We start from the raw sequence: 71,157 nt of genomic DNA, 5'->3' as shown, positions 1-71,157 counted from the left end.
CCCCGGTTGCGCACCAGGACGGACACCTTCCCACACCGACCCGTCCTCACCCTGCTCATTTTATTCTGGGACTGCAGACTCAACAGGACAAAGGTATTTATTCAGAAAATATGTTCGTTCTAAAGTTAATTTTTGGAAACGAAAAATACATGGTTTGCTGTACTTTAATGGAGGATATAATATTTTACCTGAATCTGTAACTGGCACATCTGGAGACGCTGCAGTGCCCCTGCTGTCAATACCGTGTTCACTGTTGTGCTCAGATTTATTACATTAGTTTAAATAATAATAATAATAATAATAATAATAATAATAATAATAATAATTTTACACCATTTATGTTATTATTATTTAGTTGTAAACTGACAGCAGCTTACAGTAATTCTCTACCTGGAGGTGACGTGAGCGCTTCATGCGCCACTGCAGGTTCTACGCTGGACTGTACAGCAGCTGGAGGTCGGTCGGGTATTTTTGGGGCAGCAGCATTATATTTGTTTCGCTGTTTGGCCCGCGACTGTTCTGACTCTGATTCAGAACATTCCTCCTCTTCACTCCAGTCAAGATCGCTGATGTCCGACACGTCTCCGCCATCCGATTCCCCCTCACTGACCTCCTGTATCATTGCTAAAGCTTCTTCCACCTTATATCTCTTATTTATGCCTGTTTTTATTGTCTTTCTTTTGGGATTTGCTTGATATTTTTGGCCATCTGTCTGATTGTCTGCTGTCAGAGCTAGCCCCCTGTTCAGATGCGCGCATGAACCAAAACAAATCAATCACAGAAGAAAAAAAAAAGCCCCGTGAAGTGCATCTTTTTAATCAGTCTAATAATAATAATAATAATAATAATAATAATAATAATAATAATAATAATAATAATAATAATAATAAATAAATAAATAAATAAATAAATAATAAGTCTCACAGACCACTGTTGGCCTTTGGAGGTATAAATGCTTTGTAATATTATGTGTGTCATTGTTAGGACCTTATTTGCTTCAGAAAAACATACAAGACACATATTTAGGAAAAGTCAAAGAACTAGAGGACAGGGGAATTATTTTTAACAGATTTATTTGAATTCTAAAAACCCAAATGGTCTGTCAGATCGTCTTGGATGTTCTAGTGCTAAAGAAGATAATAAAAACAATTATGTGGTTCATGAGTGATTTTGTGTATCTTTCATGACACTGACAAGCTGAAACCCTGCCTCTGAGGTTTTCTCAGACAAATTATCATCAGATCCTCCTCCCCAGCCTGCTCACACCTTCCGCAATAAACTCTCACTGCGCCAGCTGATTCTGTCGACCCCTCCCCCTGGTGCGCCGCCACGCCCATCTCGGCGCAAGTGCAGCAGACCGGTCAGAAACCCTCTTCTGCGCCTGTCGAAAATAGGAATGCGCTGCCTCCGCCGCTGATCATCGCCAAGTTGCGCCGTCAAATTAGAGCCTTAAGTGTTAATGTCGAGTACACCCGACATCCAGGGGATCCACACCCTGGAATCGAGTCAACAAGACGCTCTGAAATGTTTGTTTTCGCTGGACAATGTTGAAGTAATGAAGCTCAAGACAAGAGTTCCTTCATAACTTCATTGCGCCGCTTTATTTTTTGCATTTTACCCCAATTAAATTTAAAGTTGTCTCATGTGAAGCAGAAAATGACACGTTCTTCTTCATTAGCTGACTCACTTATTAGACTGTTTATCACACACACACAGAGTTTAGGCTTTTCTACATTTTACTGAGAATAAACCGGTCAGAAGCCAGAGTGTGGGGTCTCTGATGGTGATCGATGCGATGAAAAGAGCAAGTTGAATTTGATTTAGTTTCATTTTGCAGAGGGAGGAGGACTGATCACTCCTTCAGGAGAAAATCAAAGTGAAGCTGCCTCCTCTTCACCGCTGAAGGATCCAGCTGAGGTGAATTAAAGTGAATTAAGTCTCCCTTTGATCAAACGCCGTCCAGAGTTTCATCATGACACCAACGTTAAAATACAACGCTTCCTTCTGGAAACTCCAAGTCGAACCAACAACCATTAAACGCTACAAACACTGAGTGCAATGTGCGATCCTGCTGGGTTCCAGTCTCCTGGGACTCCAGAGCTCAGACCAGCAGTCGAAGCTCTCTATGAATATAGAAAAGCATCCAGTCGCTGATAAATCTGCCTGAAGGCAGATTTAACCTTTAAGCCACTGATCCCCGTCAATAAATCCCAACAACTCCCGCGTCACGATACGCACTCGGCGGCTGGGTTCTAATTACCGCCATGACACCCACCTGTAAGGAAGATTTGGTGAAAGGAAGTAGGTCAAGCAGTGGAACGTGTCTCTACGGTTCTGAGTGGAGGCTGAGCTCGTCCGAACCCACGGCTCTCCTCATGGTTCTGCTTGTTCATCAGGCTGTCAAGCTGCTTGTCTGATCCTGCTGCAGCACCTTGTGGCCGATGTCTGGATTTAAAAAAAAATCCAAAATAAATTCAAAAAGTCACTGAAATTCTTCTGCTGCAAACTTTTTTTCTTTCTCATCTCTGACATGCAGCTCAAAGGCAAATCCAAACATTCACACTGCATTAATAAAAGCATTTCACACTAATGTACACACAGTTCAGAGGACACGGAGTTAACACAAAGGCCTTTATTGTGAAAGCATCCATCAAAATATTATCGCAGGCAAAGTTTTCATAGTGAGAAACACATTAAAGTCGGACGGGCTCATTAGTCAACATCCTGTCTTTGTGCAGGATCTGACCGGGGGACGTTCACGTCACGGGCAATATGTTATCATGTCAGATAAGGCTGGGAGAAAGAAAAAAACAGACTGCGGTGTGCTGAGCGGAGCTGAAACAGAGTGTACAGCTGTATGTAAGCAGCCCGATCCGCTGGCTCCAGTGAGTATGGCTGTGGGCCATCGACCTCCCTCCACAGTGCAGAATAACACTCGGCTGATGGATTCAGGAAGAGGCTGGCAGATGGGAGGAAAGCCCAGAAAAACCACCAAACAGCACGAAAACGCTTCTGATCGGGCTCGACCGAGGCCGCGGCATCCAGGAAGGGGTTCGCATCCACGACCTGTTTGTTTACCTTCTGAACACTGTTTACAAGGAAACAGCAGCAATACTGAGGAGGACTGTCTGCAGGCCTTTCAGACATTTCTCATCTCTTTCGGGAGGAAACACATGGATCTGATATTAGTGCAGTCAAACAGGGTGAATCAAAGGATTACTGAGCATCTGGTAAACAACTGACCTGAAGGCAAAATACAGAACTGAAGGTCAAACCACTCTCACCCACAGTCCAAACAGTTTGGGAAGACTGTGTCTTTCAGAGTTCCACATGATTCAAATACGTTTTCACGCTCATCACACTCACTTTGATTAAACTGAACCGGGAAGCCGTGTGATTGCTGACTCTCTCTCCTCATATTAGCCAGTTATTATCGTGACAGCCAATCATTTCTGCCTCCGAAGCTAACGAGTGAGGCCGAAGGAAAACTGGCTTCTGTTAGTTGAAAGTGACAGAAATGTAATATTTCTTGAAGAGTGACCTTAAGTCTGACAGGAGGACGGAGTGCAGAGGGTCCAGGTCCAACCGGGTGAGGCGAGTCCGAGGTTGAAAAGATTCGAAGAAATACATAAAATCAGCCCTCAGTGAGGTGTCAAACGTATGGCCCGTGGGCCAAGATGAGCACAGTCAGAAAATCGGTGGCTTCGGCAACAGCGGCGCTTGTATCGGTACTGGGGCTTCTCCACTGAGGTCAGGACTTTTCCAAACACTGAAGGAGGAACACTGCTGTTGAGATTTTAGATCTTTCTCCTGAGTTTAATAGAAAAAAAAAGTCCATCTGTTGCATTCTCAGCGGAAAACTAAGGAGAAAATACAAACTGACATGCTGAGTTTTTGTTTTTGTCTTTCTAAATTTAAAGTTTCCAGGTTTTTATGTCTTTACACTGTGGTTATTTTTTGTGATCTCTCTCTCTCTGTGAAGATCAGTCTGGGCTGGATGTGTTCTTCTGTTGTGGTGAATGCTGCCCCCCAGTGGACAAACTGAGAACAACCTGAGTTTGTTCCTGTCGTGCCTCGATCTGAGGTGAACCGCAGTGGACCTGCTGCCACAGTTTGGCTTGTTTAGGTCAAATCAGAGAACAGGGATCATCTGCACGCTTATTTTTTGGAGGAAAACTGGAAGATATTCAAGATATTCAATTTTTTCATCCACAAAACATAAACACCTGCATTCCTTCAAACAAATAGACCGCTCACACCATAAGAAGACTTCATTTTGTGGTCCTCTGTTGATGATTTTTTTTGTGTGTGTGTGATTTCATTGAGGTGTTCCTTATCAATATTATGACAAATAACTCAGTTTTCTACAAAACTAGAAAAGCAGACTGGAAAACCACTGATTGTTGAATTATGTTTTTGAAAGGAAACCATTTGTCATGTTAAAATGAATTAATTAAGGGGAGAAAGCTCTATAAATCAACTGTAGAATTTCATGTGATTGGGTACAGTTGTCGAGCATTCAGTCATGTACACGTGGTTGTTGAGAGCAGTTTAAGATTCACCGTCTCATCAACACTTTGACACTTTTCACTGCTGACATGAGAAATAAAAAAACAACAACAACAGGTTTTAGTGGCCGTGTCTCTTCAGGAGACAACGGCTTCGGGTTTTGACGACACTGAAACTCCAGGAGGACATTAAGAAGGCTTCACATGATGGTTCTGTTGACTCCTTTAGCCTTTCTGACCTTCTTTAAACCGCCGAAGCATCTACTCTAAAATGAAACCATCAAGACGTTAAAAACAAGCAGCCTTTCTTCAGTCTCGTGCTTCACTGCATGTATGTTTTTTCAAGTTGCAGCAGCGGAGAAATGGGTCGTTGCATTGAAAATCAGCACAGGCCTTCTTGCTAATCCTCCCGGATTTACTCTGAGTTTATGAACCAAACAAAGACTCAGCTAAATTCCAAGCTTGTATCTTCTTCACTGTCTGAGATAAAAAAGCTTAAAGCTGGTTCCTGGTCAGCAAAATGCAAGTGCTGCTGAACGATGTGGAGAATGCCTCACTTCCCCGAGGCTTTACATTTCAGTTCAAACATTAAAAACACTGTTCCACAGGATTAGAGGGCTTTAATCTCTTCCATAGATTCAACACTAACCTCTTTGAATGGCTCTTTATGGATAACAAAATGTTTTAGTTCAGTCAGAATCATAACAGTAACTTAAAGGAAAGGAAAATCTGAGATGGTCTGTTTTTTTTGGGGGGTTTTTTTGCACATTTTGTCGAGATCTTGATTCCTGACGTGTCAAAAACACAGAAACACACACCAACTCCTAATGAAATCAATGAAATGCCGCTTGTATGGGTACTGTAAAGTCATGGTATTCCTCTGATGCTCAGTTTGAGATTTTTAGTCTGTATTTGCTGATGATGGTGTGTTATAAATGACTGTGTTAGCAATTCATTCTGTTCAGCCACTGCACCACCTTGTGGCATCTTGTAGTACTGCAGGACTGAATAGGCTGGGCGAAAGATGGAGAACCTGTAGGTTTTGCTTAATGGGTGTGAAATATGAAATGGTTAGCCTGTCTGTCCACCTTCATTGATGTGAATGGGTGAATGTGATTCACAAAGTGAAGCGCTTTGGGTTTGAAAAGCACTGAATAAGCTAAAGATGTTTCCCATTGACATTAACAGTAAGCAGCATGAGGCTAAAGGGAGAGACAAGTCGGTGAAAAAGATGGAGCTGTGTGGAATGAACCAAAGTTTGAAACTGCAAGCTGAAGCGACGCCACCCTGAGTGTAAACCCAAAGAGTTCAACTTCTGAGAAAAGGTGAAGAAGATACGGGACAAACAGGGCGCGGTGGGGGGTCGACAACTAATTAATTCCGGAGAAGCAGTGGGACTGGCTGAAGATGGCTGCTAGGTGCCAAACCTCCACTAGGGGGAGAACTTGTTCTTTCCTGGAACTTCCTGCTCCTGACTGACAGCGAAGCTCTGGAAAACTCACTCTCTACACACTCGCTCCTTGGAATGGGAAGTGTGTGTGAGTGTGTGTGTGTCTTGGCAGCGGGGGGGCGGGGGGTGGGGGTGGGGGGGGGGGGGGGTGGGGGGGTGGGGGTGGGGGGTCGTAGCAGTTATCACAGCCGTTCAGTGGCCCCCTCCCCAGAGCTCCATCTCCTCACTTATCTCCCTCCTCCTTCCCTCCAGTTCCAGTTCTATCTGCTCCCAAACACCCCGTCACTATCTCAGCCGCTCATTTATTCCTGATTCCTCCCTTTAGTTCTCGTCGCAGGGGTGAGAGGGGAAGCCATGGGGGTGGGGGGGTGTACAGGCTACACGCCCTTCAATATATGCAGCAGCAGCTCCTTAAATAAAAGATGGAGCTGACAGGTGGAGCTTGGCGGCAGGTGATGCAGGCCGCGCTCTCTCCCCGCCGCCGCAGCAGCAGCAGGCCGGCGAGATGATAAGAAGCAGATAAAATCCAGGGCTTCCATGAATATTTCATTCCGGTGGAGAGAGGCAGGCAGTGGGAGAGGGTGAGAAGGAGTTTGGAGAGAAAAAATGTGTCAGATTGAGAAGATTCAGCGACTCTGTCTCTCTTTTCTCGCCTACTTCTTCTTTTTTTTTTTTTTCTTCCCACCTTCCTCTTGGCGTGCCAGATGGACTGTTCTCATTATCTGATCAGCTTTTCTTATAGTACTCCGTTAAATTTAGGAGAACATGTAGTGATGCCAACTCACTTTATGCTGCGACTCAGCTGAAAAGAAAACTCATCATGAGAACAAACCGCCTGATTCGCTTCGTCGTCAGTGGGGAGTCGAGGCCAAACGCAGGTAACTGAACACGGGAGACGCCCGGGACGCGTCTGGAGACGGTCACGGGACAAACGCAGAGACAGATGACCACACATACTGAGGGACGTTTACATTCCACTCGCAAGTGGCTGAGTTGGTAAACAGCTTACAGTCAAGTCGGCACTGACCAACTCAGCCAAAAGCCTCTTTCTTTTTTTAATCACGATGCTGGCTGCGGCGCAACGATTTGCACAGTTATAATTATAATGCAGGCGACTGGTTTAATCAATCACCGCCTGGTCACATGATCTGGTCACATGACCAGGCAGTCGCTCGCGCTGCGCGCTCGTAGCTAAGCTACTCGGTTCAAACAGAACGTCAAACATGAAGCTCCAGGTACATTATCCACCTCTAACCTGTCAGTCACCATGATCACACAGTTCATCCTCCAGTCTCCTGCCTGCTACGTGAGGAGAAGCGGCGCACGAAAAAAACTGTACAAATCGTTGCGCCGCAGCTGCATCTTGATTAAAAAAAAATGGGGCTTTTGGCCGAGTTGGTAAGCAGCTTACAGTCAAGTCGGCATCAACCAACTCAGCCACTTGAGACCCCCCCCCCCCCCGCGAGGCCGACTTGGCTTGATGCCGACTTGACTGTATCCCGGGGGCGGTGCCGAGTTGTCCAGGGCCGACTTGTATTGGTGCCGACCTGACTGTAATCCCAGGATAAAGACCATTCCAAAGTTCAGGACAGTATTTCAGCGCCCCTCTCAGACCGAAGAACACTTCAGGGACTTTTTGGGAAAGTTAGTTTCGTTTGGGCTTCAGCAAAAGCTCCTCTGGGCTCAGATCAGAACCAAACGAGCGAACGCTGCTCCACTTGAAACCGTGGGTCTCGCTTCCCTGGCAAGAGCATTTTCCAGCCAACGACACGAGTCACAAGAAGCAGACACACAGAGAAAGAGTTGAAAATGTCTGGTGGCAGACGTTGCGGTGGTGAGGCAGTGCTGGCGCTCAGTGATAGATGGTCTGAAGACCGTATATCTCCGTTGCTTGTGGCTAGCTTCTCTGAGGCGTAGAAGCCTAATCTGTGGAAAGGTTTTGCTGCTGAAGCCCACACTACACCGGTCCACGCAGAGAAAAGCCACAGTGTTCTGTAGACTGTAGCACTAAGTCAATTTGCTAAAAGACACATTTATGGCTGTAATTTGCTGAAGTCAAGATGGTCTGTCGATGCAAGCTTCCGTTTCACCGCGCTTCTCTTTAGATGTCAAACTTTATTTCTTTAGGATCTGGTGATTAATCAGGTAATGGATGGGTTGCAGTTCCAGCCTCGTCTTGGCTTGGCTAAAATAATGGCTGTTGTTCAGCTGTGATTGCATCAGCTGCTGAAAGCCTGAACTTCGTCTGCATTGTCAGTTTTACGACTGGGCTGAGCTCTAAAAGGGAAGTACTGGAGAGACAGAACCAGAACAGACAAGTCGCGCCATCAAATCAATCACACTTCTGGTTCAGGATTAAATCTGAAATCAGCTACTGGTTCATCTCAGAGGCAGAACACTTCGGGACAGTTTAACCAAAAGACTGAAGGATAAAGGATTGACTGTTTATTTACACAGAGATGGGGAGCAAGCATTTTCAGAAACTTGTATTTCCCCATTAACATGAAGACTTAAGGCCATTTTACACTTTCTGCGTTACTGGTCCAGATTGGATCCGCAGCAGAAAATTATGTCATGAAGCAAGAGCTTCAAGCATATGGCCATAGATACCCTATGTATATGGCTACTGGCATTAGCCCCATTGTAATGAACAGCTGTATTTCCACCGGATCAGGCGCTCCACACTGCATATTTGTCATCCCCACCAGATGAATATGCGTTGCGGAGTGCAAGGCGAAATTTTGGACATTCAAAACACCACCAACGTTTTACACTTTTACTGTGAAATGTTGTGTCACTGTGGCATTAATCAAATGGTACCTTGATCCACACAGCATTCACGCCAAGCTAAAGTTGGGTGGTTGCCAGATTTCTTCACGTTAGAAAGCTCTGGCAGAACTTGTTCTAGAATATTTGTTTGCAACCAGTATCAACACACTAGTTTGGGGGCAACAGTCCTTTGATGATTTCACTCACTGCGCTGTGAGACCGTCCCATACAGCTCATTAAAATGCAGAACACAAATACATTGTTTGTTTCCATGGCAACAGACGAGGGTTTCCACTACTGCCTCACATATCCCATAATTCATTGGTGGACACCTTAAAAACAGGTGATGGACTAACCAGCTGTCCATGGATTAGGATTTTGCATGTATTTTGCTGTTTCAAGTGTTTCTCGCTTGAACCTGGAATCAAACCGACAACCACAAATAAAGACAGCAGTCACCTTCTGTTTTTTTTTTAGTTTCATAGACAAAAGCTCTTTAATGAAAATCTTCACTTTTTTTGTCGCTCAGGTAGAAAAAGTTGATCATATGCATACTATTTATAGCTTGGACATAGCAGGCAGTAGAAAAAGGGGTTTACATGTAAAATATTCGGAGCATTCAAAAGCATACATCTTCTAATAAACTGAAAGGGCGACATTCCCATACACTGTTGTCTCACTACTGGTCTGATCGATGGTTGCTCAGCCCCTCAGCTACAAGAGACAGGTTGATACAGTACTGCAACCCTGCCTGGGCTCAAAGTCTGAGCAGGAGTCCTTCCAACGTACAAGTCTGGAGCGTTTGGGCTGGAGCCGTCAGTGCTGGAGCCGGGCTGTAATGTGCTGGGCGAGCTCAATCAATCACTGCGGAAAGCTCGCAAAAAAAAAAAAAACATTAAAATAAATAAAATGAAATCAAAAAGAATTCAGGAGAGCATTTTGTCCGAGGTGATTTGAGCCTGACAGAAATGTTTTCTGTTCTGGACCGCGTTCTCAAGAGGTTTTCTCTGCTGATACACGTTTTCATGTATGGAAGACTATGTGTTTGTTTAGCTGCTGTTGGGAAGGTTTGTGGTATTTTACATGACATCTAAGAGAAGAGTTAAACTCACAAGTAATAAAGAAAATATACACATCCATTAAGTGCTGGACTTCTCACCCAATATCGAGTATTAATTTCTATAAATTCTACCAGAGGGTCAATCCATACCGTGTGGATGTTTTTCATGCTTCTTGGTGACTCGTCTAAATTTTAGGCTCAAGCTTGAATGGAATAAGTAGGATTTACAGTGGCACTGGACTCACTTTGTATCAAAGAACATGATTTTTTTTTTTTTTTCATTTTTTTAGGGCTGCAAACTATCGTTTTGACAGTCTAATAATCTGCATTTCATGATTTCACAGTTGAACACTGGCCCGTTACAAAGTCACAATACAGGAGTTTGATCTCACTTCACTACCCAGCTGACTCGCGAACCACACAAAGCCTTTCCGGACGCTAATGTAACTTTACAAAATGCAACGACGACGTCATGGTTACAACAAAACACATCTTCACGATGTGATTGAACATTACTGCGATTCGGTTCAGGCACCAAAATCACATGGTTGGCATCATATGACGATCCTGGTTTGGCTAAAATCGACTATATTCAGGGAGCAAAACAGCCGAGTTCATCAGACTCCAGTGACCTTTGACCTCCATCCTTCCTTCACAGGAAATCCTGAAATCCTCAGTATTCTGAGTCAATAGACTCCACCACCTCCACTCCTTTTCTCAGAACTGCCACAACCATGAGAGCAACACACACACTCACAGCCTGGCTGATTTCTACCTGTTCAACCATCTTCCTTCAAATGTCTCATATTCTGTTTTTCGACACCGTTAAAGTTCTCACAACGTAAACATCTTGTTACGCCTGCATTCCACAGCAGTGACGTTTTAGAGTGGTACGTCCAATTTTACGTTAGTCTACGTTAACGTCTCGTCCATGCTACGACAGAAAAATAGAAGAAACTTCATCTTTTTCTGGACTAGTTTACATTTTTGAAAATTTAATTTAACAAACCAAGCGTTCCACAATCTTAAATCCAAATCTGGTTCAGTCACATTCCCAAACACCAAAGACCAAGATCAAGATTTCATTCAGGTTACTTGCTTTCAGCAGCTGGAATACACTACACCTTACATTTCCAAATAATACTCATCCAAAAACATCAGAAACAAAATGTCTCGGTCAAACTAGCTAGCTGTTCTGGCTCGGCCGGATCAGTCTTGTAATACCACCTGGTACCACCAGATGGTGTCGTGATCCACTCCCTCTTTATCCGTCATGTAAGATGAGCGCTAACATCCTGGCAACAATGAAACGCTGAAACCCTGAGGGGCAGCGGCTCGCTCCAGGAGCTAAAGCACACGATCCTGACATCCGCCCAACTGCACCTTTAAGACACAAGACTATTTTTATGTCAGTCTGCAGGTCTGGAGAGAAGGAGGGAAGGGAGCCTGGTATGTAAGTCATTATCACGGCAGCCCTCAGTGAGGAATTCCACCTACGGCGGTGTGTTGTAAAGACCAGAGATGTTAATAACATGGAGAGAAAAGAGGCGTGCGCGAGGAACGCAGTGGTGCTAACAAGACTCCTGCTATGGCGTTATATTGGTTTGTATATCCGAGGTGCACCGGTACAACTGCAGATCGCTTACATAACCTTAATGAATGAATAAATTATAGAAGTGATTGGTTAGCAGCATGGGGCGCCCTCTCCAAGGCGTTTTAATAATGTCGGGGATATATAAAGGGTAAGAGCGGTGGGAGAGAGTGGGGAAGTGTAAAAAGAAGGTGAGAAAGAGAGGAGGTGGGGTGGAAGGAGGTGACAAGAGGGGAAGGGAGGGGGAAAGACGCACCGGCGGGGAATCACGACGGGATTAGGAAAAGGTGGGAGCCAAAAATATCCCCGGCCGAGGAGGCTTGGCGCAATAATGCAGCAACAGACAAGACGGCAGCAGCCGCTCCCGCTGCCAGATCAACACAGCTCAGCAAGCAGAAGGCCTGTAGGAGGGTTCACTGAAGACACCGGGAGAGGGAAACTTCCTCCGGCATTCAAGAGGAACCTTCGGTCAGAAGGAAGTGCCCCATCGATCTGACGCGCCGGTACTCTTTATGACTGACGTCTCAAACCAAACAAACAAAAAAAATCCACGCTGGAAGATTCATCGAGTTAACATTACAAAGTCATGAAGCTGTTCTTAAGGTTTGCTCAAGGGTGTGCAGTGGGTGAGTTCAGGGTGGGCACAATGGTGACTTTCATTTTCTATGAGAAATCGCTTTAGAGAAGAAATCTATAATAATAATAACGATGATAATAATAATAATGCATTGTTTTCATGGAGTGAAGTCAAGATTGGAGATGGTCTTTTCTGGTGTCCAACAGCCTTAGTGGCTTTGCTGTAGTTTCTTCCTGTATGAGGAGCAGCGAAACTTCAATGCTATTTTAAACATCATTACCTTAAATGACTTTACATATACGTAATAGTAAATACACCCTCTCTTCTGGCTGTTACTGTCATCCCATGTATCAATCGCTCCAGCCATTGTGGTTTGGTGAGATTCTGGCAGAAAACCTATTTTGGGTCTAAATATCTACATTTCTATGGTCAACACTGTCTGCTATTAAATGAACTTTAAAGTCCTGTAAATCCTTGGAGAAAAGCCTCCTCTGAGCTTTAAGCTAAATGTACAATCTGACATTGAATACACCAGCTGAGGAAAGGATACTTAACATGATCAATAGTAGGGAGACCACCGGGGATAATGGTCTCTGTAATGTGTTTAATGTCTTCTAAATACCAGCCAATAAATTAGCAACAGAAATGACACATGAATAGATGCTGGCCCGTGGTGGCGTGAAGTGGGTGTGAATGTTGCATAGATGATTTGGCAAAGTTATCAATAATGGATGAAACAGAATTGCATCGTGTGTGGGCGCAGCTTCTCGACAAAACATTCGAGACGTCCACAAATACCCATCATTAAGAACTGCATAAGACCTGACATGATGTGGCTAAGATCAGGTAAGTTCGACCCGAACGCATCTAGTTCAGGGGCCACATATAGACCCGCTTCTTCCACCAGACCCTATAATACCCTTTTAACTTTAAAGTTTTCCCTCGTTGTTTGGCAGGATTGTTTTGACCCACAGGTCTTATGTTAGACAGCCCTGCTCTAATGCAACATTTGATCTTTCTGCAAATCCATTTAAATTACTTGCATTGTGGGGTTTTTAAGTCCAGTGCAAATGACTGACTCTCTCCCAGTGCATCCCAGTGGTTTGGTTTACTATGAAATGCAACAGATCATCCACTGCTAGTGTTGTCGGTAGGCTAATCCTGAGAGCTAGCTGTGTGCTAAGATCTGGTTGAAATGCTGCCACCGAGTCCTGCATGCTGGACTCTAACCTCTGACATATGTTTGATGAAATATGTTTGTTCTAAATGGTAATTTTATACAGACATTACGCCAATAAGAAAGTGGAGTACCTGGAGTACCAGTCAAGAGTGTTTTTTATATGAGAAAATAGTGAGGTATTACCATTTTATCCTCAGGAAATGCACTGTGGGGTATTTCAGTTTCAATCTGCTTCCTCCCTAACTTCAGAAATCTGCATTTGTCACAACAGACAGCAAGTCGCGACGAGCTCTAAGTGAAGTAAATCGCTGATACTCATTACACCAGCAAACCACTCAGTAGGAACTTTTCTCGCAGTCAGCCTCAATTTATCCAACATTTTCCTCCACCTGAAAACCTCCCATCATCCCTGCTGTTCCAATCTTCTTCTATTCAAATGAAGCCTCACCTCCTCTTCTTCATGCATCTCTTTACATGCTGTCTCCTCCTCCATCCTGATTTCTCTCTCTGTCGCCACAAGAAGAAAAAAAAAAAGGGCAAAGACTCACAGAACAATTCACACTGGAACCAAGAAAACACAAAATCACAGCTTGTAATTTACTGTCCTCCCCGTGAAGAGTCCACATAATGGGGACTGACAGTAGTTACACGACGACGGCGTCTCTCATGCTCACGTAACGTAACGACGAAGGCATCGGTAATCAACAGCCTCATTTCAGCCCGATCCGCTAACGTTTACCTCCTCACTCCACAGACACGCTGCTGCGTCGTCAGCTCATCACCGCGTTTCTGAACTGCACCTTGATCCCCGTCTACAATCCTTCAGTGCTCACACAGCAATAATCTGGAGGCAAAAGCCACCGGCGAGGCCAACCAAGCTAGCAGGCTAACCGAGCTAACAGGCTAACTGAGCTAACAGGCGCTTTTGAAACTCAAAATAGAGAATTCACCCTGTTTAAGAAAGAAAAATTCCTGCTGTTTGAATTCAGGATTTAATCCTCATGCTCGGGTTCATTCTTTTACAGTTCATTTTTTGAAGATCTCTTAGCTAGCATGCTAAACCAAGCCAGGTTTGGCAGGTAGTCTCCTCTGCTTTGAGGTTTGAAACTTTGCTTTTCAATCAAAATAATAATAATTTTGAGAATAATCTTTTATTCCCTCGATGAAATTCACAACTAAAGAGAGAACTGGTATTTCTAGGGGAAGTTCTTGCAATTGTTAGCTTTTTCTTATAGATTTACTTGTTTTAACCTTTTCACTTTTCCGAAAGGTCTCAGCCGTATTAATTATTGTTCAATACTAAAAATACAAAAACTTTTACCTACTTTCCATTTACACTGATATCAGCCAGTGGTGTAGGCCAGGGTATATCCTGGTATATTAATCTTTAGTCAGCATTGTGAACACCCTCTTCCAAACCCCCATGATGCAATAGATAGATAGACAGATAGATAGATAGATAGATAGATAGATAGATAGATAGATAGATAGATAGATGGATAGATAGAGTGAGCCAGTTTGGTGGATGGAAGCAAGGAATTCTTAGATTTGTGGCTCAGTCACTTGACATACAAGATAGATGAGTTACAATAAAACACCAAATTGTCCTCCGAGGCTGCGGCTCAAGCAGATTCGCCATGTAGATCATTCGACAAGCAAAGCGGCGGTTGCATAATTTTATTGCCCTGTATCGTGGAAATATTGTGCTGTCCCTGGTTGTAAGAGCTGAATAATTTGCTGGTGCATGGTCAGAAGGATTCCCGGCGCCTCGCAGTAACATGTATCTACCTGACGAGCATTTCAGCGATGATTCCTTCGACTTTCCTCTCCCTGTTCAGTGATACTCTTATTAGTTCGTGGGTGAAGAGAGGATTCGGAGGCACCAAACAAGTAACATCACAGTATCGTAGGGATGAGATCCACGAAGATGAAGCAGATGAATTATCTGAACAAACTCAATTCCTACATGAAATTGGATACATGAGAACATCAAAACTGGTTTATTTGTACTTTTAAAACATTTTTGGCTGCTTCCACACTTTCTAGCTTGAAACAAAGGTGTATTTGAGGATATAATTGAGGAACGTTGTAGTTCATACGGTTCAAGGTGAAACTGACTTTTTCCAGATTGGACTAAACGATCGAGGCCTTGTTTCAGTGAAAATTGGATTCCGCCCAATTGGACTTCTTCTTTGGGGAGTGTTTCCTTTTTCCTGTGTTTAGTTGGATCAGTTCTTTACTGGGCATATAAGAGGTTCACGGTTTTAAGATGTTGGTTTATACTGAGGTGGACGGGTTTTGCGTTGTGTTTGGGCTGAAAACAGTGAGTCAGATCTGGCAGCCCTGCTCATCGGACTGAAGGGTGATTTGTTCTCTACGAAAGCACAGAAATAAATGCAATCATTTGAAACAATGCTCTCGTGACTCCCCTCTTACTTCTATACATCTCAGCTCTGAGTCGACCATCTTCCCCCGCTGTTTAAGAGGCCATAATGAAGTAGCTTTTGAGGAGCTTAATGAAACAAACCCACGTTTGGAGAACCGATGAGTCTTTTTCTGGTGGGAAATCGGCGACGACTGACAGTTCCAACACCTCGGAATGTGGCACATGGCGCTGCTGCGAGTGAGTCTGAACATCTGCGGTTGACTGCTGCAGAATCATATGCTGCCTGCAAATCCGCTACGTTGAGCATGAATGAGCCTAGAAGAAATTTGATCTGAAGCTTGAAGAGAACTTGAAGATGTTCATTTGAGACATGTCGATCCCAAAAAGCTTCTATGGCATCAAATCAACGGTACTCGATGTCCTGACTCAACCTAACAGACGGAGGTGATAGGTGTTGGAGCAAATGTGGAGTTGTTTCCACACTACGAGGTCTCAGACCCGGTTTACACGACGACGTTTCAAGTGAAAACACTTCGTTTCTGTTTTGGTTTTGAAACATGGAAACGGCAGAAATGCTGGAAACAGTACAGTTAGCTTGCTAGCATCCCAGCATTTCCAAAAACTCTCACCGAGGACCGCATCTCAGTGACTCCGAGCACCGTCGTCATGTTAAAAAACACACAAAACTGTTTTCACTTGAAGGTGTTTAAACGGGGCCTCGGTGTTGACTGTCTGCTACATTGCTCCGCTAATCCCAAAACTCCACTGAGCCGAATGTGTAAAAACACAATTAATGTCACCAAATACTATAAAAACACCAAAGCCGTCAAACATCAACAAGTTTTGCACTCCAGAAGAGTAGAAGTAGTTGTATTTGAGTTAATGCCACGTATTGGATTGTATACTGTCCTGCAGCTGCAGGAAAATGATCCAAAAATGCATAATAATTCAGTATTTCTTGACTTTTTGAGCCTAACGCTATTTTTTTCGTTTGACGTTGAAGGTAAACTAATAATAATTTCTGAAGCTGTTGATCATTCAGGATTTCGAAGAGGGGATTGGTCAATGGAGAGAGTTTCAGGGTGCAGAAGAAGCTGTGGATGCAGCGATTTGCAGGCTAACACTGAGCTATGGGTTTCTGGAAGAGTTAAAAGCCAAATACTGATATATCTTTGTGCTAAGCTGGAGCTGCCATACAGTGCATCACCACATTAATCCGTCTAAAATTCTAACCTACTTTTTTTTAATTATTCTTTTTTGTCTTTAAAATGATCACAACAAACTCTGACAAACTGTTTACAATGGTTATGAAACATCTGCCGAGCAATCTTCAATGTGAGGGCTGAGTAAAGTCTACAAAGTGGTCCAGACAGATGAACAGGTAAATGGAGCCGCAGTCTCCCCTCCGTACAAAAAAAGTGAATTCATGAACAAATATTGACACTGCAGTGTGCAAGGAATAAGATTTAGTATACTGGTAACATTCCATTGTTTATTACTGGCCTACCGTCTTCAACTTTTTTTTCACTCCTGCCATTTTCAATCTTTTTCTTATGAAAATTCTGTCATTAAAAATCTTTCTTATACTTTTTCTTAGAAAATATATAGAAAAGAGTAATTTACAGGGCTTTTTTTTTGTTTTTTACACATGGAATATTCTCTGGCTTTTTGTTTTGTAACAGATATGACTCAGTCGGTTCTTTTGCAGCGTGTGGTGTTACAGAATATGTATCGAAACAACAAACTTAAGTTTCTACAGCGTAGCGAAAAAAAATAATCGCAGTAATTTTCAAAAGAAAAAAAGAAATAAATACAGACTTCATACAGGAAACTGAAATACATGCATACATACGAGACAGTGCCATGCAAACATAGTCCATTTTTGGGAAGTAAATTATTCAGGAATTGCATTTCTTTCTCATTTTTCAAACATTTTCATGCCTTCTTGTTCTACGTAAATATCATGGCTTGTACACAAAGTGTCGTTCACTGCAGATGGTGCAGGAAGGAGCCCGGCCACAATGTCAATTCAACAGAGATACTTCCAAACTCCCCTGGAATACTGTTAATGCTAAAATAAGAAGAGTAAAAATAAAAAGACTCTCTTCTACCTTTAGTTTCGTCTGTTCTCCTGTAAACAAGCATTGGGTTTAACAGTGTTGAGCATATATAGTGTTTTTCATGACTACCTATCAGTCGCATTGATGCACCAAACCCTCCGTTTGGTCCAACGTGTGTTTTCCTGCGAAGACACAAGGACGCCGCACCTCCTCAACGGCGACCCCCTCCCCCACCCCCCCGTAAGAAACGTTTAATCCCCGACGGCGATATCGACCGGCCTGTAATCAGCGTACGCACACGCCGCCAGCTTGCGACCTGCCTGCCAGAGGTCAGCGCCAGATGGGTATCAGTCAGGGCTGTTGGCCTTCACTGTTTGTTCTGAGGCCGCTACACAGATTCCTATCGTGACCTCTGCAGGCAAAGATAATGCGGTTTTACCGCCATCAAAGACAGAATATTGAAAAATGCGGTCCCTTCAATGAGATGTCATTTGAAGTGTCGGGTTGGGTACCGTTCCCTCACTTTTCGCTATATCCCACACAGAGTGTGACAGGAATGACGTGATTCTGTAGGTTGCAGTTTGCATCACAGAAATAAACAGAAATTTGTTGGAACAAGAAACATTCCAAACACTTGAATTTTTCCTTTCATGACATTATTATTTCTGTCTTCATTTTTAATCTAAACATAATTGAATGAAACGACCACAAACTCCAGATAGTTCGTCTCTGAGTTAGAATGAGCCTTTGTGAGATTAGCTCAATGCTATTTTAGCCAAGTCATCAGTTCTGTGCCAAAACCACCAACAGCAGTTTGTCGTTTCATTTTTCATTTTTCTTGTGGTCCTGTTTGTTTTCTAGCTCATTCCTGCGGCACTCTACAGGGACCAGCTGTACCGACGTGACACCGGAGTCAGCTTCAGTAGTATTGATGGAACCTGTCAGTAAAACTTGATTCCACTGATCGTTCTGAATCAAAGAAAAACACAATTGGAATTTTGTCTGCTTGGAAAAGAATCCTGAAGGACTGCACTTAAACTCGATTACACATCTTTACGGTCTTTCCCACCAAACCTTTTCCCCTCTTTCTTTGAAATCAGCTCATTTAACTAATGGCCCATGGTTGATTTATATGCTTTATAAGCTTAATGAGACTTTGTTTTCTGATCATGGAAATCTTCCCAACGACAGATTCTGTACACTATTTGGCACCACTGCTAGTATTGACTCACATTCAGAACTTCCAATATCGTTGACAGAAAGCCTTTGTAAGCAGATCACAGATATCCCTACACTCTCGAAGACTTTCCAGCATTCTCAGTCTGCTGGGAAAGTTCAAGCGTTTCAAGCCTTTAGCTCGGCTCTTCACTTTTGGTTTTACTGCTCTGGCGCAACAGCCGTTTCGGATTTACTTGAGTCAGACTCTAAGAAATGGGTTTACCGCTGGTTCAGCTGCCTTTGCTCGACAGTTGCCTCTCGTTTCTTTCTCCAACACGGCAGCCCGCTGCGGGTCTTCCTGACATTACCGACGAAATCTTGCGACCCGTTGCAAGAAAGCAGAACGACTGACCTGCTGCAGTTCTGTCCACACGATGCAGTGTGTGACATAATTCTTCATAATGGACACAGTGTATGCCATCTGCCCGGTTCAGCTGTTCAGCTTTTTTTTTTGTTGGTTTTTCTTTTTGTCCTTGTTGTAATGTTAGGGAAAATGCATGCGGTGTGCTTTTGGCCCACTAATTCTCTCTCTCTCCATACAATTTGTATTATTTCTTTTGACTCTTTGAGGGGTAAGGTGCGTGCACAGTCACCTTTCGCACAGTTTGAATTAGCACACTCGAACCGCCCTCTCCAACTTGAGTGTCCTTGGCTTAACAGACTGCTGTGCTCCTCGCTCGCCTCTTTCGGGCTCCAGGAGATGAACACAGGATTGCTGATATTTAAAACGGTCTAACATACTGTGTGTTTAGGATTTACGTAGAGGTTTAGCAAGCGTACGTTCTAGTGACTAAATACCAAATAGTCGGGAAAGAGCTTTACAACCATGAGCATGTTGCGGTTTGTGCAAATGAGATACACTGTCCAGATTGAAGGACTGAATGACCGACCAGCGGGGCTGCGCTCGACTCTGGCCAGCTTAGCTGCTATTGGTTGGGAGTGACGATTGCCCATGTTTCAAGGGACATCTCAGACTCCACCCTGCACCTCCAGAAGTGCCACAGCATTGGAGAATACCTCTAGTTTGCCAATAACTTACGGATATTGACTGCTAAACGTTACAGACTACTCAGACATTCGTCACATGATCGGGATTCTCCCTGACTTCGATGCACTCTATCTCCTCCCTCTCCCGTTCCCGTTCACGTTCGCGCTCCCGCTCCCTCTCCCGCTCTTTCCGCTTGGCCCGCTTCTTTTTCTTGTGTCTCTTTTTGGACGGCGGGAAGAAGGTCAGGAAGACGGGAAGGATGACGAAGCAGTGCAGCACGGTGCAGCCCGCCGTGAGGAGGGAGCACTTGAACAGTGTGTAGGTCAGATTGGAAGGCACAAACACCAGGGGCATGATGCCGATCACAAAGCAGGACGTGTTCTGCAGGATGGCCGCCCCGTGCTCCTCCAGTGCCAACTTGATGCACTGCGTCCTGGTGTGCTCAGTGGCCAGCACAAAAGTGTACAGGTGTGGTGCACAGTGATCCATGGCGAAGTTGAGGGTATAAATAAGGCACAGGATTGAGATGCTGTCCATGCCGACATTCCAGAGGGTCATCAAACCCAGGACGCCCAGCTCCACGGACGTCACCGTGAGGATGAGCCAGAAGTTCCCCAAGGGGTTGATGACCAGGAAGAAGGTGAGGATGAGGATGGTGAGTACGCTGAAGCCTGAGGTCAGGATGGGCGAGATGACGGAGGAGCTGTAGCGGTCCATGAACACAAACGTGGGATTGAAGGCAATGAATTTGATGCTGTTGATCAGCATCAAGGGGCGGAGCTTTTCTAAAAGCTCCACCACCTCCTCGCGCTTCTTCTCCGTGGTCCGTGCTACCAAGTACATCCTGGACGCGATGATGTCGTACTCATCGGTCTCACGGTTCTTGGAGAAGATGATGTCCTCGGTGAAGTGCTGGTACTCCGGGCTCCGCAGGAAGGAACCCTTCAGGATGCTGATGAAGTCGCTCTTCGTCGAGGCGCTCACGTTCACCACCCGCAGGTAGTGGAAAAAATTGTCCATCCAGGAGATTTTGTTGAAGCCGTGACTCAGAGTCTTCAGGTGCTCCTGCACCGTGGAGTTCCAGTATTCGATGGGCTCGTAAATATAAAACCCGATCACAGGACTGTAGTTACTGAAGTACTTCTGCTGGGTCAGGGCGTAGGAAACACTGGGAGAGTTACTCGCCAGCAAGTTCACAATGTTCGATCCGTCACTGATTTGTAAACATCCCATGAACGAGAAAGATGCGTAGATCAGATACAGAATGACCACGAAGGGTTTGACGTAGGTGTTGGTAATCCACTCTGTGTAGTGCTCTCGCAGGAAGTGCTGAATGAAGTGATTCTGGTACGGGACGCTGTCGTGGTGCGTGGACAGATCGTGTCCGTCGCTCATCATGGTTTTGAACCACGTGGGCTGGCGGTCCAGGTACTCCACCGAGGGGATTTTACAGCAGAAAACACTGTGGTAGCGGTTCTGTTCCAGCTGTCCGGCGAACACCAGACAGGAGCCGTAGAAGGAGAAAACGTAGAAGTAGTTGACCAGGATGGCTACGCACATGCTCTGGCAGAAGATCTTAACCGACTCGATGTTGGTAAAGGGGCTGGCGCCCATACCAAACGTTATGATGTAGAGCGAGCTGGTCATGGTGTAGCACACCATCACATCTGCAAAGGCGTCTGCCACGCGTTCCTTGAACGGCAGGTTTTCCCTCGTTCTTCTCCAGCCTGCCAGCAGCTCGAACACTCCTTTGGTTCCATGGCCTAGGAGAAGAGGAAAAAGACACGAGTGAGAATATATAGAGGAGTTCATACAAATTCATATGTACAGATGAACGAATAACTCTACCAGAAATTTTAGCATGTCTATGAAACCATAGAAGCTGTTTGAAAACATTTGCAGATTTTTGAAGTGCTGAATATCCAAAAGTCAAAGTCAAAAATGACTGATTGATCCTAAAGTGTCTCAACAATCCCACAATTCACAGCAACTTGTTTTGTCACAGTAAATAACAAATGTGGCAATTCACTCAGCAAAACACATGATCACATAGAGAATAAGAGTCGATCCAAAAATACAGCACATGTAGAAATAATAAGGTTATCTGTGCTCACAGACATCAACCGTTTCTAAACAAAAGGAGCAATGATTGGTGCATTTTAAGAAATGTGTTACAAAAAATTGTTCAAATGTGTACCTTTCCTCCACTAAAGGCACGACTCAAACGAGAAAAAGGTGACTCTAGTTAATGTATTCTCTAAATTCTCCAATACTACTGGGACAATATCTAGTGCACATTTCCCTCAACAATCATATGCAAATCCTCACAACACATCATGACCTTCTTATCCTGCAAGCAAAATAATCCTCTCAAGAGCGTTGACAGTGACATCGTCAGATCCTGACCTTCTTCGGGGCGTGTTGACAAGGAAACGATTGTAAGTTGCCTGCAAAACTGTCTGTTTACACGCAGACTCACTCTCATACATGGTATGATTTCAAGATTTGTATCACAGAGTTTCTTATAAACAGTCAAAACATGTGAACTTGGAATCAAAATGATTATTTTTCAGCGATTTCCAAGATTCAGCATGACTGGTTATCAGTTCAAATGTGGTGAACCACTTTCCGAACTGAAAATACTTCACTTGAGTCTCGATAACAGAGTCAACTTCCTCATTTTTCATCATGCATGCGACAGAAATGTACAGCGTCTCTTATGCCACGCATCAGTAAACGGAATCCAAATCTGTTAGCAGTCCATTCATATGAGTCCAATCTGTGGGATTATCACCAGTCCAAAACATAGACGTGAATACCCAGCGTTCAAAGGCAGAAGCATCGCCACAGAGCCAAACCTCCCACGCCGGAACACCCGCCCACCCACGCACCGGGGTTATTTATTTGTGAAATGCTGCAAGCAAATGTCTTATGAATTTCTGCACACGAGAATCAACAGAATGTTCCTTCAGCGTGTAAATATTTCAGTAACCGGCGGGTCGTCGGTATGTTCCCACTGCCGGCGTGGAGAACGTTAAGGGGATCGCTCCCTTTGACAGCATTGTAAATTTCCCCTCGTTTGACACCGAGGGAAGAAAAATTAATTAGGTATAAAGGATTAGGCCGACGTAATGAGACGGCTAGATGGCTCTTCCTGCTTTTAGTTTTATTAGGCTGCGCTGCGAAGTGACGACTAGCGTCGGTTCAGAGAGAGAGGGGAAGTTGGAGCTGGTGGGTTTTTTTTTTTTTTTGCAGAATCCCTCTCAGGGCGTCTGCATGTTTCCCATCAGCAGTCAGAGAATAGGACGTTAAGTAGGGTGTCATTTTGTAGACATGATTAGAAAAGCTGTGAGGTTCATTACAGGCAGCGATTGCTGGCAAGTGGAGGGGAAACAGAACAATAAGCCCATCTGGTGAAGCGCCCCTGGTTAGAGGCTGTATTTCTACCACAGAGGGAGATTCTCAAAACGCTCCTGTGACAGACTGTTATCGCAATTATTGATACTTCCAGAAAATATAAGTGTAATCAACAATGATTGATTGCGCGTATCTCATCAATTGATCTGTTGGCAGCAGCTGAATGAACTCAGGAATGCAGACATAGACAAGAAGAAGGTGACTTCAGTGACAATGGGAGCGGTTGTTGGGTTAACTGCTTCGCACACCGCCGATTAAAGTCTGATTTTCAAGAAGTCATTGGCAGGGTTTAAAGATAGAGGGAGGAATACCACAGGACTGGGAGGTAAACACTTCATACTGGAGGTCAGAGGTCAATGACATGGTGAACCTTGAATCACTGCCGTCAGCTGGTGAACACAAACCAGACACAAGTCACATGAACGAACCAAAAAGCAGCCCAAACATTTCGGCTATCAGTGCCGTTGTCGTGTAAACAGAACTCCAAACTGGAAGGAAAATAAATGTAATCAATCATTAATGTGAAGTAACATCTATTTTTCACACTCTTTGGAAAGCCGCTGCTCCACAGGTATGAAGGCTCTAACTTTCCTCCTGGTTTTATTTAATTCTGCTTTCTAGAAAGAGCTGAACCCATTTTTATCGCAGACGGACACTTGGGAGACTTCGCACCCGTCTCTCTCTCTGTGAAACCACCTTTGTCTTTGAAAGGCTTGTTGCTGGAAAGTGAGAAGAATCCCAATCAGGCTGCGTGAGAGAGGGATGAGCGAGAGCAGGCGGAGATCAAAAACAGGTCTGATATGTATTCAGTCCCGCGTCCGTCTGAGACAGACGCTCCGCGAGGCAGCATGTTTTCAACCCATCCACACAGACAGCAGCCTGCTCCTCTTCATGACAGCCCAGACCTTCACGCTTGTTTCCCTCACTCTGTCAAAACACTTGACTATTTGTCTATAATGTAAATGTGGCCTTAATTGAGCCAAAGAACTTGGAAACATCTAAGGCTCCATTTATACGACAACGTTTCGAGGTAAAATACAACAACTGTGTGTTTTTGTTTCAGAAATGTTTTGTGAAAACAGTGTAGTTTTCATGTTCATGCCACTAGAGGGTGCTGTTGTTTGTCTTCGTCATGAAACCGCACACACAAAAACATTAACATGACTCGTAGCATTTTAAAACAAGAAGTCAAAGACATTTTCTGCACCACCCAAGTCTCAGCAGTTTAAAAAGCAACATTTCACCGCTGACGTCTTAAAACTGTGACTTTTGAGCCTGTAGTGAAACTCTGACGTCCCGCCGCTGCCTCCGTCAGCTGTTAGCGAGTATAAATGAGCTACAACAAATTCAGTTTATCTGCGGCGTTTGAAATCATCAACAGGGTCTAAAAGACGAGGTGTTATTGATAGGTGGCTAACGGCGCTAATCGATGAAGTCAGCTAAGAGTGACACAGCAAGCTAGTGTTGTTAGCATTACAGAAACGAACAAAATTCACAACGATAAACAACCTATCATCACCATTTAGCCTCACAGGTAACAGTGTTGACCAGTGTTGCGGTTTAATCTTAATGTGTTGAACTGTTTTACATCGTTTGAATTACACAATTAAAGTGTGTTTTCTTTTCTTGGTGTCAAGTTGGAGCCGAATGGCTCCGAGGCTCCGTTTCCACCACAGTGTTTTCAAGTTGTTTTGCGTTTTTAGTGCTTGGAGCCACTGAAAACGCAACATTTTGAAAACGGCTCCCAAGGCGGAACTTAAAACGTAATGCTGAACAAAAAAAGAAAGAAATGTTGTGAAACATTGACATTCAGCACTGCTTGATCTCCATAAAGATTCAGTTGCTCAATATGTTTTAAACAGGGAATCACTTTGTCTCCCTCAAGCATTGCAAGAACACCCGATCAATACATGTGTCGCGCTACAAAGACGTTCAAATTGGAGTTCCCTTTTCACATTTTATCGAGCCAAAGAGTAGATTCTTATTTCTGTATTCAAACTCTCTGCTGAAATCCTGACAGTTTATGAAAAAACAGACATGCTGTCATTGTCATGCTACGCTCAGGAAGCCGCCGAGCCACCGGGCGTCGGAGGCGTGCTTTGGCTGATTCTGCAGGCTGAAATTGCAGCTGAGAGGCCGTTATTATACAAACACAGTCCCCACTCAGCTGTTCACAGAGATTTCACCAGGACCGACTGCTCCAGTCCGTCACTGCAGCTGCCAAAAAGTATGTTACGCCGCCTGCAGAGTCATATATAGAGAGAAAATGGAGGTGAGAGAGGGCAGACTTGTTCATTTGCCGTCTCCGTGTGTGTGTGTGTGTGTGTGGGTGTGTGTTTGTGTGTGGGTGAAAATGGGAAAAGCAGCAGCAAATGAGAGCCCGGTCTTCCCTGCAGATTCATGGCAGTGGCTGTAAAGCTCGGGGAGAGCGGCTGCGGCGTGCGTCACGATGTATCGGGACGTCACGGCGGCAGCGCTTTAGCTTTATTACCCCAATAATGGTGGAACACAGCAATCAGGGACACAACCTGCTGCTGGGCCCGATATCACCTCCGCTCCCTCTGCAGCAGCCGCTCGTGTTAACGGTCCCGGGGCCTCGCATTGAAATGTAGACATTAACTTCTGAACGTTTGAATGTTCAGACAATGGCTTCTTGAAAAGCTAATTAGCATTGAGTGGCGCTCATGTTTTGGTCCGTTTCCCCGCTGCTTTTCCCACTTTGCCATTGATTGAACTTTCTGCCCTGTCCGCGCTCGTCTGCCCCCCCTCCCCGTCACAGCCACTGAATGAAATTCAACCTTTCACCGGCGCGCTTGGCTGTATTATCGGGGTGTATTCATGAATTTCTCACACTGATGTGAGAAAACATGAATGTCGATGGAGCAGGATTATAAGAGCTGACCAAAATAAAAAACATGTATTTGCACAGGTAATTAAATGAAATTGAAACAAATACTTAATGCTTTACGAGAGCAACTCCACAAAGATGGCTAAACTGAGGTTTTCATCCTGAAAAAGGACCGGAGTGCGACGACTCCTGAAAGTCATCTAAGAGTTGTTGTATCGGCATTGTTGTGAAGAGATGTGTGTATTTTCATAGATCAGGACATCAAACACATCTGAGTTCAGCCTAATTTCATCTTGAGCGGTTCGGATCGGGAAAGCGGTTCCATATTAATCTTTAAATCTAAACTTTAAGATTTTTCTTCGTAGGGTGCAGAGTTTATGTGATGAAAATATCTACAATTTTGCAATTAAAAAAAACTCAACAATCTCAACACAAAACCAACAGAGACGCCGTGAAATGTCCACAACATGTCTTTATTTTTACACATTCACACTGAAAGCATGGCTTTAAGCTACTTTTAAGATTTTTTTTTTTAAATCAATATTGACATTTTTATCATTTCCTCAGTGGGCCAGATTGGAACTTCTTTCAGGTCAGTTTTGGGCCACGGGCCTCATGTTTGACCCCCTGGATCTAAGACATAATTCTTTTGTAAAACTGAGGACTTTTTGTGCTTTTTCTTTTCCTGGTCAAACCTTTTACACACGAGTAATGTTTAGCCACAGGAATGCTTTTTTCAGCTGAACATTAATAACGTGGGGCTATTTACTCGACAGAAAGAGCAGTGGCGAGAAGGTAGTAATGCAGTCTTGCTTTCACTCAGCTGCAGCATAATAACAACACTGAGCCATGATTTTCGCTGGCAGGTCACGGAGGCTTTTATCTCCGGCGCTCCGACTCGTGACTCCGGCAGCTCTGAACTCGCTGGCGCTGGCAGCGCAGGCTGTTTGAACCCAGGTAAGCGCTGCTATCGAGCCTCCGTAACCTGCGGCGACTTCCCCGCTCCCTCCTGATTCATCCGCTCTGCCTCCGGCGCCGATCGCCGCGGCGGCGCCGGCCTCTCCCCGATGCAGATGTGAGCCTAAATGGGTTGTGAAGAGGGCCGTTTGTCACCGGCCGTCCGGCAGGCGCTCCTCTAACAAGAGGAGAGGCGGGTCGGAGGAGGGCATGTATATCCGAGGCCCAGGAGCGGCTGCACTTCCTGCCTCTACCCTCCTCCACAGCAACAACAACAACAAAAAAAACAGTCAATAAACCAAATTATTGCTGAAAAAAACCCTCCGTCACGTTGCCAGTGAGCGTGCCGGCCGCCTCCGCCCGCCGCCGCGCTCGTGTCGGCTTGTCACAACAGGTAGAGATGACAAAGGAGCCAATACGGCAGGCAGGAGGTCCGGGCGCACGGCGGCGATCCAAACTCAATAAAGCCAGATGAGCAGAGTGGAGGTGAGAAGCAACTCCGGGGAGTCCGCGAGCAATCTTCACATCCAGATCAATACACTGTACGGGCCGCACGGCTCCACACAGACCCCGCTGCATTTTTCTTTCAGCTGAGAAGTAAATATTCGTCGATTCAGGGCTCAGGCTCTTCCCGGCTTCAGGTTTATCCCGCTAGAATACCGGAGAGTGGACAGTTTGAACCACAGGAGGGTTTTCAAGAGTCCGTGACAGAAGCTACCTGTGGAAAAGTACAAAAACCACCAAAATAAGGCTTTATTTGTTGCTTCAAAACTATATTTCAAGTAAAAACACGCCTTTTTTTCGTTGTCGAATTCTGAAAATGATGTCCGTTTCCACGGCAACAAGAGAAACGCTAAAAATGGCGCGTTTATCAGGCCAGGCCATGAGTCGGTGCCGTGATGTTCGGTCCTCGGTCCTCATTGGGGCCTAAACAGCCGCGTTACGCTCCGGCGGCAGCGTCACGCTGCGGTGTGCGTCGGGGAGCAGCAGGGCTTCAAACACGTTTTCTGGAAATGCCCGGAGGTGCCAAACAACAAATTTGCTCATTTTGCATTTTCAGGCTCCTTCCCTAACCCACACAGGACGTTTCTCCTGCGAGCTTCTATATTTCACTCCATTTCTTACATTTTGCCATCAGGCTGCATGTTTTGAACGCTGCATTATGTTGTGAATAAAACTTTAATTCTCCTTGTTTTTAGCCGAGAGTCACAGGAAACCAGAGATGTAATATTTTATGATGAATCCCAGATAAAAACCCGTTCATCTCGCTCCAGTTAGAGTCAGATTAGCAACCAGTAGCGAAGCCCACCTCTCCTGTTTAAAGCTCTGGAGAGGCTTCACACACTTCTAATACACTGAAGAGCTTTCTGAGGCTGCAGGAGGAGAAACTCCAGATTTATGGCAAAGAATCTGAAATAGATCGGATATCAATCACTCCACTGACTGGATACTTTTTTTTTTTTTTTTCAGCTCCTTGGAAGAGACTGGAAATTGGTCAAAGAGAATTCAGACTCCTTTGAGGCACGAGGTCCTCTTACAGCTGTTACAGGATATTCTGAAATCATGCGTTTTTAACTTGCTGACCATTTAAATACTACCATGAAGACACGAATGGTCCACAGGCCACGGTTTGGATTCCTCTGGTCTTACAGAACGGACCGTCAAAGAGTAAAGAGTGAAACCGTCCTGGATTCCAGAAAGCAGATTTTAAGAGTGACGGCGCTCCATCCTGTGATTAGTCAAACCCAGCGAACAGTCGCCACAGAATGTCCGAATTTTTCATGGCTTCGTTTCGCACTTGACTTTAGGTGTTGGTTTGCGTTGCGTCAGATTCCCAGACCTAATTATTACACTGGAGATGCTGATCTTTAAAGCTGTTTTTTTTTCTTTATATTTTGCTAAAATTCTGCTGAGTGTCTTCAGGGTTTTGATGAGATTCTAAATAAATGTGTAAAGAGCTGATTTAAATGAAAAAAAGAGGAACAGCAGAAAGTCTCTTCCTCTGAGTCTGGTTCTGCAGGTTTCCTATTTCTTTTTTCTTTCCTCTTCTTCTTCTCCTCTCCTCTTGTGAAAACGGTTGTTTTCTTCTCTCTAACAGTGCCTTGAAGTGACTGTGCTGCAGGTGGAATGATACAAATAAAATTGAAAAATTGAATAGAAATCACGATGTTTTGTTGTTTTTTTTTCACAGCAGTGAGACTGAAACTCTCTCAGGAGGCGTCTCATCAGACCCGCCGGTCCAGCGATGCCTCCTAATATTCTGCAACTGACTTTGGAGAAAACTTCGACAGAAGAGCCTCCAGCGCTCCCAGAATAACGTTCACTGTCACCGCCTCATCTTTGATGTGAGGAGTGATTTGTGACACACAGAGCACAGAAATAACACAAAACACTAAAAAAAAAAAAAAGAAAAAAAAAGGGAATTGCACCACAGAGAGAGGAGTTTGACTTGTTTACTGTTGATCCATTAAAAATGGAGGCGCTCTCAGCTCTTTCAGGCTATATTTAGCGCTGTTAAGCGGGGTCCTTTGGAGACCCCACTTCCTGCTGAATGCTCCATTAAATATGGATTACCCCCCACTCCTCCACACACCTGCTCATCCAAACCGCTGTACACACACTCACACCGTGATTTATGACGGGATGCAGGCGGTGATTTAGACTTTTTTTTTTTAACACTGTGACTTTTTATTGTGTGCACCTTCGAAAAATATGGAGATTCAGATCAAACAGAGCTTTTGGGTCCGTCTTCTCACCATTAAAGTTAATCTTTATAGCGTGTTGTTCTTTGTATGCATTGATTGTGGTTTCAATACAACATCAAACAGCAGCAGCTACAAGTGGCTCTAAATTAAAACATAAATATTTCTTGATTTTTCTTGATCTTGTTTTATAGAAGCGCAGCATTTTTTACTGAATTTTTTTTGTGTAAAATATTTTACACAAATCCTTATATGTATAGTTTTAATTTCTAACATGAAGGATTTTGCAACAATTTGATGGTTTATTCTTTTTCAGAAATTACTTTTGGAAATCTTTTAGCTTATTTAAAAAAGGACAAACTGTATTGACAAAGTCTCCCATCAAAACCTGAGCTTCACATCAAACTGTTGTCGTGATTACTTTTGAAAACCCTTCTGAATTTGCTTTGGTATTTATTTAAAAAAAAGTTTTTCTGTAATTACAATTGAATTTTTTATTTATTTATTATTTATTTATTTTATTTTGCAGTTGCTGTAAAAAAAAAAAATGGAATAAAACTTTCATTGAAAATAAAAAAACAGTGAAACAGTGGTTTGCTTGTTCTCCTCACAGTGCGATGGTCCGGGTTCAAATACCAGGAAGAGCGTTTTGCGTGGAGTTTGCGTGTTCTTCCTGTGTGTGAGTGAGCTTCTTCAGTTTGTCAGCCGGTTTGTCCTCTGAATCCTCTTCCAGAGACCCGTCTGGCTCAGAATCCTTCCTGCCTCGGACTACCAGCAATGTCCAGAGCGGGACACACACCTGAGGCCTCTGCAGACTCACACTCCCACTGCTGTGCGTCACACAGAATCAGGGATTGCTCGTGCCTCTGTGGACTGATGGTGTGCGATACGTTCCCCTCGGAGGGATCTGTAATCACAAACTGAGTGAGGACGCCTCTCATGTTGATTAGAACTCGCTCGTATTTTTACTGCGTGCTGCTAAATCAATAAAACACGGCCCGGCCATGCTTTACGCCCGACACAGAAAATTGTAAAGAATTCAAGGGAAACAGATTTTTATCAAACAATTTTCTTAAGAGTAGCGGACAAAACAGAACACTGGGACTCGAGCTGAGATATTAGTAGCTAGCAAGCTAGCATTAGCCTCATGTCACGGTACTGAAGGACAAGTTTCTTTTTGTGACACTTCACTGTTTTTTACAGCAGAAGGTCTCATTTAAATTGACTTCATATCGAGCTTGGAGTCATTTTTCATAGTAATTGTCTAGTTTTGTGAAACTATAGACTTTTTATCACATCTGTGCCAGAGCAAAGTTAAAACTTCAGATTTAAAGGTTATTATGGGACTGTTTCAGCTCAGTCTGCCACCACTGATTATTTAGTTGCACGAATAAACAGCGTTTCTATTTGCAGCCTCGTCATGCTTATCCGGTAATTGGTCCCTTTATCACAATTACAACAAGAACTTGCGTCATTAGGGTGATTAAAGAACCTCTCCTGCCATCGTTCCTTACATGGAAGCATTTCCTTGATTGTTGCCCCTGATGAAACAAGAATACTCCAAACAAGCTGCGTGAAATAAATAAATAAATAATAATAAAAAAAAACACTTTAACAAGCAGTTGCCAGTCTGAATTTAGCTGTGCATTATCCTCACACCTGCAGCCGAGGGCAGTAATCCGTGGCTGGCTGGTGGTGTTGTGTCTGCCGGCGTGTGAAGTGTCCTCCCGGGTCCACCTATGGGCCGCGTCGCCATGGGAACGAGGCGAGATGCTGCAGCCGCAGAGCGCGTTAGCCTCGCCGTTGTCCGCTCTGATTAAACTGGGCTTTCTGCTTAATGCCACTGCGGTCGCTCTCACCTGCTCCCGGCGCCGAGGCTTCTCGCACGCCGGGCGGCGGCGAAGAGCGCATTTCACGGCTCCAATTAGAGATGCGGCGAAATGTGGAACTGAATACTAAGAGCTGAGTTTATGGGAAGGGAGGGAAGCTAAATAAAATCGATACTGGGAGACTGAGACGGGGGATAAATCTGCTTCCCGGTACCTCCGTCCCGCGGTCTGCGCCGGCACATGTACGCCGTACAGGCTTGAAATGGCCTGTTTTTTTTCAATTTAGGGGCGTATCAGCTTTTAATTGATGTACAGACCGGCTTCATGATTTCTGCCCACAGACCATAATACCGACCCCGGAGCCGTCAGGCCGCCGTCATGCCAGAGCCACTGATCGATCGTCAGTCGCCCGGTCCCGCTTATACAACCCGGCAGGAGTTCCCAGAAGGCCCCTGGCCGCTGCCAGAGACGGGCTGCGGCGCGTGACGCGTCACGATATATCTTCCCCTCGCAGGGAAAGAAAATATCGGCCCACAACAGCATCAAGGTCCCAAAAAGAGAAAACCGGAGGCAGATAGTAAATCATTCCGCGGTGCTGACAGGAACATCATCGCCTCAGATTGATGTGGCAGAACGCGGAGAGCGGACAAGAGGGAGAGAACTTTTCATGGGAGTACCTTTAATATCCCCGACGCCACCCTGAGTTATGCCTCATGGCCGGAAGATAAATGCACGGCGAGAAGAACAGCAGCAAGGGAACAACCGCATCCAGGTGACCAACGCAGAGTCAGAGGCAGTGAGCGCAGAGACGCCGTGACACAAAATCAGCCAGTCAAAGACACGTCTTCTTCTAATGGAAATTCGACCTCAACCGTGAAAGCTCTCAGTCTGAAATATTTTCTAAGCAGTTAAAAAGTCTTAATCAGAAACAGGCTCTACATGCACACTGAAAACAATCGAACCAAAGTTGAGGGATGGACATGAGGAGGTTTGACCTTCTAGCAAGAGGATCCTGGTTTGCATCTGGGTTTGGGGTATTTTGGTTTTAATCCAGCTCCCATAAAGTCATGGTGCTGGGGTACAGGCTGACCTTAAAGGTATAATGGACGATGTTTTAGCCAATGAATGGCGTGATGCGAGCGTCAACTATTGGTCCTCCGACATGTCAATCACGCTGAAGAAATGCTTGCGTCACGCCGTCAAGCGCGCTCGTAGGAGTAGCAGAGCAGGTAGGATGGTCTGGCGCATGCGCGTTTTTTAAAAAAGCAAGTAACAGACGTTTGGCTTTGACTTTTTTGAGAAAATCGTCCATTATACCTTTGAATTCCTGACAAGGGTGAAATGTGTGTGTGTATTTGTGTGTCTCTCTGTGTTCTCCTTGGAATGTTCTGGCGATCTGTTGATGGGGAAACTCCCTGTCACCCCACGCTGGGCAGAGCAGGCAAGAAAGACAAATGAGAGGATAATAATAATAACTGGAAAAAAAAACTTTATATTTCTCAAAAGTCTCAGGATTTTGAGTTCACCATATTCACCACATACACCATCAATTTTCTTGAAGTTGAACTTGACAGCCAAAATCCTGCAGTTAAACTCAGCAATCCTGCAGCTCCTCTGATCAAAAGCTGTTTCCAGTTGAGTCTAGAGTCACCTGGAATCACAGCAGAACATCGTCCATATGAATGTCTGTCTACTCGCCAGTGTTGATGTTGACAGTGCTTTGTTCTCTGCATGTTCGTATCTCTGGGTGAAAGTCTTCATGGATCTTGACCTCTGACCTCGCAGGATCTAATGAATTCATCATTCATCGCACTCAGACAAGTGTGCCAAATTGATTGATCCTCCTGAAACAATAACTGATAAACAACCTTTACAGCGGAAACTCAGCTTTGTTGGCAGGAATAAACTCAGTCGGTCTTTGAGTGAGGGTGAAATAAACTTTAAGAGAAACAGAAGCCAAAAAATGTATTTTATTTTAAATGTGCAGTGTGGTGACCTTTCTGGGCAGCACATCATTATCAGATCAATCTGAAGAAATTCATTTGACACAGTCGTGGAAGATCCAAGAATCCATCAGGTCACCTTGACTTTGACCTTCAGATTAGCCGCCGGATGCTCCTTCATTCATTCTCAGGTCTGTGCCGATTCTCGGAAATCACATTTGCGAGACGTGTATTTCACCAGAAGAGAACAGTCACGTCAGCAGCGGATTACAGCTGCAGACACTGAAAAACACGAATGAAAGTGAAGTTCGCTCAGACTGCTGCAGCAGCGAACACGAGGTCCGTCCATTCACCGTTCCAAAACCACTGAACAGTGACTGAGCTGCAGTTCGGTGCGGCGCCGTCTCATGTACAGTAGCGGCACGCAGCATTACGTAAGTACAACACAGCTCTGGAAGGTCAGTTTGAGGAATTGAATAAAGGAGCGGCAGACAGACAGGCGGCCGCCGCCGCCGCCTCTGCAGCGTCCCGGCATGTATGTTTCATGAGCGGCGCTCGGCGTTCCTCCCTCTCCCGGCCCGATTCCACGCTCCTAACAGCCGTCACATATCCAGCGAGAGAAGGAAGTGACAAGCTCGGCTCAGCAGTAATTGGCCGGCTCGCAGATGACACGTCAGATCGGCGCAAAGGGAGACAGACGGGAGGAAAGGCTGCTCCATATTAAACACGGGTCCGGAGACACATGGCGGGACGTGCCCTGCCAAGGCCGCTTCCACCGCGCCGTTCAAAGGCTGGCCGCGGCGCCGAGAGAGAATAATGGATGAGACTTACTACAATGTGAGGGGCGGCTTTGATGAGAGATATGAGGGGAAATCATGACACAGCGTTACGCTTAATGAGCCCAGCGCAGCTTCACACGGGAGGAAAGTCTCTCTCTGTCGCGCTGTTTGTAGCGGAGTTGTGAAAATCACTCCGCTTGTTGTTTTTGGGGAGCTGCAGCTAGAAGTTGTGGTGAGAGTCCGACGTGTTTTACATGCGGCGACGTGCAAATGTTTTGGTAGTTTTCCACGTTTCGTCTCATCCAGCCGCAGTGGGATGGGGCTGTATGTGACGGACTGATTGATCGATGGCAGAACGACTTCAACAGGGCTGTTTCTATTCAGAAGAATCAATGAAGTCCATCAGTGGCAGAGCCAGTGTTTATTATCGTCTTACACGATATACTGAATTGGTGGTTATAGATAAAATATAACATATTGGAAGACAATCAATAACTTTTGCACACCCATTTACACATCAATGATTTCAGGTGGGATCTCTGCAGCAGGATGACGATCAGAGCCACTGAAAACCCATCTTTTGGAAAACACTCCAGCTCAGCCCAGTCATAGTAAATATGTGTGAGTAGATGGACACTTACAACACTTTCCTCCCGACCGTCATGACTCAAAACAATGCTGCTTCACTTGAAATGCTTTCCTTGGACCTTGGCTAAAACCATGTACAGCTATAAAATTTCACTTTTTTAAAAATAAATCAAAAGTCTGGTGTACAAAAGTCCTGCTCCGCCTTTACTGTGATAATCCTAAAATAAAATCCAGATCAACCAAGAGCCTTCAGCTGTCAGTCTGAACTTCAAGAGTTGGCGAGAAGCAAGGCGTTATTTTAACAAAGCCAGAAGGAGTCCTGTTTTGCAGTCTGGAGACACAGCAAAGGTGCTTTTGGACTAAATGCAAAGCGTTGTGTGTCGTAAAACTAGTACTACTGAACATTAAGGATGCTGCAGATCTCAGATATAGACTATCTTTTTAAGGCCTGGTTGCAAATGAAAACTCTGACTCTTCAATTCAAGTTATTCCTAAAACACATATGCTGTTTGGTACGACGATATGGAACTGATATAACCAGATTGTCTTGTTTTGTATAAGAATTGACCATGAAGACAGCCGATAGACATTTGTGGCTTTGATTTAAGCCTTTTCCTGCTCTGGCCGCCCCTCACGTGAAAGTCAAGGTCCATCACCAGATCAATTTGCCTTGAACATCGTTTCTGAGCTGAGATGACAGGAGATGGTAGACAGTCATTCCTAAACCTCTTCCACCCCGTCCAGATTGCATCTAAAGCCAGAGGAATCCCTCTGCCAGACTTTGATTGGACAGAAACGGTACAGTACAGCCAAATGCTGGCAGACAATCAGTCACACTAACATGACAAAACCACGAGCCTTCAAACGGAAAGCAATGGGTGTGTTCCCAGGTCTGCTCCACATTCTAAATGCTGTCTTATCGTGGGTTTCAAATCTCATTTTGACAGCCTGAGGACAACCCTGTGGTCACTGGCACTCTGCATACTGATACTGCAGGGAATGTAACACTTCAGTCATGGAGACATAGGAATGAACAATGACAGCCTGTGTCATCTTACAACACACACAGGGAGTTTTTCATATATCACGATCAAGGATGTCGCAGACTTCACGTTGGGGATGAAGGGAAAACAAACCTGGAAGTCATGGGACTGTATTCAGATAAGATAATTAGGTGTTTGATTTATGTCGCCAACGGTAAATGAATCACGGCGGCTGAGCCTGAGACATGGCTCTGCCTCTCCACAGATGTTTGTCAGTAGCCACCAGATACCGGGAGGCTGCAGGCTCCATCATTAGCACAAAAATAATGCAACAAAGTACAAAATTACAGTGATTTAAAACCATGTCAAAATGTTCCCAACTTATACTTAACTTATAATTCCATTCTGCAGCTCACAGTGTGACTGAAGTGCTGCTCGATATATGGAGTCAATTATACATCTATCCATCGTCTTTCCCGCTCAATGCGAAGAGGCACAGCCATCTCTATTCTTCTAGCTTTATTCTGTTGACCTCAAATGGGATGCCAATATGGGGTCACATCATAATCTCATTCTTCTCCTCTTCCTGTAATGTTGCGGTAATCGTACCGCTTCCTGTTTCACCTGGTAGTCAGCTGCTCTTTTCACTCATACTATTTTACCTATTAGACCCTCTGAGGTTTAAAGTTCACTGTAATTCAGAGACTGTCAGCTGAGATGGAGCTCATTGAATTAGAGACCTGGCTCTGAACCCTTCAAATGTCTCCGCTAGCGGCAGATGCTAAAATAGTCTTTGATGTGACCCAGCTGAGTGCAGGCAGCTCTGTTAGCGGTCCTGTAGCAGCTGGTTCTGTTAGCGATCCTCTACCAGGTAGTTTTATTAGCAGGTGGTTCTATTAGCAGTCTTCTACCATGTAGTTCTTTAAGCAGGTGGTTCTGTTAGCAGTCCTCTAGCAGGTGGTTCTGTTAGCACGTGGTTCTGTTAGCAGGCGGTTCCGTTAGCGGTCCGCTAGCACGTGGTTCTGTTGGTCTTACAGTATGTACTGAGCAGCCAGGCCAGCTTTGGTGACCGTGTGAAAAAAAGTGTAGTTCTCAGCCCCTGTGGACTTTCCATCAAGTTCAGGTTTTGAACTGCTTTTCAGTGGCCCACCTGCTGAGGAAAAGACTGGCCATCAGCAGCTCCACAGGCCAAAACGAGAAGTTAGAGAAACCAGACCATAGTTCAGTTTATCCCTGCAGGCCCCAACAACCAAATATGTATATCCTGTGAAGACCGTCTGCTTCCTGCCCATTCAGAGGTTTACAGGATGTCTGATGGTCCAACTTGGAAGTTTGACCCTGCTGCCTCCATCATATTTGCCACAAATGGATTTCCGTCTATTTGTTGCTCTCTGTCCTCTGCTTTTCCCTCTTTCTATCTAACCCCAACCAGAACAACAGAAAGTCTCCATCTCTGAACCTGTTTCTGCAAGTTTCTTCCTCTTAAAAGCCAGTTTTTCCTTTCCACTGTCTCATGTGTGGAATGTTGTTATATTTTCCTCTGTGAATGACTTTTGTAGTTTCGCAAATACAATTTAACTAAATTAATCAGACGACCCAAGCAACCTTTAATGGCTAATTCCAGCATATGCACAGTGACTTGAGTTCAGGTCTTCAGGTGGTTGAGTTTCCCACTCTGTGTGAGGTTGAGAAAGCTCAATTCAGTCATTTGTGTCTGTGTTCTCTTTCTTTCAGTCACGAGTTCATGTGCAGAGGTGAGAGCAGGGTTGGAGACTGACAGGTCAACAGAGAGCTTTACTGTGTTCCCTCTTCACCACAGCAGCCTGGAACAGCAAACTCATGACTGCTGGATCAGTGGAACAGCTGTTCTGCTAATGAGATAATCCAAAATGCTTTCAGAGAGAACATAAAGAGAAATTACAGCCACATGCAGGGGATATTAAAGTCAAAGGTTGCATTAAAGACATCAAAGAGAGTGTCATCAGCATAAAGTCACACTTTAGTGAATATCTATGAAATTATGTTTTCAAATTGTGTCATTTATCTAGAATGCATAACTTTACTTTTTAAGAAGTTGTGTTGTTTTTCTCATTTGATATCCCATGCATGAATATGTAATCGCTGTAAATTTCACCAATTGCATTAGTTCTAGTAATTTATAAGACAGAATCAGAACTAATTGAGGACCCAACTCTGAAGGTCGATGACTCCTTTTTAAAACACCATCTATAACCAGAACTGTTGCAGTTTGAAATAATAAGGCACACTAAAGGGATCATTTCAGCCGAGAAAGAAATGGAACCATCAACCCAAACGCAGCATTGATTGCTCAGTAGGGGGCGCTGCAGTGCCGTGGCAGACTGGGCATCGGTTTCCATTACACTGTGTGCCCTGATGTGGCGTTGACACAGTGATGGGGGTGTGTCTCAGCCAGGGCCTCCCAGGAGGAGGGTGGACATCTGCTGCCTTTAAGGTCCTGTCACATGAAATTATGGACTTTATCAAGTCCTCTCTATCTCCTTGCCCTTCTACTCATCCACCCCCCCCCCCCTTCTATCTATCTTACCTGTTTGCACTGTATCAGGTCACACCATCGCACACAGACATTTTTCCCTCCTTGTTAGTCTCTCTCCTTGACTTTTCCTTTTTACACTTGCTGCCTATTCAATCATTCTCTCCCTCCTCCTCCTCCTCCTCCCCTGCCTCTAGGTCACTTGAATCTGCTCTGGTCTCCTGTTTCAGTGTCTTATTTAAACTTCAGTTATGTCAGGCGGCCCTGCAGCAGAGCTGTGAAAAGCCCCGGGGACGTGGCGACCTTAGCGGGAGTGAGTGGACAGGGTGGAGCTGGAGGACGGAGGGCGAGCATGTGGAGGATGAGAAACACACCAGCGTATAGAAAATCTGAAAACCGTGTCCATCTATACAAGAACGGCAGAAGCACCGAAACAGATGTATTTCGCATGTCCGGCCACTAGTGGGTGCTGTTGTTCGTATCTAGTGTCTGTCAACTCTAAAACAAACCAGTCGCAATGGAATATGGAAGGTGAGGACAGAAAATGTCCATTTCACTGATGAGCACAACACTTTCATCCACTGCAGAAACATAGACCCTTCTGTAACACAAACGCCCAAAACAAAAACAAAAAAAAAACTAACATTTTGTGCTATGGTTTCATAACCTTTTTTGATCAATTCAAAGAAAACTTCTTTTCAGTGATCACATAATGAGAAGGACATTGACCACCATTCATACTGTGACTGTCTTTGGTTTTTTTAAATGCTTAATCATCCTTGAAAACCTTAAACCTTGATTGTCCAATGAATTAAGCCTGGAAAGCATCTATTCACTTTCTGTATGTCTCCAATTAGTTGTATTCAACACGATACACTTTCATCTTAATCTGGTTGAAGTTTTTTTTTTTTTTCCAATTTGTGGTTTTGATTAAAAAAAAAAAAAAACTTTTTCACAGAGATGAACGATTCAGATTTCTTTTTAAATACTTACTAATCCTATATAGACATGACAAGAGTGACTGAACCTCACTTAAATATATGTGATTTGTTTTTTAATGGTAATTATTTTCATTTTCAAGGTTGCTGTACGTTTGGGAAAATTCATGAAGCTCCAACTTCCATCAATCTAAGGCCATTCTCCTTAAAAGTAAAAGAAAAAAATCCTTTTTTCAAAAACTATGTGGCTACTGATACACAAAATCGGCTTTATGTAATTTGACACCAGTCTTACTGTAAACTGAATCTCGTATCAGGATACTGGAGGCACATTGCTCAGGTTTTGACCCTGTCTTCTCCATCTTGACACTAGGAGCAGATGAAATCTGACGAATCAAATTAGGAAATCTATGCTAAACTGACTTCTGTTAAAACATGTTCAAATCGAGCCATCACAGCAAAATGAAGCCAAAGCCAACAGCTTGTCATTGAACACCAGCCTCATAAGTCTGCAGCAGGAACAGGCTATGACAGACTGATTTAACGAAACCAAACTTTCAAAGCAGCATCAAAGCAGAGCACACCAAACTCCTCGTCTTCCCAGCATCTTCCGTGGCTGCACTAAAACAAAAGACTATTTTAAGTGTGTCTAACCAGACGGCACATCAAAAAAATTACTTTCATGTCAAATGACGGGGACGCATTGTATGTAAATCTGAAAATACATTTTTGTCTTTTCAATGCAGATGAAAAAAGAACAAGCTGCCTCACACGGAGCTGCTTTTCAACGCCAGCTACGATGTATTACCACTATACAATCCAAGGGAGAGCCCATCACAATTCTGCTAATCCCCTCCCCAATCAACCGGCTCCGAGTGTCGCCTCCTGATAAGCCACTTACCGAACCGTCAGACACACAGAACACACAATCTCAGTCACGACCCGCGCTCCCACTCACCCATAGCGAAGAACGGGATCCCCAGCAGCGTGGAGTTGAATTTTCCGTCCGATATGAAGAAGATCCCGGCGGCCGTCACGTTGGCGATGCAGATGGTCAGCACGCCCAGCAGTCCCAGGAAGGGCTTCCCCCTCAGGCAGTCCCGCATGGAGCTGGAGATGGTGGCGGCCAGGAGCACCAGCACCAGGCTGACCAGCACCTCGCCCTTGGCCAGCACGCCCGTCTGGTGGAAGTCCCGCCACAGGCTGAAGGAGGTGAGCGACTGGATGTGGAGCTGGTCGGAGGCGTGGGGCGCCTCGGCCGTGGACAGCCGGCTGACCAGGGCGCAGAACTCGTTCTCCCAGCGCTCGGCGATGGCGTCCTGCACCACGGGTCCGTGGTTACGGAGGTAGTAGGTGATCTGGACGGCGCGGGCGAACTTGACCTGCTGGTCGCGGCTGTTGGGCGGAGACACGCCGCCGAGCTGGTGCCCGATGAAGGACACCCGGCCATCCTGTGGGGAATCGATAGACAGACCACCTAAGACCGCGTTCACACCACATTTCAAGTGAAAATACATCGTTTCGCGTTGAAACTTCTGTCTTTACAGGCCAAAGCGTTGCCATGGAAACGGGCCTCCTGCCCCTTGACAGCACAGAGCAGACAGGAAGCGGCGCAGCAGAGAGTCGGGCCGGCCTCACCGCCGCGGACAGGCCTGGTGATGGATTCTAAAGGTTGATGCGGAGCTTCACAGTCGGTTTCCGGATAATGACATTAGCCGGCACATGCGAGTCATCACAGTGACGGGAGTCTGACACTAATGCAATAGTGCGATAAGAAGTGCTCGGAGCAGCGGGGAGTTCAAAAAGGCAGCGGGGACAATAAACGCAGGAGGGAATCAGAACATGGGAGAACAGAGGGAACCTGCTGGAGCATCCTGTCATGTTTAAGATGAAACTATTGTTTACTGGAAATAAGTGATGACAGATCCGGAAGAAACAGGACAAAACTTTATGTTTGTCATTAATCGCTGGACTTTTCACTGATTTAACCCCCCAGGTTGTATTAAAATGTTCGTCACTTGAACCCATTCCAGGACACGTTCACACACCAGTGGAGGCTTTTTATCAAAGGGAAACGCCGTTCCACTGATCCTCATAACGGAATCAACCTCTGAGAACCGCCGCAGCAGGAAACCCCGATGAAAGTGGAAAACTATCACGACTGTGACTTTTTCGCATTGGGAAGCCTGCACTTGGCCTGTAATCAGCCCACACTCAGGCAAACCCCTGGCTGCGGGGAAATTACGGGTTTCCCATTGGAAAAGGTCACAGTTCCACACATGGGACCGTTTGTCGGGCAGATCGCTGTTTCGGTCTTTGTGGATTACCCCCCGAGGCCCAGGCCGAGGCTCTGCTCGCTCCACAGCGAGTCAGAGTCAGAACTGTCGTCATGTTTTGGGCGTCGAGCTGTTCGATCACATGGGTCAACAATGTTCTCCTCCACAGCGTCATGACTCCCAGCCCGTACTCTCCTGGAGCTGCTAGTTTTTGTATCCTATTTTTTAAATCTTTGCGATTTAGGTTTGAGAAAACTGAGAACACATTGGCAGCAGATCGATTTCAAAGTATTTAACTAAGAACGCAGGACAAACACCGTCAGGACGGATAACCACCGGAGTGATTTTACTTTCAATTTGCAGGCTCTACAGATATGATTTATCTTGTTATGAACACAATAATCCGGCACAGTCAAGCCGGCGCGTTGTGCTGCTTCACAGTGGGGGGCTCGGTGGAAATCTCTGGGCCTCGGGGAGAATAAATCCCTCTGATTGTTCTGCAAACAATTTGCCCCATCCAGGGGGTAAAACGGCCGATGAGTTATTCTGCTCTGGCTTTATGGGGGCAGCCGGGTTCACCGATGATGGCGGACGCCGCACCGCAGTGAGATGAGAGTCTGAAATTCAGAAATTTACAAATCAACAGACGCAGGTGGAAAAAAAAATAATCAGGAAAGATTCAGGAAAGAGGAGTGAAGAGGGACGAGTTAGACATGAAACCGACAAAATGAAAAGAATAATTGAACATGACGAGTCACGACTTTACTCGAGCAGGGATCCAAAACACAACAATAAAAGCCTTTATTGAGTTTCATACGAAAACCTTCTGCATGAGGTTTTCAAACCGGGTTCCTTCTCCGGTAGAATATACGATCACACCTCCATTTTTCACACAACTTCAAAACCTGCACAAGTGTAGAAACTCAGCCTGAGGTTAAACGCTGCCGGGGCCCATCACCCATTCAACCCGCCCCCAGCCGTCGATCCCATTGAGACCAGCGGAGAAGGACCTCGGAGAAGTGTGTAACGAAGCCCGACCCGGAGTATTTCTGGAGTGTGACTCACGCCGGGTCGAACGGGGCTTCCATAATCCATGCTAAAGGGGTTAGAGACGCTCTGAAAGCCTGCAGACATGGATGCTGTAATTCCTGAGCATCTCCTCAGGAATGTCACGACAGTAAACCTCCAGACGGGAAAACCAAAGAATATACACATTCCTACAGCTTCCATATTGAAAAGCACAGAAATCAGGAGCTGATGGTCCACCGGTGACACTGATCATTGCTTCAAAGTACTTTTTCTTTCTGCCGCCACTCGGGTTTTACGCTATACTGAGGAACACGGACGGCAGCGCGAAAACAAAAATGACCTTCAGGTGACATTGCCAGGAAGCGCATAACTCAAACCCAGCAACTTAATTCAATCCGGCACTCAATTTTCATCATCCTCCCCGGAAAGCAACAAGCAGCTTGATCTTGTCGAACAGCGGCATTAAGGTGAGAATGAATGTGATGCACCTGTGTCAGTGCTTCCAGCCGCCGCCGCCGCCGCCGCCTGGGCTTCGAAGACAGGAGAAGTCAGTGTTTACTCTCTTTTTAAAGGTCGCTCATTGTCAGATCTGAGAAATGTGTTGGAATGGCCATAAAATCTGATAAATAACACTCTTACGTGTAATAATGGGCTGGAAATATCTTTGCTTTGCTGCATGTCGTTTGTGTTCCAATAAGACGTGATTGAGAAAAGAAATCATGAGTTTTATAAAAGTTCTATGAAATCAGTTTTATAAAAACTAAACATTTAATGCGCACAATGAAATTAATGAATGAATAAAGCCAATTCTACTCAAGCCTTCTGGTGCCAAATACTGTGAAATATCAAAAAATAACTTTGGCTTCTCTTAAGAAATGTGTGGAAAAAAGCCTGTTTTCTTTAAGAGTTCTACTCTGTGCTTGGTGGCTCAGTGGGCTGGATTGGAGCCTCTTGCAGGACAGTTTTGGGCCATGGGCCTTATGTTTGATACCCCTGCCACTGGTGTTTGATTAAAGACATCAGGAATTTCAAGTTTACGCTGAAAAACTGCTTGATTTTTCTCCAAAGCACTGCAGTACTGATGAAACACTGTAAATGACCTGAACCATCGAGATCCAACAGTCTGCTGTCTCACACACATTTGATTTTTTTTTTTTTTTTTTTGGGTGCAGATTCGATTTATATTGCAATTCTTTAATTGTGACTATTTTTGTGCTTTTTAATTGGCTTTTACACCAGACCATGGGAAAAACTTGAATGATGTCTACAGACCTCCCAAAAAATCCACATGGTATCTGAGTCAGACTCTTTGAACTTTGAACTTTCTTCTTAAAAGCCTGGACTGCAGATAGAAGATGACAAAAATAAAAGCATAGAAAGCTTAGTTTTCTGAGTCTTTTCACAAATGAAGCCTTTTAACCAGAATGAAGGGAAAATGGAGACATTCTGAAGTAAGCTGCTCCCTTTATCTGTAATAAGCACAAACACACCTTCATGAGGTGAACTTTAACCCTCTTTTCAAACTACTTTCCACATGTCCGGCTCTGATTTCCCTCCCAAACAAAAGCTCCTTTGGATTTTAAAAGCGTTGGTTGGAGTCCTCCCCTCATTTGTGCAAGTCGTCCGCCGTTCTCCACCTTCTTTTTTCACCCATGACCTGACCAGCAGTTCACCTCCCCTCCGTCCCTCCTGGCCTCAGAGCAGCAGCGCTGCAGAAAGACGTCTTCTTTTGGAAAACGTCATAATTTGGCCCTGATTTCTCAGCTTCTAACAAAACGGTTCTGAAAGAAAATTAAAAAAAAAAAAAAAAAAAAAATCTTCAAGCCGCCCACGAACAGGTGCAGCGGCGGTGAGATAATGTGTGTCGTCCTCACCTGTCTGTGGGCAGAATGTTAAATCTCACTGTAGATTCGTGATATATTTTAACGGCACGCTGTTCAGGTCCTTATTAAAGCTGGCGACGCACAAACATTTCGATGAAGCAGCGCCGGCCTCATTTACAGGATCCTATTTAAATCTACTATTAGATCCCTCTTGAAGTGTTTTCATTTGCCTGACAGTTTAAAGAAGATTAAACAAGTGAAAATCCAGCCGACAGATAAACAAAGAGTTGATATTTTAAGCGATTCCTCTGAGGGAGAGTGTTTAAAGTTCTGCTCAGCAAAAGGTAGAAAGTTAGATTTTTTTTTTTCAAACAGGAAATCTGTCTGTTTAACAAGCGCAGAAATAAACCCTGCCTGCCTCTTCAAAGAGCCGGGCGAGCGAAGGAGGCCCCGACAGCTCGTCAAGGCGGGCAGACGGCGCCGTGCGGCGCACGGGGCCATGCGGTGCTTCAGGCTGCTGCAGGGGGCGAAGGAACCGCGCACGTGGGAGCGAGCGTGTGTGTGTGTGTGTGTGTGCAGAAACCGGGAGACGTGTGTCGGCGCGCATCTGCATAAAGCTGAAGCTTCAGGATGCAAATAATCTCAGAAGGTTCAACGGTGCAGAATCAGAAGGCCCCCGAAAATCCATAGCTGGAAACATGAAATTCTGTTTCATAAAGGAAGAGAACGAACCTCCAGCGGCCGGCCGACACCAAGAACCAACACTGCTGGACAAACCCAGAGAACTGAGACCAGCAATATTCATTTAACTACAGACGCAGAGACTCTTCCCTAAAACCAAACAAAACATTACAATGAGAACATCTGGATGATTTGATCCATAAAATTAGGATCTACATGAAATTTCCTGTTGATTTGAGTATTTTATTTTTCACTTTGTTTCTGCTGTGTTAGGATCTATGTCCAAAGTCTCTTCTAAAACAGAGTCTAACTTGTCAGTAATGAATCATCTTAAATCTCACAAGACTGGAGTGGATCTATCACAAAGTTAAAGACGAAGAAAAAAAGAAGAGCAGCAGAAGAGCTGCTGACTGTAAAAAGAAAGGATTCTGTGTTCATGAGGGAAAACTGGATAAATCAATAGTTTGTGAATTTAAGTTCTGCCAAGACAGGATTCTGACTGGAACGCCTCGCTGGGTGAACCTCCACGTGTTTGCACTCAGTTTTAAATGAGGAAACTTCCACTAGGTCGGCTGATTGATCAACTATCAGCGCTGAATTCCTGTTGAATGTTTGAGACCGTCATGACAGTGGTTCTGCTCGGAGCAGAACATTTCTTAAACTGGTCCAGTCCAGACCGTCTCTAAAGCAAACACGAGAACGCCACTGCAGAAGAAAGACGCCGGACATCAGCTGGGCTGTTATTCAACTCACCGACGCGAGAAAACGCTATAAAGCAGGGAAAACTGTGTACTAAAGCGTGTCCTTATTGGAACAACTGTCAATAACGCTCAAAGATTTAAACCCTTGCTCTAAAATCCAGATCTGTATCCTCAATAATGTATCGCCAGACAGATAAATCCCATGATCCTCTGCAGGAAAGATGGAGGAAAAAGGTATAAAACAACAAAGTCTGGCAGGTGATGGCAGGAAGTGTCCCAAGAGAAACATCCAAACCTTCTTCGCTGCGTGTTTCCAGGAGAGAGAGACCGTCTGACTTCTTGGTATCAAACTGTTGGATTTGGAGTGAAAGAACCACAAACGACTCCAGTGATGGAGGCTGGGCGGACCGCCGCAGGCCGCAGGACGGCGGACGGCGGACGGCGGATAGCTCATGCTGCGGTGGCAGTGAGCTCTCAGAGGCCACCAGGCGTGTGGAAGCCAGTTGTGATCTGACACAATTTACAATAAATAGCTTTAAAGCAATATATGATATTGTTACGGCACCAATAGTTTTATAGGGGGTCCACCGATATCAACACCAGTATTGGACATCAGTCCAATCCTGCATGGAGAACTCGCAATAGCAATCATGAGTTTAACCTTCTTTTAATGTTTTAAATGGTGGTGAGTCTGGATTTAAGTCATTTATGTCACAGAACCACTAAGTTCAACCATTAAAAGGGTCTAATTAATTCAAAATATCATTTAAAAGTGTCTGGAGTATACACGGAGGTAATCTTAAGTAAGCAGCGGGGTCACCTGCAGGTTTGTGGGTCCCTCGAGGGAAAGGTTGGGAAACTCTGGTCTTCAGAGCAGCATGTAGCATCGATCCGCGCTCCGCTCTGTGTGTACTGTAGACTGTAGACTGAGGGACACACACTCCGACTGTAAGTGAGTGTATCAGTCAGACTCTAATCATGTTTAGCAAGTAGCTTCGCCCTGAAACTCTTTAGCGTGTAGCATGTAGCATGTAGCACGGCGGGGAGACGTCTGAAGCAGGCAGGACCTGACTCACAGCCCGTCTTACTTCTGTCATCCTCATTAATATTAAAGAACGTCCGAGCGTCTCGTCCTCTCGTCCGCCTGCTGCTGACGCTTTCTGATGGACGACACGGTGGAAAACTCGCCAGGTTGCATCAGGAACCGCTCAGGAGTAGAACTCCCTTATCAATTAGCCTCATTTTACTGATTAGATAGACTTTCTGTTAGATGCTTCTGCTCTATAACTTTACTGTCAAGACGTATGTCAGCACGTTTCGTCGAACTGTGCAAGACTGGAAAATAAAGGTGAACTTTTCAGATTAAAAGTATTTTAACAGCTGGTGTCCAATCGTGATCTATACTCGAGATTCCCAATATTTTTCTTGCGGTAAACCTCAGTGACCCCTGTTTAGATGACAGCGGTGCTCCGAGCCAGTTAAAACCTAATTTTGTTAAGAATGACGTCTAGGGTGGAAATTTTGGAAAGTACTTGAGGAAATTGTTCAGTCCTGAGCAGAACCGGTCCGTGTTCTCCTGGACTTGGCGGTTTAGTAGTTGAGAGTCTTGCTAACAGCAATCCAACATGGCCGTCAGCCTATATGTCTGCGCTGAAACCAGCAGTGTGCAGAAGAGCGTCTGTGAGCTTTTCCACAGTCAACCTGAGCATTGACCACGTCCATCCCTTCATGACCACGGCGTACACCTTCTGATGAAGACGTCCAACAGAATAACACAGCGGAACAAAGATGGAACATCTCAAACTGGACTCCAAAAAGCTCCACAGATCTGAGTCCAGCAGAGCTTCTTTGTGGATACGTGAGATGTTTGGGACATTAACATCACGCAGCCAGAGACTCTGCAGCAGCCGTGATGGTGAAAGACAGTTTTCCCACTCTGACATTAAAGAGATAAAATCCACAGAAAGTCTCCTGTACGACCATGCCGCTCCCCGCTCAGTGACTGGAGCTCCACTCAAATAAGTCAAATCATCTACACCTGAAAACGCCACTGATTTGTTTCCTAATTTATATGACTGTAAACCTAATAAATACTTTCATGTTAAGATTGTCAGACAGTGTATTATCGATGTATGTATCTATTTGTTTTGTCTCCCTGCTGCCTCTTGACCAGGTTATTTTATCAGTCTACTTGTCAAAATAAAAGTCAATTTTAACAAATGTTAATATAAACCAAAGCTGTGTGAGGAATGTTTTTACGTGAGACTGATCTGAGAGTAAAACAGGGCTGGACCCAGTGTGAGTAAAGAGCACCTATTAGAGCGTTCTGAGTGCACAGTGAATGGATTTCACTTATATGTTGCGTTTCCACCACTTGAGCGTTCCCCAACGTGCTTTATGCTGTTAATCACATTCACCCATTCACACACACACCCTCACACACACACACACACACACACACCAGTGGAGGCAGCTGCCATGTCTGGAGCTCGGTCCATGCATTCCGTGCAATTTAGGGTTCAGCATCTTGCTCAAGGACACTTCCCCACATTGGGAGGGAGAGATGAGGAACTGAACCACAAACACTCCAACAGAGAGTACACCACTCCACCAGCCGGCGCGAGCCTGCAGCACCTGATAAAACTGGAACAAAATAGGCTGTTTAAACAAAGCCTTAAAAAAAATGACGAGTTTCAATTTTATTAATATTTTTTTTAAATAAAAGTTTGTAAAATGAAGAGTTCTGACTCTGGGTTTAAGTTATTGGAACATTTTGGTGAAGGTGCCTGATGTGAATGCATCTCTGTGTGGCAACGAGGGAAGCTGATTGCATCAACACAGAAAGAGGCAAAGCTGCAAATGTATGCAACAGATTTTCAGACCAACACTCGAGCACGGGGCTCGTTGGCCTCCTCCGTGCACGTTGCGCGCGCGCGTGTGTGTGATCGCTTGCATGCGTGCAGTCAGTCAGACTGGAGAGAGAGAGAGAGAGAGAGAGAGAGAGAGAGAGAGAGAGAGAGAGAGAGAGAGAGAGAGAGAGAGAGAGAGAGAGAGAGAGAGAGATGCAGCTGTGGCCAAGTCATGCTGTTTCCTGCAGAACAGCAGAAGGGAGACGCTGCATCGAGGGGGGGGGGGGGGGGGGGGCTGTTAGGATATCCCTTCGTGCGTGTGCTGCTGCGTGTGCATGCATGCATGCGTGTGCGGAGAGGGCCGTTTGTATGAAAGCCAATCAATTCACCTGCAGCAGCTCGGGGGAGAGGGGGGGGGGGGGGAGAGGGGGGGCTTCCCCAGCCGCCTGATGTATGTAGCAATCTGCAGCCGGAGCGGAAACAAGCCCACAGCGTTCATTCAGAAATTATGGCAAGCTGTGAGGGCCAGTCTGCTTCCACATGCTGCACAGTCACCGTCCTCTGCTGGCAGGAGGAGGAGGAGGAGGCGGCGGGGGGGGGGGGGGGGGGGGGGGGGCAGACTCTGGACATGCATGTGCAGCAAATAAAAGATGAGGGCGGCTCACCTTTAGCGTGGTGTTGGGGTAGCTCACGGGCACCTTGTGGAAGGTGCTGTTGGAGAGCACCGCCTGCCTGATGTCCTCGAAGATGGTGATGATATCATCCAGCAGGCAGCGCTTGTCCCGGTGGCTCAGCACGCAGAGGTGCGCGAAGGTGTAATTGAACCCCTTGTAATTGACGCGCAGATCCAGCACCTGCTTGTGCACCTGCAGGACCTGGTCGGCCAGCTCCAGGATGTTCCCCCCGGACCTGGCCAGCAGGATCAGCCTGCCATATCTGCCCGGCGTGTGCAGATCCGAGTACAGCTTGTGCTTGGACTGGTCGATGGAGAACAGGCTGTTGGCGAGACTCCGCTCGATCTTGGCCAGGCTGTGCGTCGGGGCGACCAGCACCTCCAGGTCCGTCTCCGGCTTGAAGCGGCTCAGCACGGTAGATCCGAAGATGATGGTGAGCACGGCGGGCACGGTGAGGAAGAAGACGGGGTGCCTGCTAACGAATAAGCCCAGCCAGTAGAACGAAGCCTTGAGCCCTCTGTGTATCACTTGCCGCAGCATCCTCCACAGAATCCCGCTCGCAGACGCTCCGTCTCCTCCGATGAGGCACATGTGACATGAGACTCCCGTTCCGCGGCTCGGCACAAGTCGGAGGAGAATCACACCGGGCTACAACACACGTTCACACACTCACACACACACGCATTCACTCACACACACGCTCACACACACACACATACACACATACACACACACACACACACCTGGAAAAGCGGCACTGCAGCAATTCGCGGCAAGACGGGGCGGACGCGCGCGCGCACACACACACACGGAGCGAAAGAGCGAGACGCGCAGACCAGTCAGAAAAAACCATCCTCCCGGATTTCTTGGTGTCTCGGTTTGTTGGGTTTTTCTCCGCCGGTCCGGGCCGATCTCACGCCGTTCCGCCTCCGCTGCGGCGGAGGAGAGGAAGCCGTGAGCCTCGATCGCTGCGCCGGCTGCAGTGGCAGCGACGAGCCGCGGCGGTGCGATGTGCGTCCGTGCGCCCCCCACCCCCCTCCCTCCCTCCACCCCCCCGCCTCCTCCTCCTCCTCCTCCTCACCCTGCCCCGCTTCCAGCTTCACGCGAGCAGCGGTGCCGGTGCTGCTGGAGAATGGTTTATGTGTCTGACTGTAACCATGTGGAGGGGGGCTGGGGGGGGGGGGGGGGGGGCTGGTTATTTAAGGAACAGTGGAGGCAACAGGCAACATGAGTAAAAAAGAAAAAGCGTGTCCTGCAGGTGGCTGAGCGTCCAGCAGCTCCATGCAGGAATGACTCAGTGTTGACTTCATGAATGGGGAAAACCCGACCTGTGAGCCTCTGGCAGCACATCCAGGCAGGGCGAGGGGGCCAGGCAGGGCGAGGGGGCCAGGCAGGGCGAGGGGGGCCAGGCCGGGTGAGGGGGGCCAGGCAGGGTGAGGGGGGCCAGACCAGTCTGTCTGACCCCACTGGGGGCTTCACCAAAACCTGCCTGATGCTCTCAGTGTTTCAGGTTACACTGAAAGACATGACATGGTGGAATGTTGGGGGTGAAGACGGAAGATGTGACGGTGGACGGTGGAAAATCCGCTCAACCGGGAAGAAACCTGCACAGACTGCAGGAGGAGAGACACACGTCATGAACCAAGCTGAGAAGAAGCTGAGTGTCGTTCTCCCAGCATCTAAACCTCCAGCAGCTTCACTGGAAAGTGGTCCAGGGTGACCAGAGGCAGCTCTACTGCAAGATGTATTCAGTAAAAAAGTCTTAATTTCAACCTTAAAGGAATACTCCACCCAAAAAACGATTTGGCCTCATTTTCTACTCACCCTCATGCTGAGAAACACTCTGGAGCACTTTTTTGACGTATCAAATGCAGTTGGAGATGTTTGGGGATTTTCGTTGTCAACAAACAGGGACCGACAGAGCCCGACAGAAAAAATGGTCCATAAAATCCACAAAACGTTCCCATTTTCCTTCATACTGCTCGTCCGCTGTAATCCAAGTGTCCTGAGCGCGTAACGTCCATAATTAATTCTTAACGAGGTCATTTAGTACATTTTAAGAGCCCAAACAGGGCGCTCTCACACAGCTCCATTGCATGTCTGCGCGCGCACCCTGAACTACGGAAGCCGCGGCAGACCAAGCCAGACGCTTGCGCGCTTTCAGCGACTACTTTTCTAAATTGCAAGTGTAGAAGAAGAAGTTCCGCTGTATATATTCTGCTGTGAGTAACCGAGCTGTGGACAATCACAAAAGTGACTGGCTACTGTTTTAAAGCTTTGAATTCGGTGTCCTGCTGAAAGGGCACAAGCGTGTTGCTTGGTCTGCCGCGGCTTCCGTAGTTCAGGGTGCGCGTGCAGACATGCAATGGAGCTGTGTGAGAGCGCCCTGTTTGGGCTCTTAAAATGTACTAAATGACCTCGTTAAGAATTAATTATGGACGTTACGCACTCAGGACACTTGGATTACAGCGGACGAGCAGTATGAAGGAAAATGGGAACGTTTTGTGGATTTTATGGACCATTTTTTCTGTCGGGCTCTGTCGGTCCCTGTTTGTTGACAACGAAAATCCCCAAACATCTCCAACTGCATTTGAAACGTCAAAAAAGTGCTCCAGAGTGTTTCTCAGCATGAGGGTGAGTAGAAAATGAGGCCAAATCGTTTTTTGGGTGGAGTATTCCTTTAAAAGTCTTAAAAACTCAAGAGAATTTTTGAATCCATCTGTTAATTTGATTTAAATACACTCCGGTACTCAGTTTAATTTAGTTTAGAAAAATAAACCAAAGCAAAAAAAAACCAGTTCCACCAAATCATTCTAAAACAAACGCAGCATAAGCGAGTTCAGAGTTAATCATCTCGGTATGGCTGTGTGTGTACACAGCCTGAAGTTTCAACATTTATGGACTAGATGTGGAAGAACCAGGCTATTTGGACTAATATGTCATTGTGATTAATTCATCTCAACAATTTACACATTAAAAAATGAACACATGTAATATCAGTTTGCATTCCAAACAACAGAATGTTTATCAGTGCATGACTTCCTGGTACCGACTGGACTGATGCACACAGTAGAGCTCAGCTGAGAGAACGCCGTGCTATAAACTTGATTTTGTACTAATGTTGACACTGTTACGTTGATCAAAGTGTTTTAACCTAATCTACAAAATCATTTAAAGACTGAAATGACCAGTCATATTCCTGATTGTCTAATTTTTGGTTTGTTTTTCATCATTTAAAGTCAATTTGTTCTCCAAAATGACTTAAAAAGGAACTTTAGGTCTGTTCAGTTTTGTCCAGGGATATCTAAAGCTTCACTTTAGATTATCTGTGTTTGTCTACCAGTCATCCACTGAAATCCATTTAAATTAAAAAAAAATGTTGTGTGATTGAAATGTTTTTGAGAGTAATTACAACGCCTCTGATTAATTATGCTCATGATTTTAATAGAGTCAAACCTCTTTATTACACATTAAAATCGTGAAAAAAATCCTTCCTTTTTCATCCTAGAGCGGTCTGTCACATCTAATTCTTTTTCATGGGTTTGACATTTATCCTCCATCCATCCAATAATCATTTCCAAAGCAATAAAACTGTATTGAAAGCAAAAAAAAAAAAAAAAAAAGTTAAATTACAGCATGGCTTCTTTTCAAGGTCACTTGGTTTTGTCACAATGTGCAGAACTGTAAAACAGCTTTTTAAACAAGACGTTTGACCCTATCCGCAGTACTGAAGCAGCGATTCTGCTGCTTCAGGTGGATTTAACCACTGAGACACTCCTCTGTAGCGATCAGTGTCATCCTGACATGTAGACACTGTGGCCAGGAACACTTCATCAAACCAACATAATCCACACTGGAAAGGGATTTTCATGTTGCAGCAGTTTTCAAAGAAATGTTTAAAAAATAAACAAAAAGTTTTAATCATGTAATCCTAATCCTTATCTGGCTATTCAAGTAGAAGACCGTGAATGCAGTAAAGTCAGTGACCTTTATTTTGCTCATTTAAACATATTCCAGGGTCAGATAACTTTAACGACTGATATATTTGACATCCATTCTGATGAGCATTGACCAGAAGTCACCTGAGTGAGGCCACAGACCAGCTGTGTTGTGCAACTTACTTTTAAGTTGCTAGTTTCTTCTACAAAAATATAACTTTGTTACAATATTTTAAACATCAGTGATTACTAAGCAAAGTAACTATTGCATTACTTTAAAAAACTGTTTAAATAGGTCATAGAATTTTGATCCCGTCCTAATGGAACTTTAAGATGCTTAGATTGAAATATGATTAATAAAATGAATGGACACTTGACAGAATAAAATACAAACAGGAAACACTACTTTAATCTAAATTTGTCAAATGTTGCTGTGATAACATGAGACAAGACACCAATCAAATTTGATTTGTAACTATAGATAGGATTTCTACATTTGTACAATAATAAAACACACTAGTTCCATGTACTGACAAACATCATAGATGTATGTCAATAGATGTCTTTACTGACATCTACTGACATTTACTGACGTGTCATTTGAATGATCAGGGCTCTATGGCTGTATCTGTATTTAGAAATTTTCTGACTGAGGAGTTGCAACAATGTATCGGTTTTAAATGATGTCATCATCAAATTTGACCTAGATATGCAAATGAGCAGCTATGCAAATTAGATGGTGATGTCATTAAGAAAGTTCAGAGGGGTTGGTAACAATGTATCGGTTTTAAAGCAGCACAGTTTTTTTCTACAAAACACAATAAAATGAATCGTATTAAATTCAATAACTGAGTATTTAATTTTAACATTATCTTTATTTCACATAATGCACCTTTATTTAAATGATGCCAACACTGTAACGTGTATGACACAACTCAACTTTCAATTCAGTTCAGCTTTTTTTACATAGTGCCAAGTACAACATTATTATTTCTTGGCACTTTTACAGATAAAAACCCAACAGTTTCACATGAGCGAGCAAAGCGACTGCGGAAAGGAAAAACTCCTTTTTAAAAGGAAGAAACCAACCTGAAAAAGTAACTGAGTTATGATATTTTCAAAGTAACTGATAACTAGGCAAAGTAACTATTGTGTTACTTTGAAAAAGAAGCCATGTTTAAATATGTCAAAGAATATAGATCCCATGTTCAAGGTGCATTAAGGAGTTTCCACGTTTTATGCGAAACAACGGCCCCTGCAGGCCTTGGGCGTAACTGCAGCTTAGTGAAACGCTCGTGTCTGTGGCTTGTGTCCATGTACATGCACGGAAGAGGGGATCTCCTTCCTCGTTCTTTCAGTAGAGCTTGAGTAAAATTTAAGTGTCTTCTGCCTGGTGGGGTCTGTGCTGGAGCTGTGGCAGTGCTAGAAGCCGGTCTGTTCTTACTTTCTGGAAGATCCATCCTCAATACTGCTCAGTTGTTACTCGCTAAACATCTGGCGGAGTAATGGCGGACAAAACGACAAAACGAAAGTTAAGGAAGTCAGGCCAAAAACTTCTGGTGCCGGACCGGCACTGCTACTTTCAAGTGACAATTTAGCGCTGTTAGAGGTACTTGTAATGAATATGTCAGGGCACATTGTACACATCATTGAATATTTGTAACATATTTATGGTGGAAAATAAGTATTTTTAAAGTTAAAAAAAAACTCCTTAATGAACCTTTAATGGAACTTTAAGATGCACGTTCAGTTACTTATTCTAAAACTAAATTTATGATGAATGAAAAAAATGACCAGAATAAATTACAAACAGAAAACGCTACATTAATCTAAATTAATCAAATGTTGCTGTGTGATAATAAGAGACAAGACAACAATCAAATTTCATTTGTAACTATTGATAGCATTTCTACATCTATTGACATACAGATGTACTATATGTCTATAGATGTCTGTTCTTCCATTTAAAAGCTGCTTTTGAATGATCAGGCTGTATCGCTGTCACGTCACATGACTCACTTTGCACCAATCTGCTTCTTTCTTCCTGCTCCATCGGCTCAGCTGGACTCCAGAGGAGGGAAAACCAGCTGAAAGTGGTGAATTATAGAAACAGAATCACTCCTCATGTCATTGTCAGTAATGGAAATGGTTCTTTTAATGCTGGGTAAAGTAATTTATTTTCTTACTCGTTACTAAAAATAGTAACGGTGTTTATCTTAACGCAGTTATTCCCATCACTGCAGACCAGAGGAGTCAAACACGTTTTAGTTCAGAGGCATTTCGTCTTGAGTGGGCCGGACTGGTAAAATGAATTGAATTAAACCTATAAAGTTTCTGTTTGTTTTGGTCTTGTCTGGTTTTGTTTTGGTTGGTAGGGTCATTTTCTTGCGATTGCTTTCTTTCCAGCTTTCAACAGTATCCGTAAAAAATACCAATCGGCTTTGTCTACATTCTCTTTTATAGTGTTGAAGAGACACAGAGCGAGACCGTATAACTCCTGGATATGTAGCTTTGGGATGCTGTCATGTATTTCTTCCCCAAAACAGTGCACCTGACAACATTTCCAAAAAAGTCCAAAATTGATGTGAGCAATCTGCTTCAGCTGTTCCAGTCTCTCTCCAGCAAGGCACGCTCATCTAACATTATTATAATTATTAATATTATGATGTTTGGATGGAGCAAACAGGCCTGAATACAAATCCATTAAATTCCTTCTATGGATCAAAGAAATGTTTGAAGCTATTGGCTGCTTATACTCTGAGTATAAAGCTGAGATCTTGTGTGACTACAGTCAATATTCCTGAGCTATTTGTTTCTTTAAACAGGCCTCTTTACGTCCATTCACTGAAAACTGAAGCGCGCAGCCCAGTTTCAACACCACTCCCACAGAAAGACTGTCCTCAGCTCAGCCTGTAGCTGCTTGGTTTCATCCCAGTACTCCAAGCTGAAAACACTCCAAGCTCTATTTGACGATATCCGGTTGCTTCTGAGACAGTTTCCTGCTGTGTGGTGGTCTGTCCTTGTCTGTTTTCCCTGTGGTTGACTGGAGGCCGGTCCAGGTGATCCGGGGTCGCCTGCTGAAGCTTCTGGCACTATGAGGCGTGGGAAGTTCTCTCCCAAAAAGCATTGATATTTTTCTGCCGTTGTACAACTTGGACTGATAAAACATGCAGACATCAGCGATATTTGATGCAGTTTCTGGCAGCTGTCTCTCTGCTTCTTATTGAGCGGTTTTGTGGACAGGGACTGAACGTCTTCCCCGTCCCACGGCTCCCTGTTAGCACCTCATCACTGGAAAATCAATCACTCAGGATCAGGGTTCATTTACGGCTCCCCTTGGGTTTTTAAGTCGTAATCACCATTAAGGCTCCTCCTAATTTGGGCAAAAGAAACCAGTGAACCTTTCGTATCAGCGGCATGATGGATATTTTTAAGCAAGGAGGACTTTATGAGGTGGGACATGAACCGTCTCTACCGCTGCACCTGAAGAATTTCTTGGCACGTCTGAACCCTGTTTGGCCGTTCTGCCAAACGGGCCTCCTGGGTAAACGATGCAGCAGCCCGGTCTGTCCTGATATGCTCCTTTTGACTGTAAGTGAAACGCCGCATTCTGAAAATGATGCCCGGAGTTTGGAACGGCAGGAACACTGGAGACACAGCAACGCATCGGCTGTGCGCTTCACTAAAGCAACAACCGTCATCTGTGCAGTTCAAACCCTTGACGGCTCACTGGCTGAAAAAGGTGAAAACATCATTTGTCCTCATTCTTTTCTCTTTGCACGGCAGTAAATCCTCCTCGCTGAACTAATTAAAGGCCGCAGAGTGACCACGCTGCATTTAACCTCTGATTGGACGCCAAGCGCTCTGTGCTCAAAGCCACACCGTCGGCCTGGACGCCTGATAGCACGATGGCATTAAAAGCACGTGAGACCCTATAAAATAATCATAAAACGTCAGAAGGAGAGTCAAAGACAGTGTGGTTAACCTGAAACTACACAAGCTGTTCATCCTCTCACCAAACAGCTTCAAGCATTCTGGAAACACCCAACAAGAATAAATCCTCATGGAACATTGAATGAAGAATAGACAGAAATAGACAAATTAGTTTTTTTTTTAAATTAAATATAATAATGTCTTGGTTTAATAAAGCACTTTTCATGGAACTAAATGTTGGTACCTGACCTTGGGTTAAACAAAGAGAAGAAAAGGTGGAATCAAGAGCAGTAAACACCTTCATTAGCCCTCGCTTCGGCTATTCATAGAGCTCTGTATGTGTTTCAAACTGTATGTGTGTGTGTGTGTGACTACAGTGTGTGGAGGGTCTGTGTCACTTTATGAAAGCGATTTTCTGCTCGAGTGATTCTCCCCCCAATGCTGGCGACGTCCCATAAGCCTGCAGGGTCCTCTAAAGGCACCGGCCTCATCCTCCGTGCTAATCAGAGTCATTCATCAGCGCCTCTGCTCACACACACACACACACGCTCACACACACACTCCACAAAGACACTTCCGTTTACACCAGGATGCTCCAAGGTGACTGTTTACACAGATCTGGGGTGACAGTGGAGCGCACATGAAGCTGGTTTCTCAAAAAAAAAATGCAAATGATCAGAATGATTGTACGCCGACACGCCACTGTCTTCACACATGATGAGCTGATCCTGCTCTTCAACACTGTCCAATGAAATCTGTAGAAACAAAAAGAGGAGCGGATCTGACTGCAAACTTATAGCCACTGTTTTGACATGAATTATCGATGCATCCCAGATCTTGATTTGACTGTGAAAAGCTTGGTCAGAGTTGCAAATTTGATGTCAACATTTCAACATCAGCCCATTCCAATGAGTCCAAACGTTATTTTGTTAGTTAAATCATGTCTTGCCAGCAAATCCCCTCTCTATCCTGAAAACCAGAGATCAAAACCATGGTACATTGTTATTTTGGGAGGTTTTGATAAATTTTCAGTGATGGTAGAACATGACTAACCTGACACGCCAGATGGACAGTTTCATATGTTCGCCACGGAAATATCACATAAGTCCATCTGGGTAGCCGCTCTGCCGATTTAATTTCAGAGGTGGGACCTTCAAAACAATCAGTAGCCGGCGATTGGAGGACCGTTCGAACCAAAGAAGACGATTGGACGACCGTTCTGATTGACACGTGACACACTCACCACAGACCAATCCGCATCAAGCCACGGTGTGACGTAGTTACGTGCGCTGCTGCTGAGAAGCAGGAGACATCGTTTCCTGACAAAAAGGCTTGACGTGATGTTCTCTGCTCCTCTTTAAAAGAAGAAATTGAGTCGCTTTCTTATAAAACTGCAGATATTGCCGTGTCCACGGAGGTCGCTTCGCACGCCGCCATTGTTTTCAACTTTCAGGCGCTTCCCGCTGTCGTCACGTCTTCTCGTCACTTCCGCTCCTCCCGCAGCTCCCGCCTCTTTTCCCTGATTGGGCCGGTGAAACTTTAACCGGGTGAAACCATTGGTCAACGGAGCGCTACAAGATGGGATTTGCAGGATTTCAGGAACTGAATCGAGCAGGCCCATCTGCTATGCAAGGTTAGAACATGACTGTCCGATAAACAACTCCAGCAAACCTCTCCACCTTAGTGTGAAGCAACATTCTTCTCCGTCCTGATATGACGTCTTAACATCATGTCCAGAGCATTCCATTTTTTCAAAATTTTATGTATTTCTTGAGAATGTTTGTTTTTGTGGTGTGTGATGGAAGTTGAGTAAACTGTGAGGATTATTTTAGGTATGGTAAAGACATGCAGTGGATCGGAATCGCAGTAAATATGACGAAACATCAGTTCCACCTTCCGCGGTTCGTTCTACTATCTGCAAAATATTGTTTAAAATGTTGTTGGTGGTTATTAACATTTATGGCCAGAGCTAAACGGCATTGTGCAAGACGTGATGTCATTTTGAAGCAATTAATCTGCTGTGCTGCTTTATTCTTCATGTGGGGGCGGAGCCAACCCCAGATCACTGTTGACGAAGGCAGAGTACTGAACAGTCCATCACAGGGCAAACAGACAGATAAACACAGATATTTACACCCACAAACTTCAAGCATGTGTTTTTGGTGAGAGGGAAACAGTGAACCTGAAGAAAACCCACAAATCCAAGGAGAACATGCTCAGTCAGGAAAAACCTAAAAGGCCAAAGACCCAGCAGGAAGCGTCCTTTAATGTGCAGCATACAGCAAACTCTGTAATGTTCACCAAACAGCAGCTGTGTCGTCCAACCCCTACTGGACCAAAACATTTCATATCACACAAGTGAAACCAGCCGCCGTTCTTTAGGAGCAGTCGTTTGTTTCGACAGTACAGGATGCAAATCCTCTAACGCGTCGTGTTATACCGGTAAGAGAGCATGTCGTGTTTTTCTAGGAATCGGACGGGAAGCTTTAGGATGACATCTGTCACATTCTGTGCAAAACAGTCCTCCAACGTGGAGGGAGCAAACTATTGTGGCGTTGGCACATAACCGACGCAGAGGAGAAGAGTGCTGCAGGCAGGACTGTAGGGGTAAACACAACGGCGGCGGCCATATTGGTACATCATGTGGCGCACTGTGCTGAAAACTGGGTGAAGCACTTTCAAAAAGAAAGTTGATCACTGTTTTTGTTTCCTTATTTGCTCTCTCTGGGTTGATTATACTTACATCTAATCTTTTTTTTTTTTCTTTAAAGAGAAGTTCTAGTTTTTGGGATGTTGATTTATTAGATTAGAGCAGATGTTCTTTTGTTGGTATTCAAACATATAGTGTTACTCAAGTTTGGACGCAGTTCTCGTAGCTCCCATTCAGGTTCACAGTGAAACCGTTTTTCAGTCTATCTTCTTTTGCTACACGAATTGACTGAACAAACCAACATGCTAACAAAGGTATCGAGCCAAAAATAAGTTGTTGTCAGCAAAAGCAACATCAGAAGAGTCTTTCTTCTCCCCAAAATACCTGCAAATACGGAGGCTTTGAGATGCTATTCCTGTCCCCATTCCATCAGTAACACAGAGAGTGGAGACAGCTAATGAACGCCCCCCTCCCTTCCTCCTCCATGACAGCACATCTGAAAGTGCTAAATCCACACAATGCAGCGCTGCCTGGCATGCAGAGCAGGTGTTGTCGCTCCTCTACCGGCTGATGGACACCTTTAGAGCAACGCACAGAAACACCCGACTGTGTCTGGAACAAAAACAAAGACCTTTTGTAGAGGGTCCTCATTCACCAAGGCTTCTCTTCTAATGACCATTAATCTTCAGAGGAAGACGGTTTCATCCAGTTTTAGCTAAATTTAGCCGCCTTGAGCTTTTCATACTGCGGTAGTCTCAGTAAGACAAAACTTCTTTATCTGTCCGTTAATGTGACTGGGCGGGAAAATCCGGAGGGTTCGCTAATGAGGGTTCAGTGATTGATTCCACTCGTACTTCACTGCTCCCCAAAGACCAGACTCTAATGAGTCTGCTGCTGTTTGTAGGGAGAACGCTTGACCCGAATTGAGTACCATTAATTGGCCATCATACCCGACCCCCCCCCCCCCCCCCCCCCCCCCCCACAACTAATCATCTGAAGTTCAACACGACACAAAATGGAATCAAGTTGTTATTTTTAACAACGATGTCTTTGTTCTCCTTTCAACTCTTGCTCATTTTCCAGCTGTGTGTAAGGTGAAGCCATCTGGTTAGCAGCTAAATGCCAGAGTTTCCGTTTCCTTGATATCTGAAGGAAAAATACAAATGTTGAGAATAAAGATGAGAAAGTGATGGAAAATTGGAAACTCAACCTTCTCTTGACTAAAATTCTGTTTATACGTCAACATTTCAAGTGAAAAGATGTCAAGGTTTTTTTTTTTATTTTTTTCCATTTTCACTTCAGGAAAGTTTCCGTTTACTCGACAGACTTGTGTTTGTGTGTCTGTTTCCACACCAGCTGTGCTCCAAGCCGCTGAAAACACAACTTTTTGAAACCAGTTCCCAAGGCGGGACTTTATGCCATTATTCTGACTCTGTTTGTGTCAGTGGGGGAGACCCACATGTGTGGTTTCATTACAAAACACACAACAGCACCCACTAGTGGCCCTACAGGGACACTACATTGTTTTCAAAACATTGCTGTGTAAAGGCAATACTTTTACCAAACAAAAACATGAAAACTATATATTTTCTCTTGAGGCATCAGGTAACATTTGGCCTCGGTTTTGTTAAAACGTACCAGTAAAGCCAAAGGCTGGTGGCCTTGTGGACACTTCATACTGCAACATTCAGCCTTTTGGACATGTTGACCCAAATCTTGCTTTTTCAACAGTGTCCCAGAGGAGGTCACGCAAATGTTCTTAAATCTATTATTTCACAAACATACAGGCATGCAAAACAAATTCATCCATTCCAGCAGGACTGCTGGTCTCCACACAGTCCTGAATTCTACATTCTGAAGCATGGCTGAGATTAAAAGAGGCTACACAGGAGAATCTGAACCAGTCTGCATCCATAAAAGATCTGAACAGACTTCTGAAATGTCTGCTTTAAAAAAATAAATGAAGAGGAAAACCTTTCTGTAGAATGTCTTCAAAATCAGTCTGTTAGGTTGCAGAGAGAAGTTGATTCTGTTTGGATTACAAAGGAAGATCACACTTATCGTTTGCTTTGTAATTCCATAATTGATTTAAAAGAGTGTTTACATTTCACCATCTTGTCACTTTCAACTGAAACGTTTGCATTATGCTGTAAATATTCAAAATATTAAAAGGCTGGGTGTGATGAAGCCGTCTTTTCCTCTCACTCTGTGCAGATTGCTGCCAACTCGCTGCAATAAACCGTAAACGTGCTCGTCAGAGGAATACAAGCAAAGATGGCTCACTTCAAAGCCGGCGGCTCCGGCCCGGCTTTCTGTTATTTTGGTTCTGCCCTTTTCTTTCCTGACTTTCCTCCGCTTGTTGTTATTTAGAGAGAACTGTGGAAACACGAATGCGCGGCGTTAATAATTGATGCGAGCGGCGCTCACACTTCAGGACGGCGCAGAGCATGCTTTATGAATCTGCAGATGCAGAGCATAACAACCCCCCGAAGGACTGGATTTAAAGTTGTGCAGGAGAGAGAGAGAGAGAGAGAGAGAGAGAGAGAGAGAGAGAGAGAGAGAGAGGCAGCGGGCTGGAGATACCCTTCTGGGTTTCTTCCACCACTCACCCACATGAAAAGAGCTTTTATTCCACAGAGACAGAAGAGGGAGAGCTGAAGTAGGAGGTGGAGGATGATAGAAGTGGGTGGGGGTGGGGGCAGGGGGGGTGGGGGGGAGTTGGCATGTCTCTGGCCTCTGAGCTGCAGCGGTGCCAGAAGACCCTCCACGGTGGAGGCAGTGGAGCGAGGGAGGATTTCCTGCAGGATGAAGCGCACCTCTGTGTCTCTGAGCACCGGCTGTCCTCCACGTTTTGTTCACGCTGGAAGTGACCCCCCGCCCCCCTCCCCCTCCCCCCCACACCCGCTCCCCCGATGCTACACTTATCACCTCTTCTCTTTGGATTTGTGCTGACACATTCTCAGTGAATCACCTCCAGCGTGCCAGCCTGCTTCACACCACACCCCGCCCTGCCAGGCCCAGCGCTCTCCTTCTCTTTCTTTCAGGGAAGTCAGACGGGGAGAAGTGACACACCCACCCCCCACCCCCCCCACCCCCCACCCCCCCGTTCAGAAAATTTCATCCCAAGTGAAAAAGCCAAACATTAGCTGAGTTTTCAGGGGTCAGTTTACCCAACAACGGTGCTCTGAGTGACTGAAAACACAACTTTTTCACAATGGCTTCGAGGTGGAAGTTTTCGAAATGCTCTGACTGAGGAAAACGCAACTTTTCTGACTCTGACACGCTGGTACTAAACGTTATCCTCTGTCCATACAAATTTCTGCTTACTAGCCATCATTTTCATTTTTTATGTTTGCAGGGCTTTATTCTCTGCTCTCATGTGGCCTGACATGAAAACTACATGGCTTCCAGAACTCTGCTGTGTAAATGGGAAACTTTTCTGAAACTAAAACACACTCGAAATGACTTGTAAGGTAGAGAGGTCTTTTTTCTTTCTTTTTTTTTTTTTAAATCCATTTAGGAATGATTTCTTTGAAGACCATGAACTGTTTGCTGACTGTTCAGATCCTTCTTGAAGTCGAGGGAATGTGTTCCTTCTCTACTGGCTCTGCATGAATGCCGTCTTTACTTGACATTGAAAAGGTAGTAATTAACATGCCTATAGGTCATTTTTAAGATAAGGTTGCATGACCTTTCATGCTCCTCCTACATGGAATAACATAGTTGTGGGTTCAAATCTTGGCATTTCTGTGTGGAGTTTACATGTTTTTTTTTGTTTGTTGTTTTTTTTGTGGATGGATCTGATCAAACTGCTCAGGTGTTTTGGCTTCAAAACATCACGTTTTGGATGGTCCTCAGTGCCGTTTTATTGCTATTATTTATTCCAGAAAATTGCGATATATAGCAATGAAACAGAAACAGAACAGACCTCACATAAAAAATCCCTCTGATGAGATTCACAGAGGTGCTTTTCTACACATCTGACAGAAGTAAGACAGCTGTTCCGCGAGTAAACCTCAAATGTTGGACTGTGCTTTAATTATTTCATAAAAAATTGAATTTAATGCTTGAAACTAGCTCCCAGTTGAACGATAAACTAATATTGTCTGAATGATCGGCTATCAGTTCTTACATCAGCCACCCGTCGTCTCAGTGCTTCCTTCTCCTCTTGAGCTTTCCTCGCTTCAGCTCGGTCTCCCAGAGGCCTCGGCAGCTTCTCAGGAGGAGCAGCTCTTCCTCCATCCTCCACGTGCGGAAAGCTGATAATTACCTGACTGGGGTATTTCCTGAGGAAGGTTTTTCCACCTCTCTGGTGGCGAACAATGAGGCTGTGCTATTAGAGGCTTCTGTTCGGTTTCTTCTGTCCCTTCATCCCGTCGTGCCCGTCTCTCCGTCATCCGGCCTGCCACGCTCAGCCCGCCCTCCCCCCCCCCCTCTGCTGACGTCCCTTTTTCCCTGTGTCATTAAACACACCGCCGCCCCTCTTTACCCCCTCCTTCAGCGCCGTGGTGGAGGTGAGTCACTGTGGCTGAAACAAGTGAAGGTCATTTGATCGTCTCGAGGCTGGATGGGGGGGGTTAAAGGCAGGGAAGACGAGGGAGGAGGAGGAGGAGAGGGGGCTGAGTGATTGCAGAGTGGATAACGTTCGCTCCATCCAGAGCCAAGTCAGGGAGAAGACGACGAGGAGCAGATTGCCTTTCGATGATAGGGGTTTCCCACCCGGGGAAGGAATTCATTAAAAAATACAGAGTGAAATAACACCTTATGAAGCACTGTGAAAAGAAACCTCACTGCCTCCACAGTTTTTTGCAAAAATTCGAATTTGAATCTCAAGAGAAATGAAGACTGGTGTCTCTGGATGTGGAACTGGACGTTGCTCACACGGCTGCTGTCAGTGGTTCTCCTGATGACTGAAGGTGTAGAAGCCGTCGGTAATCACAGGTGGTCTTTGAACCTTTCAGGGTCACTTTCTCTGAGATGGGTGGGGATGAGACCGAAGGCTTGCAGTTGAAGGACGTGTTGCTGAATCTGCTGCAGGAAAGTCGCGACTGTGAGTGAAACAGAGACGCCTCCTTCCTCAGGTCTGCCGATGCTTCAGACCCCGTTTACACCACAACGCTTCAAATGAAAATGCAGCATTTTTACATTTTCTTCTCACAAATTATTTGCGTTCACACTGTGACATTTTAAAAATGTTGGTTCAAAAGGAAATGGCAGAAAAAAACAATAGAGTTTTCATATTGGTCCACTAGTTGGCGCTGTTGTTTCTTTTGTAATGAAACCACACACACATGCTGCAGAGAATAATACACTCGAATACACTGTGCCTAACACAGACGTTCATATGGACAAAAAAACCCAAGTTGGAGTGTTATTACAGTGAATGCCATCTCTGAAAGTACCAAGTCCAGGAGGGTCTGGACTGGAACCAGGACCAGGACCAGGAGAATCTGGACTGGGAGTCATGACACTCTGGAGGAAAATATTATTCCTGCCCATTTACTCGCTCATGTGCAGAAGAACTATTTAGATGAAGCTCAGACATTTTCAGAAAATGTTTTGGTCTTTTTACCCAGAGACAGACCAATCAATCCTCTAGGGGTTCAAACAATATTCTATTCTATTCTATTCTAATCTTGGGAGCTGTTTTTAAAAAGTAAACAGACCCCCAGATGTTGTGTAAATGGACCTATAGCCAACTTGATGCTTTACATTTATATCAGTATTGGGGAGAATAAAGTGAGGTTCAGTTGAAATGACCTTTAAATAGATGCTAAAACAGGATAACTTTATCTTGTTTATAAAAAGTGGAACAAAGAATGTATTTAGTCAGCCACCGATTGTGAAATTCTCCCTCTTAAAATGATGACAGACGTCTGTAATTTTCATCACAGGGACACTTCAACTGCGAGAGACTGAAAGTGAGAAAAAAAATTCAGGAAATCACATCATAGGGTTTTTACAGAATTTATTTGTAAATTATGCTGGAAAATGAGTAAGTGGTCTCCTGCAAACAAGCAAGACAACGGGCCAGAATACCAGCTCCTACAGCAAACCTGTCACCTCTGTCACTGCCAACAAAGATTATATTACAAAGTATTGAGGCGAACTGCTAAATACCAAATACCTATTTTCCAACATAATTCACAAATAAATTCTTTAAAAACCCCACAATGTCCTGGATTCTTTTTTCCATTTACAATCAGTCTCTAAATTAGAGACAGATCCAAATTACAGACCTCTGTCATCATTTTGAGTGGGAGAAGTTACACAATCGGTGGCTGACTAAATGCTTTTTGCCCAGCTGAGGTGTGTGTGTGTGTGTGTGTGTGTGTGTGTGTGTCAGTGTGTGTGCTGCACTTGGTCGGGTGGTTGGATTCACCGCATACAGTTTTTACCTCAACATAATCACACCGTGTTTACTTTTGTACTGTATGTGCACATATGAACGTAATACTTGTGTGTGTGTGTGTGTGTGTGGGGGGGGGGGGGGGGGGGGGTGCATGCAATACGTGAGTAAATTGTTGAGTGTGATATGCTTGGGTGTCTGAACACTTGTGTTTGTATTCCCAATTCATCATAATGTCAGGGCAACTGTGTGTGTGTGTGTGTGTGTGTGTGTGTGTGTGTGTGTGTGTGTGTGTGTGTGTGTGTGTGTGTGTGTGTGTGTGCGCGCCTGCAGACTGCTGAGCCGCTGTCGGCTCTGGATTAAATCATTAAGCTCATCAACGCCGCCGATCCCATCTCCACACCCGCTGTAGGGAAAAGCAATAACGGAGAGGCCACAACACGGCCTGCTGGACAGCTAGCATGACAGACGCTGGTGCTACACGTGTGCGGTGGTGCACAATTACACACGCACTTACACAAAACGCGCAGGGAAATCCAGAGACGCCTTGACGTGATTTGCATCGATAAATTGAAATTGCTTGTCAGACGGTCTTTCGCTGAAATTCCTGCGCCTTCCAAACGGAGCAGATTGATTCTTCCTCTGAGCAGCGGAGAGGGAAAACATCAAATCACAGCTCTGCTATTGAAAATACTTCCAATTGATGCATTGGAGAGAAAAAAGATGCATGACAAACTAGTCAAATGTCAAAACAGTCTGAAGCAAACCCGTAGAAACGAGGCTCTGCCTGAACAGCGGGAAGAAGCGCTGATACATATTCATGACGTCTGCAGACGCCGGGACACCTGTGCACGGCTGCGTGGGGCCCGCTTTGCATTTAGTTCTGTTCTCAAGCAAAAAGGTTCAGAAACCGCAGTGAGAAAACAAAGCAACAGAAGTCCAACTGTGACAGAAAGCTGCTGCCCACTGCTGAACCCTATTTTGTTTCTGTGCATCCTTTAAAAGGAGGAGAAGCTCAGAGATGATGAGACGCAGGCTTTTTAGGATGTCTGTGCCACAAAGCGAAAGCCACAGCGCTGCTGCAGAACCAAACAGCACGAACGCAAACTCCCACTAAAAATGCAAAAGCCACACAGTGACACGAAACAGAAAATAAACAAATGCACTGCACTACGACATGACTGAAAACAGGAACGCAACGAAATGCAAAAGCCACGACATGAATGCAAAATGCAACAGCAATGGAAAATGCTGACTCACCACGTTGAATAAAAACCTTCTCGTCATCTTTAAGTTGCATTTTGACTAAATTTTGACTTTCATGTTTTTTAAACTCTCTTTATTCGCAGCATGAATCTATTTTAACCAGCTCAGCCTCTTTGTCTCTGTAACTCTAAGGTCCTGATCTACTACATAAAGTGCTGCCGAGGCCTTGTTTATGCAACAATATTTCAGGTGAAAATGCCTAATTTTTGCATTTTCATTTCAGGAAACAGTGTAGTTTTTATGTTTTGCTACTTGTGGGCGTGAAACAATGGTGAGTACACAGACATTATGTAAGCAGATGATGAAGCTGGATTGTGATTACAGTGACTCTCAAGTATAAAACTGAGAGTTTACTCATCATGTTAACAGTTTCTGGCAACACACACTGCTGATGAGACAGATGAACCGGTCTGCATGCAGGAGGTTTTCATTCTCCAACAAGACTGGACTCGTGCTGAGGGTGTTCAGTGCCCTAACTTTGGTCTTTCTGCCATTGATGCTGAGACCAACCTGCTCTGCAAAGAGATTTCATTCACATTCATACCTGACATTAACATGTTACAGATCAGATCATGACTGTTGAGCCCAAAAGACAAGCGTGAACAGGCACCAAAACAACAGTTAGGAATGTAACTACATTTCTATGAACCCCTGCTGAGATCGTGCCTGAAATGCCACTTATGCAGTCACCTATGTTCGATGAGCTGAGGCATGGAAGCCGCCTACACGGTGGACACAAGACCACAGGGCCAGTAAGGTTTGGCCAAAGGGAACGCCACACGGCGGCACCATCTTCAACCGGCACTCCAGCTACACCCCTTTCCCACTGGACGAAAAACCTGTTTAAACCTGCTAACAATCGAGTCCTCATGGCAGTGGGAAAGTGTTTGAACAGCATTCCGACCCGGGTCGATCAACCCTGCAAGCGACCCGGGTTTTAATCGGCTCACCTCCGGCTCGGCTTCAGTGTGAAAGCCAGACCCGGGTCGACGCGGTAATTTACGTGATGGCATCGACATAGCGTGCCTATGTTAGCGCGCTTGTTGTTTTTCGACACAGCGTGAAATATCCTTCGTCAAGATGACCCAGAATTAGTAAGACAGCGAGATCAGAGAGCTTCTTTTGATGCGTGGGGAACAGGAGTTGCATCGACAGGTAACAGGGACCGTGTTCCGCAGCATTGTTTACCTCGCCGTGCTCCGTCGTGCTGGTTATATCAACTGGGGACGTAGTCAGCATGGGAAAATGCAACCACGCACCTCACCAGCAGGCGACTAGAGCCGGGTCTGCAGGCAGTGGGCAAGGAGTCAATTGCCGATTGTTAGCAGGTCGACCAATATTTAAGAAACACTTGTCGACCCGCCAGTTTCAGTGAGAAAAGGGTACTAGAGACGCCAAGTGCTGGAAGCGCTAAAGCCACACTCACCTTCCAGGTCCCAGACTGACACTAACAATGTCAGTCTGTAGACCGAATCAGTGTCATCAAGCCGGGGTACGGGCACGATGTGACTTTCATCAGTGACTCTACAGCCCAGAAAAAAACATACCGTTAACACTGGTTGTCACCCACAAGCCTGGGGAAGGTCTCGGCTGACCTCAACAGTGTGGCTCAGAAGGCCAAGACAGGTTTGTTACGTTAAGTCTAGCTGGGGGTACGCTCAGGAGAGGGAATGGCCTCTCGCCGAGATACCACATGCCGGATCGGAAGGGGGGGTGGACCATCGGACACGCGCTTCTTCCAGAGGGGGTCAATGGCCTCACGGCAGCTGTCTCTCCCTCCTGCCCTTTCACTAGAGGGCGAACTTCACTGCTCCAACCACCATGATCGCAAGGCTGCCAGCAACGCAGCATGACGCCGTGTCGGCTAGTCCCGTAATTTTCAAGCGGTACTCAGCTGGAAGCGAAATGCGGACCTGGAGTTGACACCAGAACTTAATACCTTGTGTTGTTGGTGCACATACTGGAACTGCGCATGTGCGAAGGGAACTTTCAGTGCTTTAAGCACCGCCTTCTGCCTGTCAGGAGGGATGAAATGGAACGCTGTGTTTGAGAGAACAGTGCTGAGCAGTCAGTGTAATCCAGGTCTTCCAGGTGAAAGAAGGGAGGCCATCTTCAGAGCCTCTGTGGTTTTGATCAGATGTTTCAACAAGCATGCTGATAATCTGACAGAAACCTGAGCCCAGGATGTTTTTAAACACTTTAAAAATCTTTAATAACCAACTAGTAAGAAGATTTCAGAAAACATTGAGCTTGATGGCCAAAAAAAAGAGCCAAAAAACTACTGCGAGTTTCCTTTAGATGCTCCAACAGAAGTCCTCATCCAATCTGAGTTTATTTCAGCATCTCTTTCTTCTCTGCTAAGAAAACTTTGATGAAGAACCCGGGAAATATTTGTTTCCTGTTTATAAAGATTTTCTGCACGTTGATGATTGTGATAGAAATACAGTTTCTCGTTCTGCAGGTTTGTGCAGAATCTTTTCTCAGTTGCATCACTCATTTTTATTTTCCTGCTGTCTGACACCAGCTGTAGAATCAATAACCCTCCCAGATGAGTTCTACTTGCATGTCGGCAATCATTTCATCAGTTTTCTCACAGGGAGGGGGGTTTGGGAAGAATGTCTGCCTCATTGAGCGTCTGTCTGCCTTCCTGCTCCGTCCCAGTTTCTCTGTTCGACATTTTTTGGTTTCCCCTCCCTGTCTCCCCCACCCTCCCGAGCAGGGCCTGATTGCGGAGCGGCGCAGATGTTGAAATTGTCAGAAACTTCTTTTCTGCGAAGAGGAGATGAAATTCCACCAAATTGAGGGAAGGATCGCTTTGATGAAAGGATAGGACGAGAAACAAATCGCGTCTAATTTCACTAATGAGGCTCTTCAGCAGAAATGTTAAATAGGGCACGCAGCATCTGGGAACGCATGGAAATTAACAGAGAAAAACTGTGGTAGAAAGTCAAGGTAGAGATGGAAAATGAGGCCGCTGACTGTTTCAGTTTGATTATCGAGCTTCAGCTACTTCCCACATCTTTTAATTAAACTTTGCAATGTTGCAAGAATTGAAAGACTCATACATAACAACACTACTAGGTGTCCGAAACAGGATGATAGGAAAGATATGCAGCTTCACCCAAACCTTGACATCCACCAGAATCAAGCAGGGTGGTCCAAACAGCATCAGCTGGACCGATCAAGTTCAGTTTGCTCACATTTTTGGGGCCAATAAGAAAACAAGGACAAACGCATGAGCACTTTTTTTTTGGAGCAGCGCTCCGAGGAGTCCAGATGGCTGAGGGCAGCACTCGGGTCAAGGTTCATTCAGAGGTTCGACTCACAGAGGAAAGCACGACTCTCACCTCTGATAATGTTTAAATGCACCTCATGTTTATGAAGACCTTTTCTTCACCAATAAAAACATCAAAACAATAGTCTTCATGTTAAAAACACACCCGCTTATGAACTTTATGTGCAGTGCTAGTTAATAATTTAATAATAAGGAAGTCAGGCTTGCTAAAAGGTTATTTAAAATTCAGTTTTAAGATAATTTAATGCTTTCATGGCACAAGTCTGGATTGAAGTCAAGCCACATCACTAAAACACCACTTCTAAAAGTGGTTTAGTGAGCAGTGACACAGTGAGAGTCTCAGTTTTAGGGTTTCTTGATCTCAGTGCTTGAAAAATGGTGAGAAATATATGGCACTATATTAAAATGGC

At 45.0% G+C, this 71,157-nt stretch overlaps 1 protein-coding gene across 1 annotated transcript; it reads right to left on the bottom strand.

The window, feature by feature from the left end:
• Positions 1 to 19,866: 19,866 nt before the first annotated feature.
• Positions 19,867 to 50,153, bottom strand: ptchd4 (patched domain containing 4). Its single transcript, XM_030110669.1, has 3 exons — positions 49,308 to 50,153; positions 40,242 to 40,734; positions 19,867 to 21,550 (listed from the first exon to the last, which is right to left on the bottom strand). Exons 1-3 carry the CDS (start codon positions 49,905 to 49,907, stop codon positions 19,869 to 19,871), a joined length of 2,775 nt encoding a protein of 924 aa, XP_029966529.1. The 5' UTR covers positions 49,908 to 50,153; the 3' UTR covers positions 19,867 to 19,868.
• Between the last annotated feature and the right edge of the window lie 21,004 nt (positions 50,154 to 71,157).

Source organism: Salarias fasciatus, chromosome 15 (assembly GCF_902148845.1).
Source record: "Salarias fasciatus chromosome 15, fSalaFa1.1, whole genome shotgun sequence".
NCBI classification, from domain to species: Eukaryota; Metazoa; Chordata; class Actinopteri; order Blenniiformes; family Blenniidae; genus Salarias; species Salarias fasciatus.
The sequence above is the reverse complement of the archived record's forward strand: the minus strand, read 5'-3'. Positions and strand labels throughout refer to the sequence as shown.

Excerpts from the sequence above, each read along its gene's own strand:
- ptchd4 (XM_030110669.1), bottom strand. The coding sequence starts at position 49,907 with ATGTGCCTCATCGGAGGAGACGGAGCGTCTGCGAGCGGGATTCTGTGG. Across the intron at positions 40,735-49,307 it reads ACCCCAACACCACGCTAAAG|GATGGCCGGGTGTCCTTCAT; the intron begins GTGAGCCGCCCT and ends GATTCCCCACAG. Across the intron at positions 21,551-40,241 it reads GATCCCGTTCTTCGCTATGG|GCCATGGAACCAAAGGAGTG; the intron begins GTGAGTGGGAGC and ends CTCTTCTCCTAG.